Raw genomic sequence first — 69,626 nt, 5'->3', positions numbered from 1 at the left:
GAGGGGGGACAGCGTCTTATGGGCAAGATTTTCCAGGTCTCAAAGGAACACGAGAGGCCTCTGGGCTGACCAGCATCTCAGGGAGGATGTGCTGTGCCCGGAGTGACCTTCCCAGTGCCCCCCATCCTGTAGCTTGGGGCCCAGTCTCGGGCAGCCCCTTTCTGGGGACGGCCCCTAGCAGCCCGGAGTGTCAGGGCCTCTCTCAGTGGGGCCTTGGTGGGACCGGGTGATGGGAATCTGCCGGGGCCCCAAGAACCCGGGGAAGCTTGTGAGTCAGCCACATGCCCCCTCCCGCCACCAGCTCTGCCCTCCTCCTCTCCCTACGCGACCCCCACCCTTGTGACTGCCCAGGGCTCTCAGGCCCTTAGCAGCTTACCTTGCCAAGTGCCTGCCACGTGCCCTTTCCCGGGGTCCCCCCCTCACCTGCACACCCTGGGAAAGAGGGGCTTTGGAGTTTCCCCATTTTACAGGTGAGGGTGGTAAGGTGCTGAGAGGACCAACTGACATCACACGGGGTGGTTTGGAACCCCAAAGCTGGGATCTGAACATGGCTCTTCGACTCCAAGCCCCCAGCACGCGGACCTCCCCAGAGGGGACTTGAGGGAGAGAAGGGGGCTCAAGGGGTTCGGGGGACACGGCAGCAGCACATGTGCGGTTGAATCCCCTTCTCGCCATGCGACCGTGTGTGAGGCCCTTCCTTCAGGAGCCTGGGTGTTCCAGGCTGTGGAACGGGCAGCACCATCTCTGTGGGGTCTGCCTGGCTGGCTTTGTGCAGAGGGGGTAGTGGGATGGGGGAGCAGCGGAGAGCCTTTAGTTGAGGCCGGGGGACGCTCTCCCCAGAGAGAGAGTTGATGGCCCCATCCGGGGTGGAATTCAGCCGGAGTTCCCTCCCTGCCGAGGTGGCCAGCCCCTCCGCGGGCCTCCACTGCTCCAGCACCCATCGCGTCTGCCTTTGTAACTCAGGACTTACGACCAAGCTGCGTCCCCACCCGAAGTGCACTCACGGTGGAATTTCAGGCAGGAGGAAAAGCTCTGAGTAGAGCTGCCGGGGTCCTTGGTGAGGCTGTGGCTGAAGACAGTCATGAAGTCCTCGGTGCCACGGAACCTCCGTGACCCTGCGGTGGCCCTGGCGTGGCCCTGAGGGGTCCAGCGGAGGGGGGCCCAGGAGAAGGGGGCTGATGCAGGAAGGGGGAGGAGGACCGGGGAGGGGTTTGCTTTTGAAGGGGGCACCATGAGCAGTTTTTTGAAACAAACAACAGGAAAGAGAGAGGCCGAGGGTGGGGAGGGGGGAAGGAGCCCAGAAAGCAGGTGGAGGGCAGGCTGGGGTGGAATCCCGCTTCCTCTAGCTGCTAAGTGGGTGACCGGGGGCAGGTCTCTTCACCTTTCTGACGGCCCCCTGGAAACTGGGCACGGTTGGCCGGTCTGAGAGGCCACCGCTGGAGACGCCGTGCATACAGCTCTCAGCACGTGCCTCCCAAGTGGGGGGCCCTTCACTGCTGACCCTTCGGCGTGGCCTGGGTGTCCCGGCCCCTGCGTGGGCTGCGTGGCCTGCAGGCCTCATCCTCTACCCTGAACATGGGCCTACACTAGAACAGGGTGTAGACCTGGCTGGGGTTTGAGGGAGTTGGGAGAGGGGGCGGGGGAACCTTATCTTGATGTCTCCGTGCGGGGGGGCCTGAAGGTGGAGAGCCCTGGGCAGTCTCCAGCAGGTATCACACTCTAGCACCTTCCTTGAGCCCGGCGCTGTGATTTGCGGGTGGAATGCCAGAATTTGAGCTCGAAGACCAGTGTCTGCCTCCATTCTGCTACCCATTTCGGGCAAGCTGAGCCCCAGAGGCTAGAATTTGGGGGTTAATCCCTGGGATTCGTCTTTGCCTCAGCCAGAAATCAAAGAGAGCCGGCCCTATCCTGCAGGCTATTGGGGAGGCCCCGTGGGCACAGGGGTGGGCCATCTCTGTAAACTTCCTCGATGGGCCCAGCAGCCAGGGCTCAGGACTGGTGGCATCACTCCCCAGTCACTGTAGCCCGAGGTTATAGTGAAAGTTTCAGCTCTGCACACAGGTTGAGAAAACAGATTTTATCACCATTCATAGTAGGTACTTTCTTAACTGATCTGTGTGTAACCAGCTCCTGCAGTTCACTGATATTTCTGGTGTTAAATGCCAGTCGATCCCCTCGGCTGGCAGATCCCTTGCCAGAATCCACACCTTCTGCTCCCACCAACCCACTGAGCCGTCAACTTAGCAAACATCGGTTGGGTTTGTTCTAGAACCCATTTATGCCGGTTGGGTTTTCATGCTTACAAAACTTCATTGGATATTATGCCAGTCTGGGGCCATTTTGCCCTCAGATCCATTCTACCCCCTTCCCCCATTAGGCTCTCTAATGCATGGCTCTGATTCCATTAAGTCATCTGGTTCCGGCTCCACTCCACCGATGGGAGGCACTGGGAGGAGGTTAAAGGATGGGAGGAAGAGAGAGACCCTTTGTTATTTGTCTGGGGGGGGGGGGCATCGCCGTAGTGGCTGAGTCTCCTCTGTGGCTCCAGCCAGTGCTTCTCTGTTCTACCACGCTTCTGCTTCCGCAGGTGGGGGAGGGTGTGCCGGCAACAGCGCCTCTCCCTGCATCTCTCCTGCCAAAGGGTGGCAGTGGCTTCCTGCTGTGGCTGATCTCAGGGCTCCTCACCGTCATGGTTGGGCTCCTCAGCTCTTCCACCACCTGTGTTGCCAATAACCCCCCAATGAACTTGCCTCTGTTTCCAATACTCAAAGCGGCTTCTGTTTTCCTGATTGGACCCTCATGGATAGCAAGGCAGTGGAATCAATGATACGATGCAAAACAGGAGTGTCTCTTTCTAGGAAACTAGGCTGAACACCTTGGAAAGACGTGGCCAATACTGGATGCGGATTGCTTCGTCTGTGTCTTTACGCTCATGTTCCACTTCAAAGAAGCCCAAACCGGAAACTGTAGGAGATGCCTTCTGGGCTGGCTTACGCCAGGAGATCAACGCAAAGACCATTTAATGCCCATTTATACGTTTAAAGTTAAAGGGTTTATGGCACACAAATACTATTTTTTAATGATTCCCTTCCTCAACCAAATTTCTAGATTAACCCGATCTTACTGGTTCAGAGGCCACTATGGTATCAGACGTTTTTTTCAGTGGAGAACAAGAGGAAACCCGGTCGCCCGCTGCGTGCTGGGAGAGTGCATGGTCTGAGCTACAGGAAGGGAATTCCAGGACCTGGAAAGCTACTGTGTGCCTGGTGCACTCTCAATATTTTCTCATTTAATCCTTTTGCAATGGCGAGAAGCAGGTGCCTATCCATCTTATAGGCAAGGAAGCAGGCTAAGAAAAATAAAGCCTCTGGCCCACAGTCTCACAGCTTCAGGAATATTCCCAAGTCAAGCCTCAGGAATGTTCTTTCTGCTTCCCCAACAGCCTCCAGGATTGCATTCAGGCTGGCACATGCTTCTGAGGGGACATGTGGAGATTTCAATCCTCTTGAGGGATGGACCAGACCGGGTACCCGGTCAGTATTTGCTGCCTTGCCCCAGGAACGCACCGAACCATCGGCTGGGCAGTGCCCTGGGGCCCAACACAGCCCCCTGCGCCGCCTCTTGTCCCCGGGCCTAGACTCAGCTTCCCGGGGAAGGGGAAGTCCCTCAGGGTGACCAAGTTACAGATCATTATAGGGGGACTCACTTTTACACATGGAAAAAACAGCGAAGCGTGTAGGGTGGGCTGTTCGAAACTGGAGGTGGTGTTGGTGTTGGAAAGAACTCCTGGGCTGGGAAGCAGGGGGCCAGGGTTCCACTGACTCACTGGGTGAGCTTGGGGGAGTCTCTGCCCCCTGGGGGACCTCAGTTTCCACTTCTGTAAAGAGGGTCTTTCCTGCTGCGTCTGTCTCTGATCTGGTTCACAATGGGGCGGACTCCAAAATGCTCCAGATGTAACCAGGAGGCCAGGGCCCCTTGGCAGGCTCCATGTGCCACCAACTCGAACAGCCCTGCCCCGGCCGGGCCAGCTGGTTGGCTCACAATGGGGACAGTCTGTCCTCCTATGTGACTGCCGCTTCTTTACCTGTGCCTACTCATAACAGACCCCAAACTGCGTCACGGAGACTGGCGAGGAAACCATGTCTACCGTGCCCTCACCCCGTTGCCTGTCCCTCTGAGAAATGTGTTATCCCCATTTGACAGGGAAGGAAACTGAGGCCCAGAGAGGGGAAGTGACTTGCCCCAGGTCTTGCAGCTGGGATTCACCAGAGCTGAGAGTGGAACTCAAATCTGACTCCAGAACCCTGTGGCTTTTACCCTAAACCTGCTTCCTCCCCAGACAAATGACAACCCACCACCACTACCACCACCCACTCGCCACTGAGGAACAAAAGAGTGAGCCTTCACGGGGTTCCCAAGGAGGCAGGGCAGCGAGTTTCCAAGGGCGCACTGCTCCCTGGTGACCAGTGTGGCTCTGGGCGGGAACGAGTCTCTGTGGGCCCGTGGACCAGCCCGTCCCCCTCCTGAATGCCCCTCGTGCTCCCTGCTGGCCTTCAGAGCCCACCGCGAGTGCGAGGATGGCTGCTGGGGCCTGGCTCCAAGCTCGGGCTCCCTGAGAGAGGCCGGGGGCAGTGCCCAGGTGGCAGAGGGCGTCCTGAAATCTCAGGACTGAGCCGAAAGGGCACTGCAGGGTGCTGCGGTGTCACGGTGGAGGCCAGGCTGGTAAATCAGAGGCTAGTGCCCTGTTCCCACTCACAATACCCTGTGGCCTTGCACAAGCTGACTTCAACAGCCTGGGCCTCAGTGTCTGACCTATGAAAGGGGCGAGTAGCACTTTCGAGGGTAACCATGAAAGCCACCCCCCTCCACCCCCCACCCCGGCCCCCACCTGACCAGGCTTCTAGGGACAGAGTGTAGGATTGAATCATTTCCCATGTCTTTTCTACTTTGGAGTCCTTCTGAGCCTTGAACCTCCTGGGACACGAAGGATTCCAAAAGTGCCCTGATCAAGGGTAATGGTGGGGCTGTGTTTTGGGGGGGGGGGGCGGGGGACAGCCATGGAGGCAGGGAAGCCCAGGCACACTCAGCTAAAACGGAGAACCCCAAGGAAATGAAAGTGGGCAAAATGAGCAAAGGGCCTTGAACGCCAAGCTCAGGGCTCAGAACCCGAGCTCTACCGAGGCCTCCTTGGCAGTGACGGCCCTGCTGCCGACTTTCATGAGGGAGGCCTCAGTGGGCAGGCTACACTGGTGATGCCACTTTGTGTTTCCCTTTGTCCTGAATTCCAGCTGCCGTAAATGCCCCCGAAATGCCGCACATGTGGACGCTTCTCCCTGGCAGCGGTGGTGGTGGACCATGGCGGGGTGTCAGCCGCAGCCCCGGGGCGGGGGGGCATGGAGGGGAGCCCTACCACCCGCTGGTGGGTCTGGTGAGGGCCCTCGGGGCTCCCAGCCCGCCCAGACCAACACTGGCCTTAATTAAAAATGAGTCTCCTACAGGCTCCAAACCACCGCCCAGCCACCCCCTCCGACTGCTTTCAGTTCTGCTCCTGGGCCGCGTGCTGAGGCCAGCCCCACAAATAAAAGCCGTCACTTTTTTTTTTTTTCCTCTCTCTTTCTTTCTTTCTCTCTCTCTCTCTCTCTCTTTTTTTTCTCTTTTCCAAAAAGAGAGGGAGGCAACCACAAAATCTTCTAAAAGGCCGTGACGTCACAGCCCAGGTGACCCCAGCCCAGCCAATGGGCCAAGGCCGCGAGCTGGCTTTTTGCATCCTGTGAGCTGAGGTTGGGTTGACACTGTGAAGGCCTGGTCCCTCAACCACAGAACCACAAGGCCAGGCCCTCAGCCGCCTTCAGGGCCCTGCGCGGGAGCTGGTTGGCTCCTGGTCCTCCCCACCCCCGGGCCGCCCTCGCACCCACTGGAGCCCGGGCTCTGCCGGGGGTGAGCCTCATTCATTCATTCCCCGTGGCGTGGTGTTGGGCCTGGCTGTGCTCTCGCTGCCCCGCGAGCTCCTCCGCCCTGGCTGCCGAAGGCCCCTTCCCACCATCTAATGATACACTCTGCATACGCTTCTGTTGAAAATCTGTGGCTAGACATTCCTGTGGGACTGGGAATCCAAATTCTTGGGTACAAACAGAAACTTACTTTCCTTGGGGATTTTTTTTCCTCTCTCTCTCTCGCTCACACACACACTCTCGCGTTCTTTCCTTTTTTCTTTTTCGTAGCAATAGGGGAAAAAAAAAAGAGACAAAACAAAAAAAACAAACAAAAAGCGACACCACCAAACCCCCCCTTTTATTTTCAAAAGTAGCTAGGAAAAAATAAAACAACAGCCAACCAAGTCAATCCCAAGCCAACCCCCTGAAGGTCTGATTCCTCGCCTTCCTCAGAGAGGGGCATGGCATCGAACAGCATCTTCGATTCCTTCCCGACCTACTCGCCAACCTTCATCCGCGGTGAGTAACGACTGCCCAGGGCCCTGGGCTGATCCTTTTGGGTGGGGAGCTGTGGCCAGGCCCCGGACCGCGTCCCTCCACCGACCACCCTGGCTGCCTTCGAGTGCACGGCCTGCCTACCTCAATCTGCTGACTCCTGAAAGCCTGAGGTGGGGAGGGGGGTTGGTGGCCTCCGTGGTCTCCTGGAGTGGACTTTTGTGGGACTTTTATCCTCAGTTGGTAGGGACAGTAAGTGGTGGGGGAAATGGATGCCACAAGACCTCAGCGGTCGACTTCGAAGGGTCCTGGGGTGGAGAGGACATGGAGGGTATCCCTGTGACCTGAGGCTTCCTGCCTCGCCGACAGGGCTCCTGGGCCTGGCAGCCCTAGCCCCTGGCCCACCCGGGGAGCTCGGACCCTCCACCTGAGCTCAGGCAGATGTGGGCTCTGAGACACGCTCAGATCTCCCAGAGCCAGGCCAGCTTCTGGATATCTCTCTGAGGACCTCTCCCAGACTTTCCAAGTCATCCTGGGCTGAGGGAAGCAGAGGGAGGAGAAGGGGGCTACAGGCTTTTGAAAGAGCTTGCATAGCTCGGGGACGCAGGGAAACTGGCTGAGTGTCGGGGGAGCCGGCCTGGGGAAGGTTTATAGACTTGGCTGCAGGGGAGAAGAAAGTGTTTCTGGGTGGTTTTCGCCTCTGTTCGTGGCCTAGAGCGACCCAGAAGTTTGGGCTCTGTCTCTCAAAAAGGATAGGGTTCCAGAATCCCCCACTTGGAAACTCTGATGGAGGCTGGAACTCAGAGGGAGACTTTTCTTGCCTCTGCCTGGCTCTTAGGGCTGACTGACGAGCCCTGGCCTCAGAGAACCCCCTGCTACCTTCCTCCCCTCGCCGCCCAGCAGGAGTCCAGATGGGGCTGTGGCACCTGAGACTGGGGGTCCAGAGGCCCTGAGCTTGAGTCCCAGGTCGGTGGCTACCTTGCCCAGTCAGTGGCCTTAGGCAAGTAACATAACCTCTCTGTGCCCCATACGGAGGCCCCTCTGGCTGTGACATTCTGAGTGTCTGGGCCTGGGGATGGGCTGTGTGTGGGGACAGTGGCTCGGGGCTGTACACGGAGACAGGGTCTCCTCTAGAACAGAGGAGTGACTCAGAGCCAGTCCTTGGGAGGCCAGCTCTGGGCAAGGACGGAAGCGCATTTGGGTGCTTATTGTGTAAAGGTTTCTGCAGGGGCTTATATGAGGTGAGACCCCTTCCTCTCCGGAGAGAAGCTGAGGCAGGCTGTACGGCTGCAGATAGGGACTGAGGCGGAGGCGGAGGCGGTGGGGGGGGGGGGGGCTGCCGTCCCTGAGGCGGATGCGCTCCCGCCAAACCTGGTCGGGGCTGGTGACAAGCAGCAGCCTCAGGTCTGGGAGCTGACACCGTGGCTCCCTCCTTCAAGCAGCTCCTATTATAACGCTATTCCCTTTGTAGTCCCCGGAGCTAATTAAAGGCAGTCTGTGGCAAGAAAATAAGAGTTTATAAAAACCATTTGCCGGGTCTTTGTAATCTGTGTTTCTCCCTCCATGAGCAAGATGGAGAAATGTAGTGTTTAAAACAAAGGAATCCTGGGAGGCGAGACTAAGGAGCTGCCACCTAAGATGGCCCCGTGGAGCCCGAAAGATGGCAGAGAGCAGCACGGAGGGTGAGCGAGGGGAGAGCTGGTGGCTTTGGGCCCAGTGCGCGCCAGCGACAGGAGGCTGATTCGTGGTGGACAGGGACACAGATGTGCTTTGTAAGCCAGGGTCCCTGGGGACGGCTCCAGGTCTGGGGTCTGAGGTGTCTGTCCACACCGGCTGGCTGACCCCTTGTCTCCTGCCCAGCTCCATTCCCCATGTTCTGCTTACAGCACAGTTACTTTGGGGCATCTGTCCTCCGAGATTCACGGGGCTGCCGCTGCTGATTCTGTCCCCAGAGAGATCCAACCTTCTGGGTGGTAAAAGACTGGGCTCCACACCGCCCCATGCAGGGTTCTTAACCTGTTCTGAGCCACAGATCTTTCTGGAGTCTCAGGAAGCCTATAGACTCCTTCTCAGAATCACTTTTTAAGTGCATAAAACCAAATCCAAAGGACTATGCAGGAGACCAATCTATGGAAATCGGTACGGTTATCAAACTATCAAGAAAGCAAGTGGTGAGACCGTGACCACGTGCCTCTGTCGTGACACACGGAGCGCAGAGAGCTCAGGAGCTCCAGTAACGGCCACCACACGGTGGTGATGAGCATAAATGGCATTTCCAGATCATCTGTGACAGCCCTCACGACACTGAAGAACATCTGTGATTTCCACTGGTGACAAAATCACTGTGGAAAGAGACTCTGCATTTTAGTTGGATTTTTATGGAAGGAAAGATGGTACATGTTCCCACCCCAGTGCACAGATATCCTGAATTCAATGCAAGCAGGACCTCCAGGCCCTACTGCCCCAGCCCCTCAGCAGGAGGCCATCCTGGGAGGGGGGCGTCTCAGGACCTCAGGATGTCACCCCTGGGGAGCTTTCAAACACACGGATTGCCAATTCCAAAACACACCTCAGTTCACTACGGAGAGGAGGTCTGGGAAGAGGGTGGAGAGCCGTTCTCACCGTGAAGGAGCGAGTGAGGAGGAAAGAGGTCGAGGCTCAACCCAGAAAGCTGGCAGGCGGACGGCAGAGTTCCAGGCACCAAGATGGAAGAAGTGAGAGGGCAGGGGGGCCTCCTGGGGCACCCCTGGGCCCCCAGCAATTCTCCGTTCTTCCCCCTCCTCTTTTGCCAGGACTAGTCCCAGACAAAGGGTACTTATGCCTCTCTTTGATGAATGGAGATGCTGAGGCCTAATGGCTCTGACTCAGGTGTATTACAAGACGGTGGGCAGGTCCCTTCCTCGCGTTGGGCCTCGGTTTCCCCATCTGACAAACACAGGCAAGGGCCCTGAGGATGCCCAAGGGCCCATCCACAGCTCCATGGAAGGCCAGCACCCTTGTCCTAAACGGTACGTGAGGCCCTTCTCTGGGGCATCCCCCTCGCAGCACGCCCCTTAACTGCTCCCACGCAGGCATTAGCGCTCCCCACTGGGGTACCCTTCTGGGGAGGAAACTGGAGGAAATGGACCTGAACAGCAACATGCAGGATTTAGGAGACCCTGGGGAGGCAAAGGTTTCTACTTATCCAGTAATTCCACAAAAGCTTATCAGGGAGCAGAGTATGGAGATTGAAGCTCGGGGCTCTGGAATCTGACTCAGTCCCTTGCTAACTGTGTAGCCTGGGGCAAGTCATTTCAGCTCTCTGGACCCGTGTCCCCATGGATAAAATGGGGGTGATGATTACACCAAACTCTCGGGCCTGTGGAGAGAATTAAATGAGCAGGGTGCCTGGCACAGGGTACGTGCCCCGTGAACATCCTCATTCTATTTCCATGAGCCTGGCCTTGCGCTGGGATCTCGGGTACAAGGGTGACTGGGTCAGGGTCTCTGCCCTTGAAGAGCTCAAGGTCAGGTGTGAAGAGAGATGAGTAAACTGAAAATTGCACTGGGGTGTGACCACTGTTATAATAGGGGGGAAGAGCGAGGGTCTAGAAGTTCGACGAAGGGGACTGGCCCACCCGCGGAAAGGGAGAACAATTCTCCTGGAGAAGTGACATTGAGGTTGGGGCTTGTGGGGTGAAGAAGTGACATAGGGGGAGAAGAATCCCAGGAGAGAGAACGGCCTGGGGCAAAGGTGTGGCGACAAGAATTAGATGACACTGGGCACCCCTGGGATGGCTGAAGCGATTAGAAGTGCTGGAGTGGACGGACAGCTGGTCTGTCGGGCCGCCTGTCCAGCCAAGATTCTCTCAGTGGTGGTTGGGTAGTTGGCTGGCAGCTCCTCCCCTGAAGACGCCTGGGAGAAATGGAAAATGGCCTCTCAGGCATGAGGCAGGCCTGGGTGGAGGCAGAAGCTGGACAAAATGGCGCCGGGCAGCTCTAGCCCAGATGGTCTGACTCAGAGGTCACCGGACAGGGAGGAAGCTGCCCAGACCAGAGAGGTCAGTCACTGTCCTTTCCTAAGCTCTGGGCAGTGGCCAACAACAGGGGACTCTCCTGGTGTTTGCACTGAAAGTCCCAAACCCCAGGCACCGCAGGACGGTGGGTCACCCTGAGTGGTGTGTCCATGGCAGCCGCCCCCTCCCCCGCCAGCCCTGGGTGATGAGCGGACTGACCAGACAGACCGCCAGCCATCCTGCGCCCACTATGGTGCTTACCTGGCGCCACGTCTGCTGGGCCCCTTTGACGGTGGCTCCCGAGGCCGCCCTGCACACACCCGTCTCCCCAGACCACCCTGTCTGTCCAAAGTGCCCCCCAGGGAGACATTCCTGGGAGCCCCCCACCGGCCGCAGGGTCTGGGCGGGCATGAGCCGGCCCCACACAGTGGGACTGTGTGTCCAGGCCTTACCCACGCCCACTACGGCAGCTGGCGGCCCCCAGCGGCCCCACTGGTCACATAGAGGGCCCATTGACGCCTGGGCCTTGAGGCTTGAGGTGGCCGCATCAAAGCTGAGGCTTGCTTGGTTGCCTGAGGGAGTGGGGGAGTTTACGGAGGGGAGGGGAGCCAGGAGAAGGATGGTCCTGCGCAAGAGGGCCTGAAAACCTGACCTTCTAGAAGGCTCTGAGAGGCAGGGGAGAGAGCAGCATCCTCTGATCCCAGCCTTGCCTCTGAGCCAGTCCAGACTACTCAGTAAGTAGGGAAACTGAGGCCTGGGCTCAGGGTTTGGCTGGGGGCAGAGAAAGGGCAGGTGGCCGAAACACCAGTCCTTACTCCTGTCTCCCGGAGATGCCTCATCTCCAGGCCCTTCCTCACATCCACCACCACGAGTGTGTCCCCCAGTAGCTGGGGAGTCTCATCCCATCTCCAAAACTGAGCTCAAACACCCCCTCTGCCAGGAGTCTTCCCCAGGACCACCCACAACCACCAAAGAGCCTTGGCCTCCTCCAAGCTCTCAGGCCCAGGGCCAGCCCTGTGCCCACCTTAGGGCCGAGTATCCTGCCTTACTTGGTGGAAGTAAGGGGAAGGAGGGAGGGAGGAAGGAAGAGCTCTGGCCCCCAGGGGAATGCCAGGCCTCCATCATTGGTCTGGAAATAGCGCTTCCAAAGGCAGCCCCCAACCCACCCCGTGTGAGGGGGGGCTCTGGGAATCGTGGGCCTGGAATGGAGTGAGATCCGGTCGTACCTTGAGAAGTCATAAGAACCAGAAACAGTGAGCCAATGCAGGAAAATAGTGGAGCTGGCAGACAGAGAGTGCCACCTTCTCATTAAATAGATGGGGAAACTGAGGTCCAAAGAGGAGGCTGGCCTCGTGTCAGGTCGAATTCGGCAGCAAGAAGCCAAGTTTTCTTGTCTACCCAGTGACTGACCTTCCACCTGGCACATAGCGTAGGAGTCAGACTGACCAAGTGTGAGCTGTTTTGTAGGCAACGCGTTAATGCACCTCTCTGAGCTCAGTTTCCTCCTCTGTGAGACGGGCTGGGAGCACTGACCTCCAAGGGAGCTTTCACGGAGTGGATGGGACCTGCCCTGAAGCCCCGTGCGGGGGCTGGTGGATAGCAAGGGCTCACTCAGCAGTCTGTCTCGGGCTGGGCTGGGGCCACGGCTGGGCCTCCAATTCCATCGCTTGCCGCGGCAGGTGCTCCCACATCTGGTTTTCACAGGGCCAGAGAGGGGTAAGCATGGAGGAGACTGTCGAGGGACTGTAAGGTCCCTTGTGAAGAGCTCTCTGGGGCGTTGGTGGAGAAGAGGGTGTTCTTTGGGGACAAGGCAACATAGAATGTATTTACAAGCCCAGGCTGCAGCCGGGCACTGCTACTTCCCCGCTGTGTGGCCTTAGACGAAGCATTTCACTTCTCTGAGCTCAGTTTCCTCATCTTTAAAATGGGGAGAACACACAGTAGCCAATTCATAGCTTGTTGGGTAGATTCAATGAGAATAAATATTATGGGCTTAATGCAGGGTCTGGGGTACAGTCAAGCCATCCGTAAATGCTGGTAACTATTGCTGTGTAATGCCCCCACCCCCTGCCTCCTGGGCAAGAGCTTGTCTGACTCTGAGCGGAATAGGGAAAGTGAGACAGCTGCCTGTCTCCCCTCAAGGACCAGCTTACTGGCCGCCCCCTTGGGGTGCCTCCCTGGGTCCTTCCCCTGTCCCCTCCAGGCCTTGGGAGTGCCCTGCCCCACCCTCACTCACCTCCCCCGCCCCCCCCCCCACACACACTTGTGGAGAAGGACCACCCAGCGTTTCTTGCTAAATGGGTGGAGGAGAGGGAGGATGAATGAGCCAGCGAGTGAATGAAGCAGGGCTGACCAGGCTGGGAGGTTTCCAGCGGGCCCCCTCACTTCCCCCTTGGCCGGCTGGCTCATTCTTTGAAACGCTCGCTGGTGGGAGCCTGAGTGCTCCCGTCCAATCGGCACCGTGGCGTGAAGGGTTAGCTTCCTCTTTGGGGTTTTCTTTTGCGTCTGGGAAGTGTTTTTGGCAAAAGGTTCAGACTTACATGTGGGCGGAAAGGGTGGATGCCCATAAGTTAGGACTTGCAGGGGGTGACCAAAGTCGGCCCCTCTCCAAACATCCTTCACTGTGTGACCTTGTGACTAAATTCCACCTTGAGCGCTCAGCCGCTCCGGGAGCCCATCTGGGTCCCTGTAGTCGCGATCCTCTGGTGCCCGTGGGCCTGCATGGCGTGCTCAACCTTTGTTTATTTCATTTTTGAAGTTTTTATTTATTTCGATAATCTTTGCACCCCATGTGGGGCTCGAACTCACAACCCCGAGATGAAGGGTCTCATGCTCTGCCGCCTGAGCCAGCCAGGCGCGCTCCCCTTTGTTTAGAGGAGAGAGGTGGCTGGGTGCAGAGCAAGCCAAAGGTATGAAGGGAAGAGGAAACTCAGATGGAAAACTGGGTGAAATGTAAGGGGGTGGGGAGGAGAGGAAAGGTCCATTTTGGTCATGCCCCTGCCTGAAACTCCATTTGCCCGGGCGCTCTGTGGCTGAGCACCCACACCTCACAGCCCCAGGAAGTGCCCACCACACTGAGGGGTTCCCCGCAGGCCTCCCTCGGTGGACCTGAGTCCTGTGCTCTGCCCATGGAGGAAGTAGAGGCGGCCGGGGGCGGGGGTGCCAAAGGGTTCTGCACACCCTCCTACTTCAGGAAGATGGGTCAGGTCCAGGAAGGTTGGAGTGAGGAGCCCCATGTTAGGGGTGGTTGGGGGCCCAGGGGATAGCCTGGTTCCCCCTACAGAGCAGCCATATACCTTCCCAAAGAGGAAAGGAAGCCAGCTCCTGAGCACAAGGCCACTTTAGAAAGAAGACTGGAAGGAAAACACAAAATTGTCCTAGTTAATGCTACATGGTGCTATTAGGGCAGGGAGCCTTTGTCACTAATTAGCTGGTGATTGAGTGTTTTCTAAACCTGTAAACACTGAGCTGGGCCTCCTGCCAGCCCAGGCCCCGCTGGCCACCCCTCTTCTCTCTTCCTCCTGCCAAATCACCATGTCTGTCACCTTCCTCCGGGGCCCTACCTCTATAGGATGTAGAGGAAGGGTGTGGCCTGGGCTGGGCAGAGCCGTGCATACAGCAGGTACTCAGGAAATGCTTGTGGCCTACGTTGTGGGCCCAATCTGGAGACAGTGTTTCTGGAATGCCCAGGACTTGGGATGGGATGAGGACCAGTTGGCGCCACTGATCTTCCAATGGATATTTACTGAGCATCGACCGCATGCATGCCACACACTGTTCTGGAAACTGGGGATACAGGAGTGAACAAAAGGCAAAGATCCCTCCCCCCCTTCCCCCCTCCCCCCCCCCCCACCTGCCACCACCATAGCCAATGTCCTAGTGACGAGTGGAAAGAGTTTGCCTCTGGAAAATGTCCCAGGGAGATAGGCCAGCACCCCTCTGGTCTGTGCCCTTCCTATCTATGTAGATTCTCAGCCTTCTGGGACTTCCATAAATGCTCCCATGAGCCCATTAAACCTTCATCACAGCGATCCCTACCTCTGTTGCAGAAATGAATACATGAACAGACTCAGTGAGGATATAACTGGCTAAAAGCAGTATTTAGGAGGAGAAAGGCAAAGAGGAAGGGATATGGAAGCCACATTTGTTGATGACTTGCTCTGTGCCAGGCCCCGTGTGGTTCCTTTGCCAGAGTATCTCATTTCACTTCACCTCTACAGTAATCCATGTAGTAAGGGTTAGTGTCATTAGAGATGGGGAAACTGAGGCTCAGCAAAGGGACGGGACTCACCCAAGGCCATGCAGCTAGCAGCTGGCGAAGCCAAATGCGTGTTAGAATCTGTCTGTCATCAAAGCCACCCTACAAAGCTCTTCCTTCTACCTGGCAGGCATCTCTTCTTCTTGAAGGCTCAGAACTTACCACCTCCATGGAGCCCTCCCTGACACCCCAGGCAAAGTGATTTATATCCTCCTCTATGCAACCGACGTACCTCTAGGTCCTTCTCAAATACTTCCAGAAGGCTTCGCAGGAAGGGTAGAGTCTGTGATGAGTAGGTCTGGGAAGGAAGGAACATTGGTGGTCCAGGCAGAATTAATGGTATGGGCTAAGGGACAGAAGAAGGACCACATAGAAGGGGTTTCTTAGAGATGGGACAGCTTGTGGGTCTTGTGGAGACGTTGAAGAGGAAGAGGCTGGAGGGGAGGTGGGCCAGGCCTAGAGGTCGGGCATGACGTTCAGGACAGGGAATCCAGGCAGGATCCAAGCTGGGCAGTGATGTGGGACAGAGCATCCCATGATGCACTGGGCCACCTCTGAAATAGGCCAGTGTAGACGTGCGCCTTGAGCGTGGGTACGTGTGTGAACAGAGACCACAGGGGCCCTCCCGCACTCACTTGCAAGCCCTATTTTAGTCACTCTCCAGACACACATCTGAGAGACTGAGGCATACTTGTTCTCAGGCACGTAGAGTGAGTGCTCCAAGGATGGGCACATCTGTGGTCTGATGAGGACAAGGGCAATGGTTCAGAGCCGTCAAAACTCGACCCATCCCGGGGAGAATCCCAGCAATGGTGCCGGAGACACAATTTGCAGGGCACAGCGCAAAAGGAAAATACAGGGCCCCCTGTACAAAAATCATTAGGGATTTCAGGATGGCAGCCACAGAACATTAAACCGAGCATAGGGTTCTTCTAAGCACGGCACCGTGAGCAACTGCGTGGCTTGGGTGCCCAGGAAGCCAGCCCTGCCTAGAACAGCCCTTAGCTGGGGTGCCCTGGGCCTGGGAATAAAGCTCTGTCTGTTTTTCCTTCTTTTGTGTTTTATTCCTGGACTTGTGCAGGCTCCCGCGTTTCATGAGTCCACAACTTAAGAAACACGACGACTAATAAATCGAGCCTAGGGTAAGGTCATACCTTGAAGATTTTAGAAGCAGCAAGAACTAATTAGGGAGAACACAAATCCATCAACATCCCGCCCCACCTGCATTTTATGTTATAGACCTCCTGAAGGATCTAGAAAATTTAAAACTAAGCTGTAATCTCAACACCCAGAGAAAACCACTATCATCCGGTCTGTTTCCTTCCAGACTATTTTTCCCTGCGTCTGGTGTTTGCCTCTGGAGTATCTCTTCCCTCCATGGGTGAGGCCACGCGGAGACATACAACACATCCAGGAACCTCATCAGGAATGTTCATAATCATGATGCATGAACATCAGGCTACGTCTAGGAAGAGACTAGAGTAGCTCTGTCCAGCCGAACTTTCTGTGATGACGGAAATGTCCTAGGTCTGTACCGCTCGATGCTGTAGCCTCTTGCTGCGTGTGAACATTCGCACAGGCTGTCCCTCAAATGTGCCCACTCAGCCCCCAACTAGCGCAAGAGAGGGACCGAATTTTTAATCTCATTTCATTTTAATTTTTTTAATTTAAAAGCCCACGTGGGCACGATAGCTACCTTGTTGGGCCACGCGGATGTAGGAGAGTATCTGCCCGACTGCTCACCCGGCTTTATCTCTTGGAATGAGATGATGGACTTTTTCTTTTTCCAACCCGAAATGTTTGAAAAACCTTATACACAACAAGCCCGGATTGCCTTCGTCATCAGAAAAAAAGCTACTAAAGATTTTAAGTTTGTAATACATTCAATGTACGGGGGGAAAACACTTTAGATTTTTAAAAGTGAATCCCTGGGGAAGATTGATCCTGGCAGAATGAGATCTATTTTTAGTTTTCCTATCAGTGTTCAGAAAAAGAATGTGGGGTTTAGAGTCAGAAGCTGTGGGTTTGTCTCCTGGATCCGCCACTTACTGGCTGTGTGGCCACTTGACCTCCCTGAGCCTCAGTGTCCTCGTCTGTGACATGGGGATATTGACGCGACGGACCTCCCCAGGCTGCTGCGGGGACTGAACCAGACAGGGAAGGCAAGGGCACAGGGGACCCGCGGAGCGAGGGAAGAGCTTTAGGCAGATGATTTCTGCGGGGGTGGAACCGTGCAGCTCTGCGAGGGGCACTACTCACAGTTCTCGCTCGCTCGGCTCTGTCTGCCATTTCCTAGAAACCAGGAAATGAGGGGGGCATCTCCCACCTTGTGTTCAGCAGATGGTGTCAGGTGTGGAGCAGAAAGAAAGGGGCTCTGTGACCAAACAAGACTGGGGAAAGCTATATCAGACCATGTTCAACGTAGTATTTTGCGAAGGACTTTTCAGAGCCTTTAAAATGCTGAGGAACACAGGTTCCTCTGCGGGCAGGTGTGCTGAGAAACCCACTTTGGGAAAAGCTGCTCCAGGGAGAGCTATTCAATCCACCCAGGCTCCAGGCCCCTGGGGAATTATTTTTTCAAGGACAGAGGAAAAGGTTTCAGACTTGAAAGAGAAATTAGCTGGATCCTCAGTGCAAAAAGGAAAAGTACGAAATTGGAATTAATAAATGTGGAATTGTCTAGGAAATAGAATTATAACAACTCAGCTCTGCAATAGTTATAATATAAGCAGCAAACCCTCACATATAGCTCTTACTAATTCCGGGCACGATGTGCTTTATCTATCTCTGCTCACTGAGTCCTCACAACCCGTAAGACAAAGGCTATTACTAAGTCAGTTTTATAGATGAAGAAACTGAAGGCCAGAGAGGTTAATCCACTGGCCCAAGGTCACCCAGCTGGGGTTCCACGCCAGGCAGCCCACATCTGGAGCCTGTGCACCTCACCACAGTACCGTAGCTATGAGCTAATCGAGGTCTTCTCGATGAAGGAATATTCCTTCCCCTCCACCGGTCCCCTTCCTGGAAAGAGCTGGTAGCACTCCACAAGCCTGGTCAATCAGAACCACTTTCTTGCTGGGTGAGTCAAAACTGGGCTTCAGTTTTCTCATCTGAGAAATGGACCATTGTCCTTCGAGGGCCAAAGAGGGGAGATTGTAAAGCACAGTGCGTGGTCCATTTAGAAGGCCCTTGAGGCATGGTGGGTCTTTCTCACAGGGACAGAGATGGGGAATTGAGGCCCAGAGAGGGCATGGAGCCACATGGCCGAAATGGAGCTTGGGAAGCATTCCAAAAAGCCAGGCCAAAATCCCATGGGGTCCAAGCAAAGGGCTTCTTGCTCATCTGGCCGGGGCCTGTGTTATCCTTCTCATAACAGCACTGTGAGCACTTTGGCAGGGGCCTCTCCCTCTGGGTTCCTCTCTCCGGGCCCCCAGCTCTCTAGGGGTCCCTCCCACCGAGTGCAGGTTCTGTTTGATCCAGCATCATGCCCACGCCTCCTGGCCTGGGCATCTTGCAGAAGTCCCCTGGAATTCCCCTCTCAGGTACCCCATGCGGGGTGAGGGGCAGATACACACACCTGCCTCTGTCCCCGTTTAGGGACCCCACGCTTGCCTGGTGGTCATTCCTCTGCCCTGACTCGCCTCTGACATTGCCTGTGCCAGTAGCGGGCTCGACACTTTACGTAATCCCCGCTAAGGTTCACAACGCTATGGGGCAGTGTTTTCTTCCACGTTTGGCAGAGGAGGAATGTGAGAAATGAAGGCCGTTGTCTGAGGTCATGTCGTTTAGAAGCAGTGTCTCGGGGCTTCAAAGCCAGGCTCTGCCCACCCCTTCCACAGGCACAGCCCAGTGCAGGAAAGGCAGATCCCAAACACCCGTGATCTGCTATGCACCCCACACTTCCCCTGCACCCCTGCATGTCAGGGGCTTTGCTGCTGGGGTGGGAGTTGCGTGCCTGACCCTCATATCCGAGCTGGGTCCCACCCTCAGGCAGGGCCGGCTTCTCAGGATGCAACCCACGGGGGCGGCACGGGGCTCTGAGCTCAGAAGGGGCCCCCACGCTTGGGTTAATGCGCTGCAGCGGCCATATTGAAATTCTTAATAATTTTCTCTTTGGATTTGTGCTTTGTAAGTGAAGTTGGATGAGACAGAGGAGCCCGCGGGGACTCAGGGCCTGGGCTCAGTCCTGCCCACCCTCCCACAGGCGGGGCTGGGTGTGAGTGTGGGCATGGGGAGGACAGGTGCACATGACCCATACACCATCACAGGGGGGCGGATGTCTGTGAGGGTCTGCACTCGCCCCACAGTGTCCCCATGTCCACGGGAGTGCAATAGCAAATAGCAAATACGAACATCATGACAAGTCAAGAGATACCATGGAAGAAAGCTAGGAGCTTTTTTCCTGTTGTTTCAACAGGGGCCCTATATTTTCATTTTGTACTGAATGCCACAAATTGGGAAGCTGGCCCTGCCTGAGAATTGGGGGGAGAGATGGGGCCCCTGAAGGTATAGCACAGATGGCAAGGGAGCCCAGACTCATGCTGCATTTCTTCCACGTGAGAGGAGTGACAGCTCCGCGGGTAGTGTCCTGGAGTGTCCTGGGCTTTGTCAGAAAGAGAAGACCCAGACAAGGGCCTGGGGACATGCAAGCCCTTCCAGTGGTTGACTTGAGCTGGGCAGTGCTGCCTGGGGCCGCTCAGGGGTACACACCAGTTCAGACTCCCAGGGCCGCCCCCTACCCTGAGCAGAGGCTAGCCTCGCAGCCAAGCACAAGAGGGGATCTGGACTTCTCTGCCCTTCCTGGCTGGGCCAGGCCCCAGGCTCACAGTCAGCCCCCTGCCCCAGGGAGGCTTGGCCCAGAAGAGTGGGCTGGAGGTGGTGGGTGGGCTCCTGATAGCTTCCCTACCCACACGGACAGTGGCTGGTCAGACGGGCACCTGACCTGGGCTTTTAGGTACATCACGGCTGATGAAAAGCTCATAGTGGCCCCTACTGACTGGGGGAGGCAGGACTATGGCTCAATCAGTGACATCCTGAACTTGTGATCAAGCTGTGGTCAAGGTTGGGGCTCAGTTTGTGCCCATTCGGGGGCTCAGAGGAGGGCCTTGCATGTCTTGTTCACAGCCAAGCCCCCGGAGCTGAACCAGGTCTAACTCATAGGATGTGCTCAGGAAACACAGGCGGACCAATGAGTAAGGAAACAGTCTGCTCAGGGATCCAGGCCCTGGACCCCGAGAGGATCTGCACTTTCAAACCGGCCAGACCCGGCCTCTCTGCTCTGCCGCTCCCTCCCCCACGGCTAGTCGCCTTCCCTTTTGCTTAGTTTCTTCATCTGCGCAATGGGGACAATGACAGTACAGAGAATTTGCTAAGACAGTAGTTCAAGTGCTCAGCTCTACCTGCAGCCCATGCGAAACGCTCCGTGTGTGAGAATTCATACGATTATATTAATGCTGAGTATTCACTCTGGCTCTCAGACCACAGGCTTCAACATTTTTTGCATGTTTTTCTATGGTTTCCGATTTTTTCCAGTGTGCTCGTATCAGAGCTGACCCTTGAACAACGTGGGTTTGAACTTCAAGGATCCACTTATACGTGGATCTTCCCCCCATACACACAGCACAGCACTGCGGAAGTATTTTCTCTTCCTTCTGATTTTCTTGATAACATTTCCTTTCCTCCAGCTTCCTTTATGTGTGGAATACACGTGACATACAAAACACGAATTGAAGTTTATGCGTCAGTAAGGCTTCCAGTCAATAGTAACCAAGTTTGGGGAGAGTCAGAATTTATTTGCAGATTTTCATATGCTGCACAGGGGTCAGCGCCCCAACTCTCACATTGTTCCAGGGTCAAAGCCAGTTGTATCACGGGGGCAGGCGTGTGCCGTGTGAGGGACCCAGGGGATGCTGCGCATTAACAGCATTGTTTTTTTTTTTTTTAAAGATTTTTATTTATTTATTTGACAGAGATAGAGACAGCCAGCGAGAGAGGGAACACAAGCAAGGGGAGTGGGAGAGGAAGAAGCAGGCTCATAGCGGAGGAGCCTGATGTGGGGCTCGATCCCATAACGCCGGGATCACGCCCTGAGCCGAAGGCAGACGCTTAACCGCTGTGCCACCCAGGCGCCCCAACAGCATTGTTTTAAACAGACGATAAATGAAAGGAGGCAAGTCAGAGTCGGCTTCTGCCACGTATTCCCTGGGGTCCCAGCCGCCGGAGGCCCCAACACCATTTGGGGCCCTATGCCCCCGCCCCGGGCATGCACCCCTGCCCTGCATGCGCCCCCCTCAACCCCCATGCATTAGCCTTCAGGTCAGACCAGCACCAGTGAGGCGTTCTGGGTAGGACCTGTGCCTCTGGTGCGGCCTCTGTCACAGCGCAGCAAAGCCCGGCCTCCACCTTAGGCCCCGGCACTCGCCCCACCCCCACCACGTGCCCAGAACATGCACTCACTCACACAGGCAAACACGCATGAGAGGCCACACTCACTACAACAGACACCCAGACTTTTCAGGAACCCCTGCCCGTGGGGACCAAGGGACACCTGGTGATGTGGTCTGAGGGAGGCCGCAGGGGGAAGCTGCTTTACCCCTACCCAGGCTGGTCCTGCTTCTCTGGCCAGGAAGTCCCTCCTCTTCCTGGGAGTCCCCAGACACCTGCCAGTGGCCCCTGTCCACTGGGCTGGTGCTCGAGGGACGAGGCCTCCTGGGAACCCCGGACTGATGGGACACAGTAGAGGCCTCGGCCCAGAACAAGCTTTCCCAGCTGGGAGAGGCCTCAGAGATGCCTGTAGGGGACGCATAATCTGACAGGTGGGGAAACTGAGGCCGAGAGAGGGAGCGAATGCCCAGGGTCCCCAGGAAGGTGGCAGTGGGGGAGGTGGCCCAGCCCAGTGGCAGCGCACAGCAGAGGTGGCAGCAGGAAGGCCGACTCTGGGTGTTTCGGCTTCCCCACACGTCTCACTGGGGCCACGTGGGGGCCTTCCAGCTCCAACGGTCTGATCTTCTGGAAGCTCTGGAAGCCTTCAGGGAGCTCCAGGTGAAGTCCACACAGCTCCCTGGGTGGTGGGGGAAAGAGGATGCAAATAGGAAGGGGCCCTAGGGACCTGGGTTAACCCCCTGAACTCATTTCTGGCCTCTTCTTCCTGTGGGGTCAGTTACAAAATATCGTCCCATCTGCTGCTGCTGGCGGAGGGGGGGGCTCCATCTGGAGCTGTCAGGTGCCCCTAGCCCAGCCTCGTGCTCAGACCTGCTCACTCCGACACCGCCCCCCGCCAAGACCAGGTTTGGCTGTCTGTGGCGAGGTGGCCCATCTGACGGGTTCTTTCTCCCTTTGACTCAGCACTGAGGATCACCGCCACTCTGCTGAAGCAGCCTCAAGCCCGGGGGGCTGTCCTCTGAGTCCCTGCCCACCCATTTTACAGATGGAGAGGGTGACATGAGGCCTGGTGGCATCAGGACATAGGGCAGGATCTGGCCACCAGCTTTTAGGCCAAAGCCCCGTCCTGGCTTCCCAGCGATGCTGGACTGTGCCCCCCTCCGGGAGCAGGCAGCAGGAATGGTGGGGCAGGGTCTTTGCATCCCCAGATTACAAAGCCCACAGTTCCCTGGAGCAGAACCGCGGGTCTACGTGGGCCTGGCCCCGGGAGGGTGGGGCCGTCAGGCTCACGTGGAGTCAGGCTGACCTGAGGCCGATCCCAGGTGCCTTGTTTCCCTGCTCTGTGACCTCAGCCAAGCCACTTAGTTCTCAGACCCTCAGTATCCCCATCTGTACGATGGGACCCAGCCACGCCTGCCCTCGAGAGTGCCTGTGAGGACACACTGAGATGCACAGGGCCCGGTACGTGGTGAGCTCAGGTAGCGAATTAGTAACAAGTATGAGGTCTACACACGCCTGAGGTCACAAGCACCCTCAGATCGTGGTCATCTGTGAGGCTGTTCTGGTTGGAACTGAGAATCTGGGATGGAAACCATAAGCCTTAGACCATAATGTGGACAAATGGCTGGATAAGTGGGTATTTTCAGCCCAATGGAACTGGCTGGCTCAGAACCGGTCCTAAGGGAGGAATCTGGGATGGGGCTAAGACGTGCATACCAGGGTGTTCCCGGCAGCGTCTTCATAACAAATACACAAACACCCGAAAGGACCGGCCACGAGGGAACACGACAGTGGTCTAGCCGGGGAAGCGGGGGGTGTCTTCACACTCCCCCACCCCCCACCGCCCTGCCCCCATGCCCCACAGCACAGACGCATGCCCTGCCAATGGGAGAGGATTTAATGAGCGGGGCAGGAAACGCACACAATGTGTTGGTGCGTTTCAAAAGCAGGTTGAAAACAGCATGCAATGTATGTTCCCAATGTTAGAGAAGAAAAGGAGGTCGGGGGAGGAGAGAAGAAATTAAATGTATACGTACAGTAGGAGCACCAGAGGGCTAAAAACCAAAATGTTAACAATTGTTCTGGGTGGCAGGATGATGGGTGGTTTTAATTTTCTTCTTCGTAATTTTATTATTTTCCAATTTTTCTTTAATGAATGTGTATTATTCTTATAATCAAAAAAAAATGTGTTTGAAGAGATGGGGTGGGGGGATCAGAGGTTGTTCTTGTCCTTTAATAGACTCTAAAACCGGAAGCCCAGTGTGAAAAAGACGAATTTTCATTCATTTACTCATCCACCCATTCATTCCCTCACTCACTCATTCACTCGTCCATCCATCCACCCATTTTCAAATACTTCTAGACACCTCCCTAGAGCCAGGCTCTAAGCTTCACCGCCGAAGAGCTGAAAGTGACCCATCTCTGATCTCAGGGAGGTCACAGTCTGGGGCAGAAAAGGATATGATGGCAAGTCCTTACAATGCCTTCAGATGAGGGGCGACAGGAGTAGTGAAGAGGGAGGGGGCGAGGCATGCCGGGAGCATCAGCGATGGTCTCACAACGGAGGGAAATTGGGACAGGGCTTTGGTGCACAGGCAGGAGCTCTGGAATCCCAGAATGGGGGAGGGTACCACTTGCAAAGGCATCATGGGCTCTTAGAGAGGATATACTCTGTGTGGGGAAGTGTGTCAGGAGGTGAAGCTAGAATGTTCTGCAAGCCATGTTCTTCAAGGGCTTTGAATTACCTGGCTGTGCCATTCAATGGTCGTGTGACTCTGACCAAGCTGCGAAACCTCCTGGGCCTCGGTTTCCTCACCTGGAAAATGAGCTAATGACGTCATCGGGTTACCGCAAGAACCAAGCCAGGCAACAACTATAAGGCACTCAGAACAGTACCAGGTGTGCAGGCAGGGCTATAACACGGCTTGCTTTGAGTATTTGCTGTTATTTACACTTTATCCAGGAGGCATTCTGGAAACCAAAAGAATTCTTAAGCTAGAAATTAATGTTCATTCATTCATTTATGTATTTCATTCATTCCACAGAGGTTTATCGAGACACTTGTATGAACCCAAGCATGTTTTTAGGCACTGGGGATACAGTTGCCAGACGAAATACAGGACACCCAGATTATCTGAATTTCAGACAAATAGAGAATTGCAATATTTGGGATAACTTTATACGAGAAAAGTACCTGTCATTGGTCCGAAATCCAACTTAATTGGATGCTCTGTATTTTTATTTGCTCAATCTGGCAACTCTAACAGGGAATGCAATGCCAAGTGAAAAATCAAAACCCTTCCCTCCTGGGGTTGACACTCTACAGGGGAGAAGAGATAATTCGTAAGTAGAGGCATAATTTCTTAGGCAAGGGTAAAGGTTGAAGAAGTTGAAATCAAGAAACGGGGCTATATCAATTTCCTAGAGCTGCTGCAACTAATTTCCACAAATTTCGTGGCTTAAAACAACATGCATGTATCATCTTACAGTTCTGGGGGGTCAGAAGTCCTACATGAGTCTCACAGGGCTAAGATCAAGGCATGGGCAAGCTGTGATTCTTTCTGGAGGCTCTGCGAGAATCCATTTCCTCACCTTGTTGGGCTTCTAAAGGCCCCTCACTTTCCTTGGGTGGTGGCCCCTGTCAATTTTCCATGTCACCTCACCCACTGAGTGTCCTCTCCTGCCTCCCCCTCTTCCACTTCTACAAGGGCACTTGTGAAAAATTGGGCCCACCTGGATAGTCCAGAATAAGCTCCCCATCTTGAAGTCCTTAACCTTCATCACACCTGCAAACTCCTTTTTGCTGTCTAAGGTCACATATTCTTGGTTAGAGGGGTTGGGATGTGGACATCTTTGGGCACCATTATTCTGCCATTATAAAACCACAGGGACTCAGAGAAGGCCTTTCACAGAGGGTGACAGGGACCTGAATGAGGTGGTGAGTAGAGCCATGCAGACAGAATGTGAAGGGCTCTCCGAGGAGAGGGAACCCTATGTGCGAATGCCCCACAGTGGGGGTAGGATTGGTATTTAAGGACCGGCAAGGAAGCTAGTGTGGTTGGATACAGGGAGGGCCAGGTGGAAGGAGATGAGGATGGAGAGATGGAAGGGGGCGTCTGGCTGTGCAGAATCCCAAAGAGCTAATCCCTCCCCCATTCCTGGCCCTCAATTCCCCAAACTCTGTCCCTAACACCATCCTGCTCTGCTAAGCTGACAGTCACTCCAAGAGTACTTGCCTCAAAGACCAAACTCCTCCCAGAAGGATTGCAGGATTCGAAGGAAAGTTTCCCTGCAGCATGAGGGATTCAAGTTAAATGTTTAAAAGAACTTCCTGTGTGCTAACAGGAAATGGTCAGTTAGCTACCAGAAAGTTTGGTAACATGTGAGAGACTAGGTCTTGACTGAGGGTCAAAGGGACCAAGTGCCCCAGGACCCCATATTCAGGGACCAGCCAAGCTCCCAAGGTGAGTGGTGAATCCTGACCTTGGCCACTGGCCATGCTGCGACCTAAGGAAGCCACGTCCCCTCCTCAGACCTGTTTCTCCAACACAAGGGAGTTGGACTCAAGGATCTTCAAGGTCCTCCCAGTGTTGACCAGCTGTGATTACCACACCCTAAGACTCTCTGATTCCAGGGATCGTATAATCTAGGACAAAACCTCATAACTGTGTGACTGCAGACACGTTCCTCGATCCTACACAGCCTCAGTCTGGGCACTGTAAGTGGGGGTGACTGCAGAGCCCACCTCCTCGGGTGGGGTGACAGTGACTGCCTAGCACACAGGGAGCACTCAGTTAATGTGAGCTCCAGGGATGAGGATTTTAACGTTGTCAGTCTCAGTGCCTCAAGTCTGTGACCCCATCTCCAGGAGCCTGACATTTGCTGGCTGTGGGATTTCAAGTCTCCAGGACGCCCCCCCCCACTGCCAGCGTGCCCCCAGCGCCCTGGCTTCCCCCACGTGCTGGGTGGCATGCCTACCCCATGACCACATGAAAAGCCATTCCCCCAGGGTGTCCCCACACCTGGGAAAACCGGCAGCCTGCCCGGCGCTGGCCCCGCCTGGTGGCTGGAACACCGGGCAAGATCAATGAAGCCAGGCTGGGCTCCCAGTGCAGCCACCTTGTTCCAATCAGGGCTGGGCGCCTTCCGCTCCGGACCCCCGCCCAGCGCCGAGCTGATGCCCCTCCCGGGCCCTGCCCAGCAGCCCACGTTTCCAGCCCCGTGACCCCGGAGAAACAGTGCCCACTGCCTGGCTCCCCTCTGGCTCCAGCCTGCCCAGAACTGGGCGTTGAAGAACAAGCTGGCTGATGGGACGGCCGGAGGAGCACCAGGCCCCAAGGTGGGAGCCGGGCCTGGTCCCGGCATTTGGGCATCAAACCATACAAGCCCCTCCCACCTCCAGCCTCGGTTTCCTCAGCTGCTACTTCAAGCCACCCCATCTGGTTTTCGGGGCCGATTGTGAGAAAAGCAGAAGAGACAGAAGGCAGAGAATGTTTTAGGAACTGTGGACATGCCTGGTAGAGAGGAGGAGGGAGAAAGCAGGTGGGAGAAGCCAGTTCTCCCTTCTTCTATCTGGGTCCTTCTCAGCCTCCAGGTCTGGCTCTCTCCTCTGAGAGACCCTCACTGAGCACCTGCTCTGTAGTATGGGTGACCACCTCCTTGCCCAACCCCCCACCTGGTCATCTTCCACCCCTTGGCCTTCGTCTGTTTTCTCCAGCATCCCAAGATGCTATCAAACATTGGCACATTTGTCTGTTTACCTCCTTGTTTATCTTCTGCCTTCCCCTCCAAATCGAAGCTGCATGGACTGCTGCCTGTCTTGTTCATAGCTGCACCCCCAGCACCTGAGATAGCCCCAGGCCCGTAGGCTGGAGGTGCTCAATGAGTGTTTGCTGACCGAGCGGATCTCAAGTCTCCTCCCCGTCTGCTTCTCATTTCTCCTCTTCCTGTCCGTCCCGGCTCCCCACTTCAAGCACAGGGCTCCCTGAGGACAGGACTGGGAACACTTTCCCCTGCGGTCCTAGGGATGGGGCCAGGCCTCTGTGAGCTGAAGGAACTTCACATCAACAAGGCCAGCCCTGATCTGACTGAGCCTCGAAGATGGGGCAGTAAGAGGGCCCAGCCCCTACCCCAGGTCTGAGCACCTTCTAGGATCCCCTTCCGGAAGCCCCCTCAGGTGCAGCCAGAGACACATAGGTTGACAAACGCATGCCAACAGCAAATGACAAAGAGTGCCCAGTTCTGAGCCTGTGGCCTAGACATGCCAGGTAGGGATTTATGAGCCTGCTCAGGTCTCTATTTGGCTCTGCCCACAACCTCAGCACCTCCCCGAGGGCCATGGGTCTGGTAGGTAGGGGTAGGTAGGCCGGCATCCCTCCGGGAGCAGTTCTCCCTGGTCGCATTCCCCCAACCCCAGCCATCCAGCCCTGTCGGCCTCTGGTCTCTCGGGGTCACCTGTGGACCCTGGGCCACTGCTCTGTCTTGCTTCCATGGTGTCTGTGCTCCCCGTGCAGCTAGGCCAGGCAGCACAGGCTGCCGGGTGCAAAGTTCAGCTCTCACGTTTACCCGTGGGGTGAACCGGAGCAAGTTACTAACCTTCCCGTGCCTCGGTTTTTCTAGTGTTATCATGGGGATGATGACGGGGGGCCCAACACATAAGGTGGCCGTGAGAATTAAATGAAATTATACATGTAAAGCGTAGATAGCATTCGTTATGATAAGTGAGGGGCCCAGGCCCTGGGATGAAACTGCTGGGGTGAGCCAAGTGCAATGTCAGCCTCGATAGAGCTTGGTTCGAATCCCAGCGCTGCCCCTTCCTGGCTGGGTCCAGGAGGTCTCCTCAGCGAAGCTCAGTTCCTCGCCCATAAAGGAGGCCCAAGGACACTTATCTGGAGGACTGCTGGTAAGATTAAAGGAGCTCAGTAGTGAGCATGCTCAGTGGGGCCTGGGGACCGAGAAATGCCCCATACAGGGCTGTTGCCATGAGGAGGTTGGCTTCAGAGGCCACCAGATCATTCGGCTGAGATTAAGCTGGTAGACAGTACAATCTGGTTGAAATAGTGATCTGGTCGAGAATAAACACTCCCGTTTTGACACGCCGTGGGCGTTTTTGCAACCGTATACAAATGTAAGCATTACTGTTCATCTTTTTAGAGCTTTGGGTAGGGGGGAGAACTTTTTCTGTTGTTTCCCTTTTGCTTTTCTTTCAAAATGTTTTATTGCAAAATACAGTAACAGAAGAATATATAAAATACAAATATTGTTTAAAAAATAATAATAAGACAGACATCCAGAATAAATAATAAAACAGAAGCCATTAAGCTATGGCATCCAGACCTGGACACTTAGGGTGCCTGACAGGCCGAGGTGGACTGGGGAGCAGGAGAGGGGGGACAAGACCAAGGCTGGGCCTTCCAAAGACTTGTGTAGGAGAGAGCTGGGCCAGCAGGCAGGGACCTCAGAGTCAGGTCCAGCTGCCAGTGAGCCTCCTATGTGTCCCTGACCATGTCTCTGACCTCTCCTGGACCTCAGTAGCCCCAGAACTGTCCTAGATTAACATGGAATTCTAGAACATTGAAGACGGACAGTCCTCCTGAGAATCAAGTGTGGCCCAATACACTTAGCTCCCTGATGAGGTGTCTGATGCCCAGAGAGGGAAAGGACTTGTCCAGGGTCACCCACCAAGAAATAAGGGGATGGCTCCCCTGGAGCTAGCAGCCAGGTCCATGAGCCTTGAGCCTAGCCCAGGTTGTAGGTCATGACCGTCTTTAGGCTCCTTTCAGCCCCAATTTCCTAGGATTCATTGAGGACTGGGACTCCTCTGAGTTGATCAAAACACAGGGTGCAACTGCTTCCCCAACCAGGGAGGGTGGCAGAAGAAAACTGGAGCATGAAAGACCGAGGAAGCCACAAAGAAGAACTTCCAGGTGTTTCGAACCCAGCACTGGTGGTGGCGGGGGGCAGGACTCCTGCTACATCCCTGGCCAGACTGGAGGCAGTGACCCACATAGAGAGCTAACACATTTACGAGTGGAACAAACAACTATGAAACTGAGACACCCCCTGCCCCAGCTGTCTGGATGCAGGCCCCCGTCCCTACCGTGCAGCCTGGTACTGAGTGCTCCACTAGCTACTGGGCGAGCGCCTGATCACCCTCACTTCTCTGGCCTCTATTATCCCTTCTGTTACTTGGAAATTAAAAAAAAAGAAAAAAAAAAGAAGCTTGACCATGTGCGTCGCCACCCCTACGGAGCATGGTGAAGATGAAATACTGCAGCATGCGGAGTGGTTAAGACACTTGCTTTGGAGTGAGAGGGACCCAACTCCAAATCCAGGCTTCCTTGCCATGTGGGAAAGTCTCGGAGCCTCAGCTGCCCCATCTGCGAAATCCGTACGACTATTCTGAAGTTCATCTCCGATACTGTCGGCAAAGTAGGTGCTCAAAAACACACGACTCCCCAGGCCAGGGGAGATGTTGCCATTGGCTGAAGGGGTGACTTGCGGGTAGGATTGCTTACCTAATCTGGGGGGGGGCTCAGTGCAAAATGAAAACGCAGGCCCTTTGTTCAAAAAGTCTGAAGGATTTCAAGGCAGGGACGGCAGAGCAGGAGAGCAGGCACTGGGCCCTTCTGCAAGCAGGACGCTGTACCACTGCTGGGGTCACGGGCCCGGGAAGCCAGGCCTGCCAGTGGGGCATGGAGGGCAGCTCAAGCCCAGCTCCGCGGAGGGGCCGAGGCCCTGCCATTGTGGCTCCTGCCGTGGCGCTGAGGGCCACCGCCTCTCCCCGGAGCTGCAGCTGGGATCATGACCGCCCGGCCCTGCCACTCTCGGTGGCCACGGGAAGCAGCATAAAAGACCGACTGTTCTCCACCTCGTTATGCCCCGTTTTTATCTCATGCCATGCATACAGCACATAGTTGATTTCTTTCCGCAAAGGGCTGCGCTTTTTTTCTTTTCCAAGGGCGACGCTGGAAAGCCATGTGGCTTTTATTGCTGGCAGGAATGTCTGAGGCGTTCCTCTACCACCACATGAAATGGAGCCGTAATCTTCATCTGCGTAAGGCCAGAGCCCCCAGTCTCCTCAGAGCCATCAGCCTCTGAGATTAATTAAGGCTTCACAAGGACTGACAGTCATTAGGACCTTTTTGGGGAGGTGGAAAATCCCTAATGGGACAGGCGGGGCCAGGGAGCCACTGGGTGGGCGGTGGGGTGAGGAGGGCCGGCCGCGGAGAGGAAGGCACCCTAGACCCGAGTCAATGGAGGGGGTGGGAGGGGGTTCCAGACTCTGCCCCTGGCCTAGGCAGTGACTTTGAATGAGACCCTTCCCCTCCCCGGGCCTCAGCTCTGCCACTTGACAAATGGGAGATGTGGATATGCTATCTGAGCCCTGCTGAGGCTGACATTATAAAATCCTGAATCCTGACCACGATTCGCATGCCAGGATTCTAATTCTCTTCCATGACTCTAACTTCAAGCATCTGATTCTGGTCCATAAGAACAGACTGTGGGGCCCGGCTGCCTGGTTGGAATCCTGGCTCCACAGGTGGCCAGCTGTGTGAGCTTGGGCGAGTTTCCATCTTTAGCTCTCTCACCTGCAGAATGGGGGTGAGGCCGTACCTCCCCGATAAGGGTCCTGTGAGGCACAGATGAGCACACAGTGTGGGATCAGGCCCAGCATGCCGGAAGAGCTTAACTGTTGTCAGTAATGATTAATAGAGCTCAAGTTTCTAATCCCGTGGTTCCAGTTCAATTCCAAACATTGGTTTCTGACTGGCAGCTATTCTTGCCATCTGATTAAGGCTTGGAGATGTTTTGAACCTGAAAGTCCTCCTGTCTTTCCTCCCACAATAGGGAGTGTAAGAGGTGATAGCCACTCAGAGGAGCCCTTTCCCTCCCTGACTGCCAGAGCTGAAGCCCCTTCCTGGGCTGGGGAAGGAGTATGCCTTTTCCAAGACCCTCCTGGGCTCCGAGCTACCCAGGTCCCTCTCACCAGTCTCTGTCCCCACCTCCCAAAGAAGAATCCTCTGATTTGATGACTCTACCAGCAGGTAGTTCTGCACCCACCCACTGATGTGGGTGAAGAGTCTAAGGCCCTCTGACCAGCGAGCAGAGAGGAGACAGCGTCTCGATCCAGGAGTCCTGTTGAAACAAGGGCCCTCTGGTTCTGAGGCCCAGAGTGGGGAAGCTCTCAGGAGGCCCTACAGGGGAGTTGGGGGGGAAGTCCAGGGCTGTGCAAAAGAGGGAGCCAATGCCACCTGAGGAGGTGGGAGGTGGGGAAAGGGACCTCGTGGGCTTGGCCCCAAAGTCACCGAGAAACCTACCTGGGGGCCCACGGGGAGCCAGCCTGCTGCTTACAGGGACCATGGAAGCTCACTCCCACCGTTCCGATGGGCTGCTGAGGTCCTGAGGGAGACACACAGACCCCGGCATCTCCCCTGAAGCAATGGGTGCTCAAGGTCTCATCTGGCCCTGAGGCACCGGGGGGCCATCCTGTGGGTCCTGGCCCAGCCCACCTGCTGGCTGAGGTCTGGGGTGGCTGTCAGCCTGCCCTGCATTCGGTCGCACCGTGCTGCCTGCTGGCCTTGCCAGAGCTTAGTCCCAAGTCTTGCCTCTTCCTTAGTGAAACAGGTCAAGTCTCTCCCACTTTCTGGGCTTCCGTGCTCCTGTCTGTACACGGGGGACTACAGCTGAGTCTACGTCCTCACAGGCAGGTTCCGAGGCCAGAGGCAAGCACGAGGTGGGTAAGCCTCAGCAGATGACCTGTGTAGCCCCTTTCTGCCTCGCAGCCTGGTTGGAAGGGTCTGCTGGTTTCCACACCTACGGCTGTTTCACAGCGTCTGTTGCCCACACCCCTCCCCCTGGCTCCACCACCATCGTGATCGCTGTTTATCGAGCACTTTCAATATCTAGATGCCGGCTCTCCCCAATATTTTGTTCAACCAGTGCAGGGGTGCATAATCAGGTCCCCAGATTTTGCGTCAGGTCAGGCTTTTAACCCCACTCGGGTTCTCCCTAACCCAGAAAATACTGAGCAACATTTCTCTTTGTTTCAGTGGTCAAAACACCTACCCCCACACAATTGCCGGGATGGAATGAAAGCGTGTACTTAAAGGCCAAACTCAGGGCCTGGGCGCGGTAATACCTCAGCAGTCCTAGCTGTCGCTGTCCTTCCCCTTTCCCCCACCAGGGGACTGAGGCTCCGGGAGGTGCAAAAATGACACCGCCAGTCAGTGGCAGAGCCAGTAGCTGTGTCCTAACCACAGGGCTCTCTCCAGCTCCCCCTCCCTCCCCTCATCTGGCCCTTTCCAAAAAAAAAAAAAAAAAAAGCCACCCTGTAATTTGAGAAGCACACTTGTCCTTCTGCACATTCGGGAGCCTTCCAGAGAGGCTGCCCAGAAGGAATTCTCTGGGGTAAGGGCCCCCAACCCTGCCAGCAACAACCCTTTGACCATACTATTGTTGATTTTTGTAACCCTTTCTCACTAATGTTTATATGTGTGTGTATGTATGTGTGTGTCTGTGTAATAATACATATGTACAAACACACATATTTGAAATCGGAATGCAGGCAAGCCTTGGTTTAACTAGCAGCATTTTCTTTTTCTTTCACTTAGAACGATTGATGGCATTTTAGATGTGGTGAAACAACGCTCTTCCCTTCTTGGAGGGAGTCTTTCATTCCCTGGATTGTGAAATGGAGCGATCAAAGCCACCTCCATTCACAGAAGGGGAAACTGAGGCTCACTGAGGGACAGAAATGTCCCACCTTAAGTTCCAGGCAGGAGGGGTTCACCAGAGTGAGAGTGTGGAGGCCAGGCTGGAAGAACTCATTAACTTCTAGAAGACAGTCCTCTGCCAGTAACTGAACTGGGGCTCCCATGAGACTGGGGATAAAGGGAACGCAAGCCTCCTTGGGGATGGGGAGGTGGCTAACAGTGTCAGCTGAGGCCCAGTTCCTAGTCAAGACAGCGTCTGCCTGTAGGGGGATAAAGGGTGGGGGCCAGGAGGGTTTCCAGAGTGAGGGTCTAAGAGCCTAGGGGAAAGAAGGTGAGTCTTCTGAAGATCTAGGCGCAGGCAGCCCTGTGATAATTGCTGGAAAACCCTCCCGCGAGCCATCTCTGCCTGGAGGCAGGTCACAGACAGTCCTTACCTCCCCCAGGCAGCCTCTAGGCGAACCAAGGGGGGCAGGATAGCCATGGACTAGGCTCTGAGTCTTGGAAGCTTTGAACATGAGAATTGGATATTTCACAAATGGGAAGTGTGAGGCCCACAAAGAGGAAGAGACTTGCCAAAGGCCCCCAACAACGGGCGGTCAGGCCTTATTTTTTCAGTGTGACAACAGTGAGAGCTTGCATGGCTGGAGCACCCCCTATGTGCCAGGCCTGTGCTAAGCACCTTCCGCGGTTTCTGTGAGGAGGCCACGATCACTAGCCCTGCTTTACGGATGAAATAGACAAGAGTCAGAGAGCTTTAAGCAGTGTTCCCTAGATCACAGTAGGTGGAGGAAGGCAAACGGGCAGTGGAACTGCAGACCCAGGCCCCTTCCACAACCAGTGAACTTCTTAGAAGGTTTCCATGTCACATATGTCCTGTGTCTGGCACACTTGGGGGATCCTCCCCCCTCCCCAGGCACCAGACTCTTGAGGAATCAGACCTGCCCTGGTAAGCTCTCTGGCCTGTGGGGAGACAGACGCAGGCACCTGCTACCACCAACGCTTTTAGAGTGCACTCCTAGACCCCCTCAGGCGGCTGGAAAAGGGCGCCCTGACGCAGGGTCATTTTGACCCCATGGATCCCACCCCCAGGGGCAAATGATGCTGGAGGGGGGAGTGGCCCCCAGATCCTGAGTTCTATGGCCACCATGTTGGGTCCCTGCTTACCCAACTCTGGGCCAAGGTAGGCCCAGATCACCTGGCTTCCTCACCCTGCTGTGTACAATTTGGGCTGCTCTTAGGAGGGGGCCACTCAAGAGAAAGCAGGAAATTTGTACACCAGTCCACTGGAAGAGGGAAAAGAGGTGGCTAGCCATAGAAAACAGGGAAAGAAGAGCGTATCCACGTGTCCCACGTAAGGGAGTGGGAACTGTCCAACTGGCTCTCAAAATGGTAAAAAGAAAAACAGAAAAAGAGAGAAGTGACTCTCTGTTGGTCAGAGTTGGGGAGGACGTTTAAGTTAGCCATAGGTAAAAATTGGGAATGAGCTGGGCTGTACTTCTGCGTGTCCTTCTCATCCTCTGGCCGCTCAGGACGGGACAGAAGAGGACTGTGCATTTCTGGCAGGGAGAACGTTCTGTGGGTCAGAGGGCACAGGGATGGTCGGGTGCCAGAGATGCCAAGGCAGTGGGCATATGTGTCCTTCAGCGGCAGGTAGGGCAGCCTTCGGTCTGACACAAAGCCATTGGTTTGTCCTGGCCGCATAGATAGTGAGAAGTCGAACGGAACGTCTTTCCAGAAAGGGCAGTTCTCAGGAGGCGGGCCGTGTCGCCTGGACGCGGGACCCAAGCGGGCACACATCTGTGGGCAGAGCCTGGCCGGCAACTCCGCGGCGGGCAGAGTGCAGGCGCCAACTAGCGGTGGCTCCCGAAACTGCTCCCAGCCCGGCGGGCCCCGGAGACCGCAAGCTGGAGACCCAAGCGTCCCCTGGTTCCCGCGCCCACACGCCACACGCAGTGAGCACCCTCCCGAGGGCTGGAGCCACGCCGGATGCTGTGCCAGGTGCCGAGACCCACAGGAACCGCACTTTCAGGACGTCCGTTTGTGAAACAGCCGTAGGATGAGGGAGAAATTCGGCGGAGGGACAAGTAAGGGCACGGGTGCAAACCGAAACCACTAGACGAATCGAATTTACAAACCCCAGACACAGCGGGTCCTGGCCCCACAGCCGCTCCAGGGCCACACGCGTCGCCCCCCCTCCCTGGCCCTGGGCCGTACCTGGCCACAACTTGGTGGGCCTTTTGGCGGGAAGCTCCTAGAGGTCGGACGCGCCAAGGCCCCGGTGCCTCGTTTTCTTCTGGTCCCGCCGGTACTGCCCGCGCTCCCGAGAGTTCGGCAACTCCGAGATGCAGGCTCTATAAAAAGATCCCGTAGGGTCCTTCGCTGTCCCCGCCTTCGAAATGGCCCGAGGGGCTGACGTGAGGCTAAGGCAGGGGCAGGGACCAGCACTCCAGGTGGTCGAGGCTGGGCCAGAGCCCGTCCGCCCAGAAGCGCACTCGGGGCTGGAATTCGTTCCGCAACGACGAAATGGCGCACACTGGGCCGGGGTCAGATCTGGGGCGCGATCTTGCGGCCACCTTCGGATCGTAGGCTTCTTCGCTTCCGAGGCTTGGAATTCGTCTCACTGCACCTGTCAAGCGCCGGGAACAACGAATATTCAGCCCGGTCTCCGAGACGGCAGGGAGACTCGGCACGCGTTCGTCCTGTTCCCTCGACTCCTGGGAGCCCATTCTAGGGCGATAATCCAGAATGAATGGGAGCTTGATCTTTGCAGTTCTTCTCCCCGATGTAGCTTGTTCCTAGGCCCACTCGTTTGGCCTAGGAAGCGGGAGAGGCCAGGGTTGTTCACCGTGAAGCTCCGGGAGTCACTGGGTCGCGCGGGCCGGAGTGAGAGCGGTCTGCGTCCCTGCGGCGCGGCGGGAGCGCACCGCCGGGTAAGACGGAGGCGTGGGCCCTCGGGGGGCCAATCTGCATCCACATGGGAGGAAAATTGCCTCCTCTGGAAGCCGGGGCCCTTGGCTTGGCAGCCGTCCCCGCGTTAGCCGCACGCTCGTCTTCCTGCCGTGGACTCGCGTCCTCTTGCACGATGCAGGACGGTGCTGTATGCGCCGGGCAAAAATCAGGGGGAAACACTCGCGTTTTCCAGGCCCCATCGTGTGTCTCAAAGAATCACAGGCCGCCACAACGAAGAACGAGGAAGCGAGGCCTGCACGGTCCTGAAAGTTGCTTTGGGGGGAGCGGAGAGGAACGGGGTTTGTCACCCCCAAGCCAGATGCCAGCCCGCGGGGGACATCCGTCTGTCCCCTGTTGGCAACGGGGCCAACGAGGCCGGGCCCAAAGCCGCGCCGGGCTGGGAGGTGCAGAGGCGGCTGGTGGTCGTGGAATCTCTCGTGTAGTGGAAGCTTTTGGGCCGAAATAATTTGCAGGATGGCGGGGAGCGCGGGGCACGGTGAGGAAACCTCTTTGGGGCAGCTCCCCGCTCGATGTCACTGGCCTTGGAGCCCCCGCGTCCCCCAGCTGAGAGGGCAGGCATCAGAGGCCCAAAGGAGCTGGAGCGGGGAAGGCCCAGCCAGCGGCAGCGGGGTAAAGGGCGCGAGAAGGGGAGCTGCGGTCCCGCGTCAGGGAGCCGCCGCCCAGGAGGCAGCCGCAGAGGAGCCTCCTGTAGGGCCCGGACGTTTTAACCAAATGTTTAGCATTGACCCCGGGGCCCCCGAACTTTCGAGGAGCCCTGGGCTAACGCGCCGGGGCCCCGACCTGGGCGTCCTCCCCGGGGCGGGGCCTTCCGCCCCTCCCCGTTGGGCGGCCTTCGGCGGTCCCCGTTCCTCCCCCACGAGCGCGGCCGAGGTGCCGGCGATGGGGGCTCCGATTGGCTGCGCGACGCGTCGCTCGGGCCGGCCCCGCCCCCGCGGGCCCCGGGGTACTAACCCCGCGCGGGCCGGCGCGGCGCCGCCACTTGATTCTCGAGGATTTGTTCTGGGGTTGCGGCCGCTCAGTCGGTGGGGCGGCCGCGAGCGGGCTGCGGGGGCGGGAGGCGGCGGCGGCGGCGGCACAGCCCGCGCGGGCCCCGCCGCGGCGGCCGAGGCAGACGTCCCGCCGCGAGAGGCGGCAGCGAGCGGGCCGCGAGCCCAGGATGCGGGACTAGCGGGCAGGCTGCGCGCGGCCGTCGGGGCAGCGAGGCCTCGCTGCGGGCGGGCCCCGGCGGGGCGTCCCCGGGCGCCGCCCCCTGCTCCCTGAGGCTGCGGCCCGGCCGCTTCTGCTTTCCCGCTTCTCGCGGCAGCGGCGGCCGAGGAGGCGCCCGCGCCGGCCGCCCCCGGGGGAGCCGCGCCGCCGCCGCCCGCCCGGCGCCCTGACGGCCGCTGTTATGCGTATTCCTGTAGACCCGAGCACCAGCCGCCGCTTCACACCTCCCTCCACGGCCTTCCCCTGCGGCGGCGGCGGCGGCGGCGGCGGCGGCAGCAGCGGCAAGATGGGCGAGAACAGCGGCGCGCTGAGCGCGCAGGCGGCCGTGGGGCCGGGCGGGCGCGGCCGGCCGGAGGTGCGCTCGATGGTGGACGTGCTGGCGGACCACGCGGGCGAGCTCGTGCGCACCGACAGCCCCAACTTCCTCTGCTCCGTGCTGCCCTCGCACTGGCGCTGCAACAAGACGCTGCCCGTCGCGTTCAAGGTGAGTGCGGGGCCCGGGGCGGGCGGACGCTGGCCCTGGGGATCTGGGCGCCTCAGCTGCAGGAGCCGGTGCCCCGGCCGGGGAAGGGAGGGGACGGGCCCGCTACCCCGCGGCGAGAGCCCAGCGGCCGGGCCCAGGGCGCTTTCGGTCTCGCTGCGCGCTCTGCCCGGGGACTTTGGCGTTCCCTCTCAGATGCACCCGGCACGGGAGGCTTTTAGGGGGGTTGTCCCCTCCACCTTCAGGGAGCCCTGCTGAAAGACGTTGATGAGGAAACGGGCGGATGGGGCTTCGCTCCTCTCCAGTCCGGATCCCTCCAACACAGCCTTGCAGGCAAAGGGGAAGAAGAGCCCCTGACCAGGGCGAGGACACCGGAGGTGGGGTGCGGAGGGTGGATAGGGCCTACCCTCTACTGCCAGCACCCCTCCTCCTGCACCGCTTCAGAAACACTTCCTGCTCACACCCTCAACCGCTGGCTTCTGAAATTTTACACCGGGCGACTCTAGGGCTGAGAAGGGGGGCACCGAACCCTAAACGTTTGCGGCGGGAATCCCGAATGTCGGGCAGAAATGGGGGGCGCTCCCACCCCTGGCAGCCCCCAGTCCTTCAGAGGATCTTTTTCTCTTTGGTAGGGAGTAGGCGACTGTTTCATTTTCATTTTTTTAAGGGGGCAGCGAGATGAAACGAAAACGCCTTGGTTTTCCCCTAAACCTCTCACAGCTGCCGTGAGAAAGGGCAGGGCAGGAAGGGCCAGCGGCTGGGGGTGGCGGGTGCCCGAGGTGGCTGGAAACAGCGGCTTCTGGCAGCTGGGGCCGTCCTTGCTCCCATTAAGACGACTCCAAATTGGAAAGAAAAAAAAAAAAGATGAGTGGCTCTTGGAGGTCTCCCGGGTGACATCTTAAAATGCCAGTGGGGAAAATCTCCCGGGGAGGGGGGGAAGGGGGAGGCCCGTGTGACTTTAATCCTCCGATCGGAGGTTTTACTGTCACTTGGAGCTTAAAAGGAATCTTTGAAATTAAAAGAAGACAGGATGTTGACAGGAAATCTGGCCTTTTTAATCAGACCCCAAACATTTTCTCCTTGAAATTTTTACCATCTGGATCCCTAGTCCCTGCACGCGGTGGCCACGTTTAAATGGCTGTGACTACATTTGCAGTGTGTTTCCTTTTCAAAAGGCATCTGCCTCTGCGCGCTGCTTGGGGTGAGGGATGGGGGGATCGCATTAGGGGGGCATCTCCACCCCCATCCTGCAATTCCCAGCAGGTGCATCCTCCTATCCAAAGCCCCTCTCTCACTTTAAAGGGGTTTTCTGTACAACCCCTCTCAAAACACCGGTTTGTTTTGCATTTTGCATTTTCCCTGCATAACGAATTCAGGCTCTGCAGAGGCCGGCAGACTGGGCCCGGGCCACATTTCAGAGCCCAATTTCATACCCCAAACGGCTCTTGCGTTAATCGAGCGTGGGGAGCAGTCCCGTTATTATGGTTGTTGATATTATTTTTACTTAGAGACTTGGTTGCTAGGAGCATGTTGATTCCTCTTTTGCTCAGGCCCAAGGAAAGAGGGGAACTACACCCCACACCATAGTGATGGAGCTCATTCACAGCTCTCGCTCAGATTTCCTTGCAAGGATAATTTCTCAGGACACGGCTTAACGAGTTGATCTAGGATTTGGGTGTGGAAGGCGGAGATTTCAGCTTTTTGTTTTTGTTATCTAGGGGGGAAGGTGCCCGTTGTGTTTTAGCCTCTTCTCCGCTCTGCCTTTGAGAAATCCTGCAGTGCGCCTGGAACCTAGGGGAGCTGCCCAGCCCCTCCCCACCTCTTCCTGGCCTTCCCTACCTTTCTAAGTTGTCCCCCTGCCCCTGTGCCCTCAGGTGGTGGCGCTGGGGGACGTGCCGGATGGAACGGTGGTGACTGTGATGGCTGGCAATGATGAGAATTACTCTGCGGAGCTGCGTAATGCCTCGGCAGTCATGAAGAACCAGGTGGCCAGATTCAACGACCTTCGCTTCGTGGGCCGCAGTGGGCGAGGTGAGCGGCAGGGAGTCTGCGCACCCTGACACCAGCAATGGCAAAGGTCTAGGAAGGAAGCTGAGAGCAAGCCCTTGGGGTCCCAATGGGAGCCCCAGAAACAAGTCCCCAGCCCTGGCTTTGACTAAGACAGCAGTTTGGAGCCCCATGGGGGTGTCACAGAACCCTTTGAGGATGCGGGTCCTTCGCCAGAAAAAGACACAATTTGCTCCCAGTTTCTGGGGTTTACTAACTCTCGAAGCTGTGTGTCACCCCTCTTTCCCAGTGGAGTGTTCTGGGTTCATAAAAGATGCTAAGAGGAGATCATGGATTAATGAACTGCAAAGGGGACCTCGTAGGTCTTTTTGTGGCAAGTGGGCTTAGCAGCGGCTTAGATAAATGGCTGGTCTGGGGCGGGGCAAGCACCCCAGCCACTCTCCCCACGGGGCTGGGATCTCCTGAGCTTCAAGCTGTGAGTGAGCTGCCTCTCCCCAGCTGTGGTCGCCCCAAGCCACAGTTTCCCCAGCCCCGTGAGCCTTAAGGTGGTTTAGAAGAGACACGAATGCAGTGCAGGATGCCGAATGTTGGAAAGCACAGCCTGCAGGCTGCCATCCCCCACCCCAGAATCAAGGCCAGTGTGCCCCCCTGCGCGTGATATGCCTCTGGCAGTAGGAAGGAAGGCAGGACCAGCCGCCACTGTGGCGGCCGCCCTGAGGCTCTTGAGTGGGAGGCTGCGGGGACCTGAAACCCATCATCACTTCTGGGTGGAGAAGTCCTAGAAACCCTGCCCCAGCGAAATGGAGGCTTGAGGACTCGCTGGCCCTTTAAGACCAGGCTGCTGAAAAGCGGGGGAGTGCCCTTCCCAAGACCCAGGCTGCCCCTCCAGCTTGGTTAAGAAAGTAAGCTAGGTTCCCTCTGCCCCCAGTCTCCACAGAGGCTGAGGCAGAATTGTACTTTTCATCACCAATAAACAAGACCTTCTCAAGGTTTGAGTTCCCTCGGAGCCGCCAGCCCTGCTCAGCACCGGGCATCTGGGCACCATTTTTTCCTCTCCAACCGTTCAATGTATACATACAAATGTCAAACATATTTTGACTTTTCAGCATTAATTAAAACCAGGGCATTATTTGCATGTAATAACTGTTTACTTGTTACTTTTTATGAAACTGAAATAGTTTACATTCTTTCAAACATTTCCTGTTCCTGTTGGCTCCCTTCCCCACGCACAGATTTCTTTCAAACGTTGCCCTTAACTGGTTGCAGGTTGATGGATGGAAAATGTTTGCTTTTATGAATTAAGCTTTCATTGCTGCTCCTAATTAGTCTCCAAGCCCCTTTTGTCATCCCCAATCTCTCCAGCCTTTTGCATCTTAATCCCTGCTGCAGCCCTGAGTGGAGAGTCACTCGCCACCAGTGTAGGGGGGGCGGGGGGGGCTGCTGGGATGCAGCTTGACCTTGGGGCGGTGGCCAGGTGTGCGGGCCCAGGGGGCCCGAGGATGCAGGGGGGGTGCGAGGGGGAGAGGGCCAGGGAGGCCACTGTAGCTGTGGCCCCTGGTGGAGCAGGCTGGAGGGGAGGTCCGTCCTGGGAGCCCAGCAAGGCATCAGGAACGTGGCACCTTACTCCCTGTCCTGGGAGGTGAGATCGAGAAAGAGAAGACACGATGATTCCCCAAGTGACCAGGTGACCAGAATGCCCACTGGCCATTCTGCCGCGTAGAGTGAGTTCTTTGTGGCATTTATGCCCACAGACCTGCACTCACCCTGCAGGGCCTTGGGGGAGGGAGGTGGGTTTGCAAAGCATCGTTGAGCTGGTGCTCTTGAAGCAGTCGAGGCTGAGGCTGCGGTTGTGGCTCTGGAAGACTCAGGAGGCTGAGTTCGTAAATCGTTCTCACCGCCCTTCTCCCGTCGGTCTCACTGGTCCTGGGTGGGGGCAGGAAAGGGCCTGAGTGGGAGTTCCAATACCTGGGGGCTCGACAAGATTTTCAGACCTCAGAGGCTCACGATATTGAACAGCCTGGGCTCGACAACCAGCCCACCTGGATTTCGGTGCCAGCTCTGCCGGTGACTTGCTGAGTGATGTGGGGCAAACAGCTTCACTTTTCCGTGCCTCGGTTTCCCCATCTGTATAATGGAGGAAATTATGACCCCTCTCTCCTGAGATTTTATAAGGATTAAGGAAATTGGCACCCGTGTATCACTTGGCATATATTGAGAGTCGGATACAGGTTACAGATTTTGTTACTTCAAATGCCTGTGACTGGAGGAGATCTTTGAAGTCCCTTTGAGTGGTATAGTCACTGATTCTGTGATTATGGTGCGGTTTGGGCGGGGGCGGGGGAAACCCAGAAGGTGTGAGTTGTGGAGTGGGAGAAGTGGAGGCGGCTGGCAGTGAGAAGGAGGGCGCAGGGGTCCTGTGGCCCACAGCAGTCCCTCTGCTGTGTCCATGCTGCCCATTGGGAAATTCCCACCGAGAGGACAAATCAGTGATTGGCACAGACAGTGGGGCAGTTCAGGAGTTGGGACAGGTTGGAGTTTGGGACCCAACCCAAGAAGCCAAGACCAAGAAGCCAGATGGAAACTTCTGTTTGTTTCCTTGCCTTTTATTCCCTGATGCTGTCTTAATTCCAGGAAGATAGGTTTCCACAAAGGACATAGACACACCACCACCACAGAGCCCTCATGAGAAGCCTGAAGGTGGGACCCCAGGCAAGGGAGGGAGAGAAACCAAGTCACGGGTGTCTCCTGCAGTGATTAGGGCCGAGGTCCCCAGCCCACCAGACGCAGTGCCCTTCTTACAACAAATATCGTATAATGCACCCTTCCCTGTCCTACAATGAAATGTGTAGTGAATGGAATAGTTTCAAAATCGATAAAAGTCCATAGCTGTAATGGAGAAAAAGGGGCAAAGTGATTTATGATAAAATACCCATCCGAATATATAAATGTCGGGCGAGACCCCACTGCGTTTACTCTGGCAGAAGCCCCGGGAGTGCCCCGGCAGACCGCCGGCCCCGGCGTGCACGGACAGAGCCCACTGCTGCCAACGACGTGGTTTTCTGAAGTGGTGAACGATGCTCGGCAAAGTTCTGAACAAAATTTAAGGGGAAAAAACCCTGTTTTCCGTCGTGTAGAATTCAGCATATACTAAAAGTGTGCAAAAAACTTTGTGTAAAATTGAGTTAGGCTCATGGCTCAGAGAATCTTTGTAGCAGGTGTTTCACACACAGGAGGAATGACTACCTCAGTGCCCTGTGCCCCGCTGGACATATGTGTCCTCTGCCCCCCATGTCCCCTCTGGAGGACCACATACCACAAATTCCCAGAATGTCCTCTAGGAGGCGGCCTAGGTGAAAATGAAAACAGCATGAGCTCCTGAACTGTCCTCAGCTGGTTGAAGAAATCATAGCAGGTAGAGCAAGATTTGAGGTGAGATGTGTGGGTGCAGCTTATAGGCTTCTTGACCGATGTAGAGAAAACCCAGAGGTCCCGTGAGACGTGTCCCCCTCCTGCTGTCCATGAAGCCCCCGTGGTGGGGGTTTACGACATGAGAACCCGGGCTGAGGGGGACGGGGACTGGCCCAAAGCCACGCTGCCGGACCCAGCTGTACGTGTTGATTGGTCCAGTGGCCCCAGGTCCCGTGAGATTGTCTAGGGTCACTCAGGGCCCTGAGGGGCAGCTGTTTCCAGACTAGGACTTCCCCTCCTCCAACCAGGGCCAGCCCCGGAGTGCCTTGATTTGCAGTTCCTGGACTTCTGGCTGATGCCAAGTTTGCCTGAGGTTCCTGCACAAAATCGTCCACCGTCTCTGTCATCTCAGCTTCCTGCCCTGAGACGGGGAGCCATGGGACAATGGGTTCACCATCAGGCAGAGAGAGAGGTGAGGGGCACTCAGGGAGACAGCTTTCCCCCACCCCTTGTTCAGGGGGCCCCCCGCCTCCCATTTTACCTGACACGTGCCCCTCCCTTCCACTCCTGCACCCAGGTCCTGCCCCCCCCCTTTGTCCTCCTCCCTCACTCCCTCCTCTCTTTGGATACCAGGGAGGGGTGATGATGGGCCTGGAAAGCGGGAGGAAGCTGTAGAGGAGAGCTGATCACCTCAGGGGTAGTGTGTGGTTTGCTGCCTGGTGAGAGTGGGGGCTTCTCACTCCCCAGGAGGCGGTCCTTAGTATGGGGTTGGGGGGGGCAGGCTCTAGCACATTCTACCCTTTCTGGCCCTGCCTAGATACTGTTGACCTGGATGACTCATTGCCCCTCTATGAGTCTCAGTGTTCTCATCTGTAAAATGGAAACAGTAGTCTCTCCCTTAATGCATTTAACAAACATTTCTGAGCACCTACTATTTACCGGAAGCTGTCCTAGGGGCTGGGGACACAGCAGTGAACAAGACAGAAGTTCTGGTGCCCAGGGAGTTTACCATCTAGTAGAGGGAGACAAGGAAATAAATAAGTAGAGGAATTGCCAAAAGTAATAAGCGCGACGGGGGAAGTTTGAGCAGGTAGGGGAGGAGCGGGAGGGTCTCTGATGCTTCCCATTGGGCTTCTTAACCTTTTTTTTTACCCCAGGGGCCACTTGATAGTTTCAGAATAATGTGTTTTAAAGAATAAAATAAAATACAAAGGATTACAATGGAAACCAATTATAATAAAACATAGCAAAATGTCTTTAAAAATTGGGATAAATGTGCTCCTTTATTAGTGTATTAAATAATAAGATGTGGCAATGGGTCTGATGACGACCATGATTTTGAAGTTGTGACGAGCATAAAAGATATTTAGAGAAATTTGCAACGTCTGTAATGTGATATGTAAATATCTGTGACGTCTGTTGGTGACAAGGTCACAGGGACTTCTGTAATACCTCTGTGGTTTGTTGCCCACGGTCATACTTGAGGGAGATGCTAAATTGCAGCGAGAGGTTAGAGATAATACAGTTGTCTCTTTTTTTCCTACCCCTGTTCACAGGGCCCACTTAATCCTAAGAAGGAGCCCCGGATGCCAAGTTTAAAATGCCTGCTTTAAAGGGGCCAGTGAGGGCTTCACTGAGGACGTGACTTTTCAGTGGAGACCTGAGAGAAATTCAGTAATTGGGGCCCATCTGGCCCAGCACCCTGCAGTGTCTAGGAGGTGATGGAAGCAGCAGAGGCCCAGGGACACCCCCCCCCCCAACGCCACCCAGGAAAGTGCCTGGCTGGCGGGGGAGGGAGGAGTCCAGGAGAAAAAACGACCAAAGAGGGAGGGAAGGCAGATCCCAGGAAGGGGAGGTAGGCAGGGAGCCCGAGGCCACCTGTCTGACATTTCCCTAGACCTTTTGCACTTTCGTTTTCCAGAAACCATGGAAAGTGCCCTTGTGGTCTGAGAGTTTTCCTCTGACCCAGGACTCCAGGGGCAGATGCTGTGTGCATTTCTGTCCCTGCCTCCAGTGGGCTGGCTCAGGAAAATTCTTCCAGAGAGGCCTCATTCTGCCCCACTTTGAGTCACACCTCAATTTAAACCACCCCCTGGTGTCTCAGAAGCCCTGGGTTTCCGTGGGGTGGCCCTGGAAGTCTAGCAGGTTTACTTTTGTTCTGGATTCTACTGTTTCCGGGGCTCGAGTTTTCATGTGATCATTAGACCCAGCCGTGAAAAGAGAACCGCGAGCTATCCTTCCCTGCCCTGAGTTTTCATCTCCCACCTGTGAAGGGGGGTATCAAGGCTGCCTGCCTGTCTTGGAGAGTAGCCGGGAATGCAGGGGCAGCAGAGGGGTCCATGCAGCTAGCCTACCTCCGTTGCCCACCCTGGGCCAGCCCTGGGGACACAGGTGCACCGGGCCACGGGCCCCTGCCCTTAGGGAGTCCCAGGATCGATAACTGGGGTGCAGAGATAGGGATGCTCAGAGGCACAGAAGGAGGAGGCCAAGCTTAGGAGGTGAGCGAAGCTCTCCCCCACCCCAGCATCCCCAGTCTCATGCAGCTTTGATGCTGGCAGGGAAGAAGGCAGGCGAGAGGGGACTCCTACTTCAGTGAAGGTGATGGGAGGATTGGGTTGTCCTTTGAGGAAAAAAAATCCTTACTTCTACCAGACCCACCAGTTAAATCCCCAGTAGAATCAAAGAATTAAAGGTAGAAGGTAGAGAGAACGCTGTTTACCAGAGGTATCTGCTTGTTACATGGGGAACCCTGCCCGAATACGAAACACGAGGAGAAATCAGCCACAGGAGGAAGAGCTGAAAATGCAAAACAGCTCGGTGTCAGAAGGCAGAGTGTAAAGGCCACTGAGCTGAGAAAGTGGTTGCCGCAGAGCGGGTGGGGAAGTGCTAACGGCTTAACACAGGGTGATCTCTTAAAGGCACTAAAACGCCAGTAAGGAAAGCCTGAAGGAACACGCAGCGATGATTTGTGTTGGGTTGGGACAGACCATAAGCATATACAAAGTTTCAGTGTCGCTAGGCACGGCAGAGCCGCCGATGAAGTCAGGAGCACGTCGATCTTCCGCCGTGATAGGGGGCCGTCCTGCTGACGGCCGCGCTGAGTGGGGGCCTTGAAGCGGCCACAGTCACGGTGACTCTCACTGGAGAGATCAATGCGCCTGAATTCGTCCCAGCCCTCTGATGCGATGAAATCACTCACCACTTCTTGGAACCTATTCTAAGGAAAGAAGCTGAGATGGAGACAAAGATTTTTTATAAACAAAAGGTCATTTTCATTTTATTTTAAATGGTAAAAAAAAAAAATATTATTTTAAAAGTTTTTCCTCTCTTAGGAATTTTGAATGGAGACTTTGGAGCCAAATGTCTATCTAAAAATAGAACAGAGTTCTGGAAATAACAGTAGCGTCTACAAATGAAGCGTCGGCAGCTCCCCAATCAGCCCTCTCCCAGCCCCCCCCCCCCCAGGCCGCAGGGAGGAGGCTGCGGGGTCAGCAGCGCCAGGGAGTAAGGGGAGGGAAGCAGATAAAGAAAAGACGAGGCTTCTGTGGGTTGAAGTACTTTGCAGCCATTAAAAAAGGTTATGAAGGATTTTTAATGACATCGGAAAGTGCTTATGATGTGAGGTTAAATGAAGAAAAACAAAACCGGGGTGTGAAGATACGTATTTTGGAATCCTTGCCACTCCGCAAACACACATACCCACCCAAACGGGATGAGAGCAGAAAATATCCAAATGTTAGCAGTGTGTGTCTCTGGCTAGTGGGACTGTGGGTGATTTTTCTGTGTTCCCCAAATACTTACAAAGGTCATAATTACTTTCAGGAAAAAACAGTATTTATTTAAAGATTTTATGTATTTATTTGAGAGAGAGAGAGGGCATGAGCACGAGTGGGAGGAGAGGGAGAGGGAGAAGCTGAGCAGGGAGCCTAACTCAGGACCCCAGGATCATGATCTGAGCCGAAGGCAGATGTTTAACTGACTGAGCCACCCAGGTGCCCCCCAAATATGTATTTTTATACGTATTTTTATAAATATACTTGGGGTGCTCTCCACCTCAAAATCATGAGGGTCTCTGGGTACAACGAATAGCACAAAGGCCAGGAAGCAGGGAGGAAATAGCAGGGTGCCCAGAGCATGGGGTGGGGGAAGATGATAAAGTTGGTGCCAGACCTCCTGAGGCCTTGAATGCCAAGGCCAGCAGCTCGACCTTCACCCAGAGCCCCGTCTTTGTCCAGGTTCAAAGGAGAGAGATCTGCCTCTTCTGGAAGGGAGAACAGGGTGTTGTTAATAGCTCCAGGTGCCAACCTCCTGCCTTTATTCTCTACTCCCCTCAGGGAAGAGTTTCACACTGACCATCACCGTGTTCACCAACCCCACCCAAGTGGCTACCTACCACCGAGCCATCAAGGTGACAGTGGATGGACCCCGGGAACCCAGACGTAAGTGCCAGAGTCACTGAGCCCCCTGGGTGGGGGAGAAGAGCCCAGCATGGGGGGGGGGGCAGCAGCCAAGGTCAGACCGATGGCCCTGGATCTGTGGAACACTCCTGTGGGGGATCGCAGTCCTGAGCTCTACATCCCAACACACACTGTGTGCCTGCCAGCAGCCCCTAAACCCTCTGGAGGCCAGCAAGGATGCTGGGAATGGGGAAAGGCAGAATTAGCTTGACCCCCTTCCCTGTGGGATGTCTGCCCACAGAAGGGGGTGCGGACTGGCAGCTAAGGGAGTATGGGCTTGCAGTTTGCATCTGTTAAGGAAAGGAATGGGGTGGAAAGCCTTCTGGGATGGAAAAGGCTTCAGATAGGGTATTTGTGAGGGGAGGGGGGTCAGGCCAGGTTTGCTCTACTCCACCCCAGCTTCCTCTGCCAGTGACTGAGGGAGGGAGCCATCAAAAACAGGAGCTAGTCTGGCTGTGAGGCCAGATCCCCTCCTTGGAAACTTTCTTTGGATCTCGGTGTGTGACTTAAGTCACACAGAGCCCAGGCACTGTGACCCCAAAACCCACACTCAGGAATGCAAATTTGATTCTGCAAATATTTCTTGAGCACCTGCTATGTGCAGGGAGTCCTGATGTGTGCATTTTAGCATCAGACACAGTTGTTTTTAATTGCTTCTGCCTCCTGCAGGATCTGGAGTTTGCAGATTTAGATTAGGGAAATTGGAGGGAGGGGCAGCTGCCACAGAGTGGGCCAGAGGCTTGCATTCACTGAATGAATGAATGAATGAATGAATGAATGAATGAAAGGGAAAAAAAGCAAGCAAGAAAGAAACCAAGAACCAGCTGGCCATCTCTGCACTGGCTGCTTTCTGACCAGAGTCCTGACCAGAGTGCTTGCAGGGACCACCCCCAGATCTGTGATGTGCTCAGTGCAGGGTACTGAGAGCTGCCTTGTCTTTCTCTTTGTGATAGTGGCCCTTTGCAGTTTAGAAAACCCTCTCACATTTATTATCTCATGGGATCCTTGTGACAGCAGAGCCAAAGGGTCACCCCAGTTCCAGTGAGGAGAGAATCCAGGCCAACGGACGTTGAGAACCGGCCAGGGCCTCCCACGGTCTACTGAGAGGTGCCCTGTCTTCCAGAGACAGTCTTGGATTTCCATTCTAAGCTAGGTGGACTTGGGGCAGGAAGACAGAATGGGGACCTGAGCCCAGGAGGCTCAGAACAAGGGTGTGGGTATGCCAGGGTGTCGTCAGTGAGGGCCACCCAGGCCTGGCCGTGGGCTGGCCCCTTCCTTCTTGGGATTCAGGCTGGCCTGGCTCCCCACCTATCCAATTCCTGGACCCACTCCAGTGTCTGGCCACTTGGGAAGGGCTTAATGCTGGGCCTGGTGGCCCTGGACGACTCTCCCTGTAGGCTTTCAGGGCCACCTCCTCCAGCCTCCCTGAGCTCCCACATCTGGCCAAGAGACTCACAGGTGCAGATCTTCTCTGGCCAAATTCCTGTTGGGACTGGGCTTGGATGGGCCATGCCCCTGGCTTTGGCTTTATAGCCTTGGACGAGTCGTGTCTTCTTTTTGGCCTCAGTTTTGTCATCTGTGAACTGGGTCAGTGATCCCAAGAGTCTCAGGTGGTGATGGTTGGGAAGCCCTTGTGAGCCATGGGCCACCATGATGCAGAGCACAGATTCTGAGCCAGCCAGCTCAGTTGAGGGACCTTGGGCAAGTTGCTGGCCTCTCTGGGCCTCAGCCCCTCCTCCCGGAAGTGGGGTGATACCACCCACACTGCAGGCCTAGAGATCAGTGACGGCATGTGGCTAGCATCTGGCTGTGGCAGAGGGAAGGTCCTGGTGAGTCACTGGATCCATGGTGTCCTGTGATCCCCAGTACCTGGCCACTGCCATGCGTTCCCACCACCACCCGTAGTGGGAGGTGGCCCTCTCTTGGTCAGCCGCAGGGTGGCCGCTGAGAAACCCAAGCCATGGCCATAGAGGTATAAAGGAGGTGACATGCCACTCTGTCGCCAGGGGCAGAATCGGGATGGACAGAGCCACGGTTGGGCTCAGTGTGATGGTACAGCACTGAGAAGCCACTCCACAAAGCACCCAGGCTGCAGAGGCATAAGAGCAGGGGGGCCTGGAGCTTGCTAGGAATGTTCTCTGGGGGGCCCAGCAATGCCTGGTATCCCTCGGGACCCTCCATGCCCAACCCTGCTCGGCCCAGAGCTGCCTCCCCTCCCCCTTGAGGCCCCAGATGAGGGTGGAGGCTCATCCCTGCCTTTGGGAGCCCCCACTTCAAATCCCCTGCCTGCTCTTCTCTCCCAGGGTCCCCCAAACCTGAGACAGCCCTTCTGGGGGGTGAGATGATAGGGGAAGGGGTGACACGGGACAAGGCAGCGTAGGCCAGAGGGAGACGAGGCAGCATGAGGAAGGAAAGGAAGCTGGGCCGGGAGATAGGCTGGAGACGGAGGCTAGGCTGGCTCTGTGACCTGAGGCGGATGGCGCCCCTCTCTGGGCCTTGGCACGGGCCAGACCCATGGGTTTAAAGAGACTTGTTCAAACAAAACCTTAGCAGAAGCTGACTTCTAGAATAGAGCAGCTGTGGGAGAGGGCAGTTCTCCAGGCTGCCCGTCCTGAGGACGTGCCTGCCTGCTCCTGCCCCTGCCCATCCAGGCCCGCGGGGTCAGGTCTCACTAGCACCTTGGCTTCTAACCCCAATCTGGCCTTCAGTCTGTGACCGTGGACAAATCCTCTTCCTTTCTGGGCCTCTGTTTCCCCACCTATACATGGAAGAGGCCAGCTGGACGCTGCTGGTGGCCATGAGTTCCCCATGTGCCAGACCTTGTGCAAAGTCCCCATTAACGGGTCCTCAGCCACCCCAGGAGGGGACAGGCCAGGAGACAGAACCACTTGCCTGAGGGTGAGCTTCAGAGTCCCCCATGAGCTCCAGTTTGGGACTCAGGGAAGTGAGGGCCACTTGGAAGGACCTTCCCACCTCACTGTCCTCATCCGTAAAATGGGGGTGATGTTAGCTATGAACATCTGCTCTGGGGAGGTGTCCTGAATGTTAAAGGAGCTAGCAGGTGCCCACCCTGCAGGAAGTACCCAAACCCTCATGAATTATCACAGGATTTCCTTTCTGGGCTTTTCTCCGGCTTGGTGACTCCCAACCCCATGTGAGGGCGGAGGCTTCTGCAGGGTGGGATGCGAGCAGGGGCTGATCCTGGGAGCCAAGGAGCGGGAGTCTACAGATCCCTGAGGCCCAGCTGTGGGCTCTGTGGCTGGGTCGTTCCCCTCTGGTGCCCGGCAGAGCATGCCCGACCTGCAGCCAGGTGGCTGGCTGGGTTTGAAGGCTGGCTTGGTGGCTTCCTGCCTGGGTGGCCTTGGTTTCCGAGGTTCTCAGTGCTGGTGTCCCTCAGAGTCACCAGGGGCTGGTTCAAAAAGCAGGTGGCCGAGCAGGATCCAGGACTTAGGCAGGAGGCCGTCCGGTGCCCAGCAGTTCTGGCCTGGACCGTGGTTTAAGAACCACTCACCCCATCTTCCGGGCTTAGCAGGTGCTCGGACCTGAAAGGGTAGGACCCAAGTTCTTATCCTGCCTGAGGCAGAGGCGGGCAGATCAGGCATCTTGCCTGTGGGTCCTTTCTTCCCAAAAATGTACACGGAATGATTTCAACAAATATTTTCCTGGGCACTTTTCATGCGTCTGGCACTGTTCTAGAAGCTGGGGAATGCCACAGTGAACCCAGTAGGCAGGCTCCGTCCCTCTTGGGTCTTACATATTAGAGGTGGGGAAAGATGGTAAACAGTCCTGTAGTCACCATGGCCCACAGGGCCCCACCTGCTCTGTGCTCATTACCCCCTGCCTTCCCCCCTGACATCCTCCTCCTCACTCACCCCACTCTGGCCACGCCAGCTTCCTGGATGGTCTTCCAACTGCGCAGCCACATCCCTGCCTCAGGGCCTTTGCATTGCTATTCTCTCTCCCTAGAACACTCCTCCCCAGACACCACCCGATGCATGGCTCACTCTTTCCCACCCTGAATGAAGGCTGTACTCTTAACTTCTCAGCGAGCCCTCTCTGGACATGTTTCAAATCACCCCCACCCTCGCCCCCACCCATACTTACCAGCCTTGATTTTACCTAGAGCCCTGATTACCTTCCAAGATGCTACAGAGTTCACTCATTTATTTCATGTATTTCTCCTTTCCCCTTACCAGCGTATATTCTCCCCGGGGCAGAGATTCTTCCCTCTGCTTTGCCAGGCACTAGCCTAGACCCCGAAATACAGACATGAGCGCTTAGGAGGTACTCAGTAAATATTTGTTGAATAAATGAAGTAACAAATGATTAGCCGACTTAATTTCAGATAGTGAGAAGTCTTAGGAAGAAAGAGCTGGGAGGAAGGGTGGAGAGAGCAGGGATGGGACGTGGGCAGGGAGCGGATCCAGGGCAGACCTCTTGAAGAGGTGACATTTGACCAGACAGTCTGAAGGAAGGAAGCATAGAGCCAGTGGTTGCTGGGGGCCCCAGACAGCATGGGCAGGAGAAATGACCCTAAGCCTGTCTCTGGGCCTTCGAGGGTCCTAAAGTTGCCACAGTTTCGTTCTCAGCTCCAGGTGCGGGGAGGCAGAGGGGTGCCTGGGTTGTGGAGAGGCAATGGCCGCTGGCCTCCTGCTCCCAGGATCCCCTAGATCCCCAGGGGAGTGCACCCAGCAGGAGGGAAGGGGTTAACCTCAGACCTCCCGGCTTCCCCTAATCAACCCCAGGCCGCTGGAAGCCCCACTTGCAGCCCTGGGAGGGAGCTGCTTGCCTCCCTGCCCGCTGGCCCCCCGCCAGCCCATTTCCCTGCCCAGCCACCGACCGGCTTTCATCTGCTCACAGGGGGCCGATTCAAGGCAGACCACCCGGGGCCCAGCACCCGCCTGCGATTCCGCGCGGTTGTTAAGAGTCGGGTGTAAATCTCCTGACAGGCCACAGAGCGGGCCTTGGGCCCGGGTGCCCCACCCCGCGGCTGGGCGGACAGTGGCTGCTGTGTCTGGGTTGTGACCGCACCAGGACCGGGCCAGGCAGCCGAGGAGGCAGTGGCTTCAGATGGGTAAAGGCCCCGTCACTGGGGCCTGCATAGCTCCCGGCCGCTGATGCTGTTCCTGAGCCCTGTCTGGCTCTGCTTCTCCCGTTCCCTGCCCCCTTTGCCTCCTGTCCCTCTCCCACCCACCTGAGGCAGAACACTGAGCTGGCCTCTTGCCAGTGAAGCCTCACCACCCGTCAACATAGCACTCCTCTCTTGGCTTCCCAAGACCTGAGCTGCCAGGCTTCATGCAACCTGCTGACCATTCCAGGTTTGACCTTGACCTCGTGCCTACACTTTCCCATCTGTAAAATGGGAGCAATGGGAGCAGCCTCTCAGAAGGTTATGGCCCTTATAGATGACATGCACAGCCCACCTAGCACCATGCTTGGCCCATTGTAGATACCTGCAAAAGTGCCTGCCACTCTTATTACGGGGGCTGGACTTGGGCCAGCGTGAAAGCAGGGGGGGGCCCTGATGGTTCTCCAGAAGCACCAGGTACCTGGTAGGTGCGGGGACCCCATGGAAAGATGCCCTGGGACTGGTGGTAAGGGAGCCCTTAACCCAAAATCTGGTCCTTATCGTCTGCCTCCAACACTGCGTGACCCTGGGTGAATCACCCAGTCTGGCAGGGCGCCAGCATTCAATCCCCTTCTGATCTTCATACATCTGCGAGGCTGGGCACTCCCACTGTGTAGACACATTAAGGAAGAACTGAGCCCAGAACGCCTTCGTTGAGGGCCGAGGCCAGACTGCCTATCTAATTCCCGCATCATGCCCACACCCCTGGGAGCTAGCTTGTGCTCTCCATGTTACAGATGAGACAGCTGAAGCCCTGAGGGATAACGTGACTTGCCCCCGATCACCAGTGAGTGAGAGCTGTCTCCCACAGGCCTGGGCCACTGGGACCCGCCCTTCCACAAGTGAGGGTCACAGCACTAGGGAGGCAGGGTTGCAAGGGCTGTCAGTGATTTGAGCCCAGCTACTGGAGGCTGACAGGTAGCCCCGGGTGTGCTGGGCCAGGGTGGGGCCTTACCCAGGTGGTCCCCATCCTCCCTGCAGAGTGCTTTAATTTAAACACTTGGGGTCTGTCCTGCAGCTCATCCTCACCTTGGGGGCTAGACGGTACGAAAACCACATTACAGGTGTGGCCGCTGAGGCCCAGAGGAGGACAGGGACTTAGTGGGTGAGAGCAAAGTGTGGTTAGAGCGTTGGACTCTCAGCCCTGAGCCTCAGAGCAGGGCAGGGCTCCTGGTGGAGTCCACTGAGACCCTCTCCTCTTCTCCCCACGCCCACCCTCCTGGGCCTGCCAGAGCCCGTCTGGGCCCTCAGCCTGCGCTGGGCCCTAACACCCCTTGTCTAGAGCCCCTGATGATCAAAACCCAGGCCCCTTTCTAGCAGGATAGTCTCCAGGAAGAGAAGATGGCCTCAAGCCTCTGTGTGACCTCAGGCCTGTCACCCTCACCCAGCCTGTTTGCTCACCTGTAGAATAGTGAAACCAGGCAGGACGTGTCAACAACTTAGACGCCGGAGTGGAGGAAGCCTTCAGCGAGTTCTGGCTGCTGTTTTTATTTCCGGTCGAGCTTGCTACTGCTCAGAGCCTGCAGAGGTGCCGCAGGGGCTCGGTGCGGGACGAGGGGTCTGCCTGCAGGGGAGTAGCTCTTGGGGTGAGCCCCAAAGGACAGGGAAGCACTGCTGGCAGGGGCTGCGCCCACGCTGTGGCTCTGAAGTGTGAGAGGCTGAGAATACTCGAGAAACACCGGAACCGCGGCACAAGAGGAGGCGGGTGGTCAGGGAGAGCCGTGCAGTGGGGGCAGCCCTGCCCTCTCTCCTTCTGGAGGCCCTCATACGGCCAGCGGCTGAGCTCTGTAATCTTCAGCCAGACAGACTGTCAAAGCCAGAGGGGCCTCCATGAGCATGCTGTGCAGAGGGGAAACTGAGGCGTAGTGTGACAGGGCCGGGCCCCAGGTGACCAAGTGAGCGAGGCCAGAGCTGCCCACCCGGCTCCTACTGTGGGTGGCCAAATGAAAGAGGTCTATTCTGTAGGCCCATCTTTCCTCAGGCAAAGGAAGTTCCGTTCTGCTCCAAATGTGACGGCCCTGTGGCTCAGAGACTCTCGGGCGCCCTGGCCACGTGGAGCCACCTCGGCTTCCCTCGGCCGCTCCCTGGCAGGGGCTCCCGAGTTCCTGGCGGCAGGGAAGCAACTCCCAGAGCACTGTCAGAAGGGCCCTGCTCCAGGAAGCGTGCCCTTGGCGGCGGCCGAGAGCTTATGGCAGAGGGCGTGCTCTCGGGCCGGACGACCTGACCCCTAGCCCAGACCAACCGCTTCGCGTAGCTCCCATCCAGAAGCCTCAGCAGCCCCACCGGTCCAGTGGGAGCACAAAGGAGAACGTCAGCACTTGGCCTCAGGGGTCGTCCCAGCTTTGTGTCCCAGACTCACCACCGCTGCCTCGGTGTGCTGGTCTCTGACGTGGGCATGAGAAGCCTGCCTTGGCCTGTGCGCTGGGGGGGGGGGGGGGGGGGGGTCGAAGTGAGCCGTGTGGATGGAGCACATTAGTAGACCTTGTTTGGCCATGATGGGGACCCTGCGGCTTGGGGTGGGTGGGGAGGGAGCAGGACTTGAGGGAGGCCACCAGGCTGCATGGGCGGCAGGCCCGTCCTCGAACCCAGGCTGGCTGTGAACCCTGCCCTCCTTCCGCTGGGCCGCAGGAGTGACTGTAAACACTTCGTGCACAGCGTGACTCAGAGACAGGACTCCGTTCCACAGTGACGACAATGACAAGGCCTGAGGTTTTGCACCAGTTTTTGCGAAGCCCCATTGGCTCCCGTCGAGCCTGTGGTTGCCTGAGACACCCAGAATCTTTGCAGCCAAGCCGCTCCCAGGTCCGCCTGCAGTCCCCGCGTCTATTTGGCCGACTTCCTGCCCGTTGAGATTGTTCTCAGTTCGTTGGTCCTCCTGCTTGTCCACATCACCTTGCCATTTTCGGTAGCCACAACAGCCGCGTCAACAACTTGTCTTCCAAGGTCCCGCAGGGCTGAGCCCTGTGACGCTCCCCTAGAGACCACCGCCTGAGGGGTATTGTTAAGCAGTCCTCAGTTGGCTAAGGTTACCAAACCCACCAGAAAATGAAATCTCGAACTTTGAGGTTTCAAACTGGCAGCCCGTGAGCAGGACATCCTACAGGTTGGTTTGGGGTTTTTTGGGTTTTTTTTTCCCCAGTATTGGAATTAATTGCCAACATATAAAGATTTCGCATCAAAGCAGGTTTCTTCTGGTAAACTGGAAGCTCTGGCCACACTGGGCCCACCCCCATCAGGGCACCGGTCAGCTGGACCACATGGCACCTGCCACAGCCTTCCCAGTTCGCCCCACTCCCCACCCATCCCACGTGCCTCAGTTACGTGACTTGCCTGGCCCCCGCAGGCATCAGAGTCTGCAGCCCCAGCTCCAGCTAATGTCACCCCCAGCCTCCATTTGTCCCCTTACTGACAGCCCTGGGAGACAGCACAGGGGCCGAAGGGTCTCATCCCAGCTGACAGTGGCCCTTGGGCTCTAGGCCTGGGGTGTCCTCCGAGGAGAAAGTGGGTGCCCTGCTTCTTGATGACTTGCTGAGCCCGCTCTGGCTCCCAGGACTACCTGTTCACCTCTGAGAGCCCGCGGATGCCAATTTGAGGCAGGAATGTGCAGGGATCCTAGGCGTCTCTGGTGCGAAAATCCATTGCATCCCCATTTTGAAAACCAGAAATCAAATGCATTCTGAGGCCTCCAACTCTGTTTCCTCATTCCCAAGGGCGGTCACTAGTTATTTCATGTTTTTCTAGGCCCCCAGCCTGTTTCCAGGCCTCAGGAAGGACAGTGAGGGTTCTATTTTACCTCCCACCTACTTCTCGTTTCTTCTCTCCTTGTCAGTCTAAAAAACTCGGCATGTCACTGCAGACCCGAGGACTCAGGCAAGCTTTCCCTCTCCCTTAGCCACTCCCCATGCTTCTCCAAGGGATCCCAGATGCAGGACATCCTTCTCTCTTCCTTGCTGTGTGATGGAGGGCAAGCCTCTTCACCTCTCTGAGCTGCAATTCTCTTTGTAAAAAGAGAACCTGGCCACTCTGCCTGCCTGGCCTCCTGCCTCAGGGTCAGGGTTGGAATCAGGATCCGGGTCAAGGTCAGGTGGAGAGGAATGGGCCAGCCTCAGGAGTTAGGCTAATGGCTGGTATCTGACTGATGAGCCCGTTCTAATGTCTGCGCTGGAGAAATCCCCAGACACAAGGAGGTGTGAAGAGGGCCGTTCCTGGGAGTACCGCCTGTGAATAGTGGAGGAAATGTGAAAACAACCTAATCGTCCATCCTAGAGGATGACGGGCTGAGTGAGCTGCAGCCTCTGGGGCTGTGACAGGCAGGACGAGGGACATCTGCTGGCTAGTGTTCGGCCTCCGCCTCCTTGCTGAGCTCTCATTGTGCCCCAGGCAGGGCTCCCGAGGTGTAGCGGGAGCTCTGTTGTTTCCATGGGCCTGGGTTACTCCCCCATTTTACAGATCAGGAAACTGAGGTGGGACTCCGGATGTGCTACGGAAAAGCGGGCTAGAGAACGACAAAGCAGACTGAGACCGTTCAAGAGGTTCTGTGAGAGACTTGCTCCGTGTTTTCCATGTGTGTGACACCAGAAAAGGGCTGGAAAGAAAGACTGCCAAACTGATCACGTGGGGGCTTCGGAGGCGGGGTTTAGGGTGGGTCAAAGGAGCCATTAGCCCGACCTGTAATTCTGTAATGCTTTTATTTCTGTAGAGGTTCGTGTGTTGCTTGTGAAATGTAGAATGAATAATTGGGAAAAGGGGGGGTCCCCGCAAGCTTGACATCATTCACGAAGCCAAGAGGGTGGCCTCAGCTAGCTGCACAGAGGCAAGGGCCTGACCACCCGACACCCCCGGGGGCCTAGGAGACGAAGTTGGGGCCCTTCCTGAGTGGGCCCTGGCAGAGAAGTCATGGGAAATGCCCGCAGTTTCTCCAGCTGTGATGCCCCAAGCCAGGGGCACTGGTCCCCTGTCCCCAGCTTCCAGTCAGGGGCGGGAGCTCAGCCCCTCCCAGAAGTGCCCCATGCCTCTTCGCATCCTGGCAGATTTTCCCTTCTGTCTGAGGCCAGGAGAGGAGAAGCATGTGCTAGGGGTCCCAGGGGGCTCAGGGCTGGAGCAGCCGGTTTTCCCACTGCGGGACCACCTCCCATTACTCTTGTAGTTGTGGGGATTGGGGGGGTCTGGGACACTGGGGGGCAGAGGGTGGCAAGCACTCTCCCTAGTCCCGTAGGAGCCCCCCTGAGCCAATTTCACAGGCCTGCTGCCTCGGTTTCCCCATCTGCACCGTGGGTTGTAGAGGTTTAGGGAGAAGCAGGTGTGTTCCTAGTCAGGCAGGCAGGGGCGAGACCCACCATCATGGCAGCCCCAAGGCAGCACGTCATGGCCGTTCTCTGTCCAGAAAGCCTTTGGGGAACCTCAGCAAAGAGGTTGGGAGTCATCTGAGGGTTGTCCCTACAGAGGTCTCAGGTTGGACCTCAGGGAGAACCTCCCAGCTGAGTGAGGCATTTCTGTCCCCGAGTCTCTCGGGAACCAGCCACTGACGGGCCCCACATGCTCTGCAGGGCACCGGCAGAAGCTGGAGGACCAGACGAAGCCCTTCCCCGACCGCTTCGGGGACCTGGAACGGCTGCGCATGCGGGTGACACCAAGCACGCCCAGCCCCCGCGGCTCGATCAGCACCACCAGCCACTATAGCAGCCAGGCCCAGACCCCCATCCAAGGTATGGCACAGGTGGAGCCGGTGGGGGCGGGGGGGGGGGGGGGTGGGAGGTGGGGGCGGGGCCCTGGACATGGTCCTGCTTCTCCAGAGCAAAGGCTCACTTGGAGGTCATTCGCTGCACGGCCTGGTCTCATGAAGGAGGACGCTCCTGCTTCTTGGCTCCTACGGATGTTTCCTGGGGGTACTCTGTGCCCGGACCTAGGCTAGGCCCATCATTTAGTCACTCAGCAAACACGTAGGGACACCCACCACGCGCCCTGCGTGCTGCCCGGCTCCGGGGATCGGCATCAATAGACACGGGCCCTGCCTCCAGGAGCTCCCTGTCTCCTGAGGGACGTGGGCGTTAATCCCAGAGTGTACCTGTTAAGATCGGGGCATGACTCATCTGAGGAGCCTGCGACAGACCCAGCCTTGCGGAAGATGCCACGTGCCCCTGCCTGAGCTGTCTGAGAGAGGGGCGGGGGTGGTTGCCTCTGCCCAGGGCTGGGGCGACCCTCCGATGCCGTGACTGCCCTCGGGCAGCCTTTGTAAACAGCAAAGCGATGTCGTAGCCCTGGAGACACATGGCATCGCCTGGGAGAAGTCCCCCTTGGCCCAGAGACTTCTCCCAAACAGAAAAGACGAGGGCAGCATCTCGGCTGAGGCCCCAGATAGTGTCTGTGTCCCCACTGCCTGGATGGACGCGGCAGGCACCGTGAGGCCTTGCAGGAGAGACACATGCCCGGCACGGGGCCGGTCCGTACGTGGCCAGGCGAGGAGTACTTTCTCCGTTCTCCGGGCCCCCTCAGCCAGGGGGCTGGGGCGCAGGAGCCGGTGTGTGGCGGGCCCTCAGACCAGGTGGGGGCAGAGAGCTCTCGTCCACGGTGCAGGGCAGAGGCACATACCGTGAGTGGCCATTCTTTCCCGGCCCTGCAGGGCCTGCTTACAACCCATCTGGCAGATGAGTGAACCGAGGCCTAAGAGATTAAGAGCCCGTCGATGACCAGGTCCGAAGTCCCCACAGCACCTACTCCCAGAAACTTCCCGCACTTCTGAGGGTGCAGACAAGGGGGCCCCAAGCAGGAAGAGCTGGGGTGGGGGTATGAGCTGACTCCCTTCTCCACACTCCAGGCCAAGCTTGGGGCTTCCTGGGGCTCTCCACTAAGGGAGGCCTTGCCTCCAGCCCTTGCCGTGGGCACCAGACATGACCCAGTGGCAGGGGGCTTGATACAGCCCCTCAGTGGGAAGAGATGGTCCCTTCTTTTCCGGTATAGAAAGCTTCTGTTCTTGGCCCTGCTGGGCCCCAAGGTGGGGAGAAACCCAGGGGCTAGTGAGTTTGAGACAGTCGATGGTTCTTGAGGCCGGGGAGGCTGCCGCATGCGGGTCTGAGCTCAAGAGACCGGGAGAGGTCATCTGCTCCCCAGGTTCCTGCCCACCCCTGACCAAAAGCTGGCCATGCTTCCATCTCCCACAGGCCAGCCCTTGTCAGGGTACGCTAGCCTAACACTCCAGGCCTTTCCCTGCCACAGGCGGAGCTGGGGCCCGGCGGGGCTTGGAGCCTAGCCAGGGTGCCCCGGAATCTAGAAGCTGAGGGCAAACAGTGGTTTCCTGCGCAGCAGCTCCCACGGAAGGAAAAGCTACCTCTCCCCGGCCACAGTTGCATGGACGTGGCTTAGAAATCGGTACCTACAGGAGCTTGAGGCAAGCCTCCCCACCCCCTGTCCAGCTGCTAAGGGCCCGGCCAGAACCCCTACCTCCACTCTGGGGCTGGGAGGAGAGGAGGCCGGGCCTGTATGGGGCGTGGCTGACCCAGTCCTTCCCCTTCTGCTGCTTCCTGAGCCGGGGCCCCCAGCCCCTCCCTGCACGCCCACGGTGGCCTGTGTGGCCCTCTGCCCCAGGCAGCTCTCCCCCTCCCGGGGCCTGTGCTCTCTGGAGTGAACTTTGCCGTCAGGTGGACCTGGCTAGGGGTCCAGCTCTGCCAGGCACCAGCCGTGATCTCAGGCAGATGACTTCACCTCTCTGAATCTCAGTATTCTCATCTGTGATGTGGGAAGAAGAGGAGTGTTGGCAGGGCCAGGTTTTGGGCCCCCTCATTGGCATTCCCCCTGTGGTGGGGTGAGCCTCTGCCCTCAGACTCTGCCCTGGGGATCCCCCTCAGGGCATCCTGCCATCACTTCCCTTAATGCCCCTTAATAGCTTTGACCCCCTGGCTTTGGTCACTAGTAAGCAGTGCCGAGGCCCCGACCCCTCCAGACGCCAGCCCCCGGCCCCCTCAGCTGTGGCTGCCCACGGTGGGGGCTTCTCACAGCTCAAAGGGCTCATTCAGCCACCATGCAGCGGCTGGGGCAATTTGGAGAAGAAAATAAACATTTCCTTCCAGTGTTGGGATTGGCTGCTCCTCAGGCGACCAGCTCGGGTTTCCTGGGGCTACTGGGCTGGGGGTGGGGGGTGCAGCAGCCACAGGGGTGCTGAGGGCAGACACTTCCCCCACCAGCCTGGCAATGAGACAGGAGAGGAGAGTGGCAGTGTGGGTGAGCCCAGCTCAGAGCGCACAGCCCATGTGAACTCCAGGGGCCACACACACCACCAGGCCCAAGTCCACCTTGCACGGCCCTGTGCTTCCTGGGTGTAGCCCTGCTGTCGAGTTCTGGGGTCCCTGCTTGGGTTTCTTCTGTTTGGAGAATGGGGCTCCTGTCGCATGGGTGGCACTCACTTCCTGGGCTCAGAGTGGGGGTGTTAACCTCGTGCGTGGCTCTGCTCGGGGAGCCAGGCTCTGCCCACAAGGCCTTCTGCCCTGGTGTGCTGAGCGTGGAGAGCCAGGCGCCTCTGATCCCTTAGGCTCCGGGGCAGCACTGACCAGCCAGGGGGCCTATTAGAATACTAGATGTTCCAGAAGGCCCCAGTGCCCCGGCCCCTTGTCCCCACATCCACCCACCTGGAGCCTGGGAACACTGTTCTGTTCTGATTCGCAGAACCAGAGCCCACAGCTAAGGCAACACCCCCAGTGGAGTCCGGAAGATCCCAAAGCCCTGAGAAGTTACAGGTGTCACCTGCGGTCACACAGCACCTCTAGCAGATCTGGGGAAACTAGAGGCCCGAGGGTACCTGCTGCTCGCCACCCCCAGCCGAGCCTCGGCCAGAGCAGGCAGTGCTCACCCAGAGCTGCCCATGTGACGGGGACGGGTCTCCCTCTGAGTCCTGTTTGGTGGGGGTGACACAGAGGGGTTGGGGCCAGACAGACGCGCCCGCCCTACCAGTGCTGGGGATTCATCCACCTCTCCACTGCTACCCAGAGTCACCCCCTCGGCCAGGCTACAGAGAAGGTCCAGGGTCAAGGATTCCTCTTTGCAGGGCCCTGCATGGGCCAGTTCTCCTGGGTGCTCGGAGCAAGAGGTGTCCCAGCCGGTGCACAGTACAAACCCTCATCGGCCTCTATTCTGTGTCCGGTCTAAGCACTTTACATGTAGTAACTAATCCCTAGCACTGTTACTGTCTGTATTTTTCATGTGGGAAGATTGATGCACAGAGAGGTTAAGTGACTTGCCCAAGGACACACAGCCAGTAAGTGTCGGACCCAGGATAAGTGCTGTGCTGGGTCTGCTACCTATCAGGCACATGCCAGGACTCAGAACATGAGTGGGATTTTGTGCCAGGTCCAATGTGCTGTGTCACCCTTAGGCAAGTGCCTCATCCTCTCTGCACCCGAGTTTTCCTACCGAAGGGGTTAGACTCAATCCTGAAGCCCCTTTGAATGCTGAGGTTTGGGGAGTCTGTGACTACAAAAGTAGGAGGCAGAAGCTGGGAGGCCCTTGGCTTGGAGTCCAGTAAGGAGCCATACCTGAGGGAGCCAGGGCAGGGCCTGGGCGGGACGCTGGGTCCCCCCAAGGGAAGGCAGGGCCTGGGCCACCACGCCCCTCTGGCTGCCATCTCACCTTGCTGCTGAACAAGTGGAGGCAGCATCTCATCGATGTCTGGCCACCAGTGAGCCCCAGCCTGCAGGACAGCCGGGGAGACACGGGCCCCGGGTGAGGGACAGACAGTGGCTGTGGAGCCAGCCCCCCAGCACCGGCAGGAGCTCACGGACGCTACCTGAGCCCCACCTGCGCAGGAGAGGGGCACACACCCAGCAGCAGGGAGCAGAAAGCAGAGGCCCCAGAATGAGCTCCAGTCCTTCCTGTGCAGCATTAGGAAAATCAGTCTCTCTCTCTCTCTCTCTGGGCCTCAGTTTCCTTATCTGTAAAAGCAAGCTCCAGCTCCCAAGCTCAGAGCACCCCTGGAGACTCTTCCTACCCGCGGTCTTACCAGCTCTTCGCGGGGAGGGAGGAAGGCAGAAGCTGCCCCTCACCCCCCCCCCCCAGGAGCCCAGGGGGGCCCGCCTTCATGCTCTGGACAGGCCTCTGCCCTGCTTTGCTGGAAAGAGGACTCCATGAGGAGAAAGAAAAGTCCTCCCCCTTCTCCCCCTGCCCAAGGAGGCCCCCCCACGGCCACCCGTGGCCCTGGCCCCTGTGCTCACCTGCCTCCCAGGTGGGGCCGGATTCCAAGTCAGGCAGGCTCTGGCCTGCAGGCCGCCCAGGGCAGTCAGAGCAGAAGCAGCTCTAGAAGGAGGGGTTCCTGCAAATGCCTTGTGAACCAGAGGCCTGAGGTCAATTTTTTTTTTTTTTTTTTTTTTTTTTTTTTTAAGATTCACTTATTTATTGGAGAGAAAAAAGAGCGCATGTGCTCGGGGGAGGCGCAGAGAGAGAGAGTCTAAAGCAGACTCCCCGCTGAACTAGGAGCCCCACACGGGGCTCGATCTCACAACCCTGGGATCGTGACCTGAGCCAAAACCAAGTCCCCCCCAACTGGGCCGCCCAGGCGCCCCTCCCAAGGTCGTTCTGAAAGACGGCCTCTGGGGTGCTGTCCGACCGCGACTGACTGTCCCCCTTGCTGTCCCCCAGGCACCTCGGACTTGAACCCTTTCTCCGACCCCCGCCAGTTTGACCGCTCCTTCCCAGCACTGCAGACGTTCACGGAGAGCCGCTTCCCCGACCCCAGGATGCATTACCCCGGGGCCATGTCGGCAGCCTTCCCCTACAGCGCCACGCCCTCGGGCAGCCTCAGCGTGGCCAGCATGCCCGCCACCAGCCGCTTCCACCACACCTACCTCCCGCCGCCCTACCCGGGGGCCCCGCAGAACCAGAGCGGGCCTTTCCAGACCAACCCGTCCCCCTACCACCTCTACTACGGCGCATCCTCCGGCTCCTACCAGTTCTCCATGGTGGCGGGCAGCAGCAGCGGGGGTGACCGCTCTCCCACCCGCATGCTGGCCTCCTGCACCAGCAGCGCCTCTGTGGCCGCCGGCAACCTCATGAACCCCAGCCTGGGCGGCCAGAGCGACAGCGTGGAGGCGGACGGCAGCCACAGCAACTCGCCCACTGCCCTGAGCACGCCGGGCCGCATGGACGAGGCCGTGTGGCGGCCCTACTGACCACCCGGGTCAAAGCGGACTGCTCCCGATGGAGGCAGGGACCCCACGAACCTTCCCGACAAGTGGCTGGCCCAGCTCTGAGGCTCGGGGCAGGAATGGGACTTATGCTCCAGGTCAATCATGGGCCCAGGGTCCACGAGCCCTGGGGCCCAGAGCTGGGGGATGGCTCTGAGAGCATCTCGTCCAGCCATGTCGTTGTACAGATAGGTAGGGACCTCCCTCAGGACGCTGCCTCTAGCCCAGTCCCTCGTCATCTCATCCCACGTTCCTATGGGAAGGTATCCTCCTGCCACCTCCCCTGGAATGACCTGGCTGTCCCCAGCCATGCCTGGTGCTATCACAGGGCCCAGGTCCCCTGGGGGCAGAAACCATCTCTGTTCCAGAGAGAGGTGGCATTTGCCCACATGGCTTGGCCTCTGACTCACGGGGCCCTGGGAAAACCTCTCCACCCCACCCCCCTTCCTCAGAGACCCTGTATCCCATGGGCCCAATCCTCCCTCAGCATTTATGCTAATTGAATCAGAACTGGAAGGTTTCCCCACCCCTGAGAGGGTTTCCCCTCATCGTATAGATGGGGACGGGACCCATCCGGAGGCCCCAGGAAATCGCTGGCAGAGATGGGATGAGAACACCGCCAAATCAGCTCCCCCCCAGCTCTGCTTCCCTACAGTTTCTAGCAGCTGAAAGCTCCCACCCCGCTCTGCGGGTCCCAGGCCCCAGAGACTAGCCAATGGCAGCAGGTCCCTAAAACCAGGAAAAACACTTGCAGACAGGTCCTCCGTGCACTTTACCAGCCCAAGGCATTCACCCTCTGTTCTCTCGGTGGAGGGCCAGGGATCCCCCTTCCCCCCTAGGCTGGGCTCAGAATTGCCATTTTTGGAAAGAGCACAGGGACCAGAGAGGTCCTAGCAGAAGGCATCGGGGTGAGAGGTCATGGGGTCAGATTTCAGCATCCCTGTCCCACCTTGGTCCAGCCAAGCTGTGCACACCCCCAACCCCCAGCCTTGTGGGCAGGCCTGGCCCGATCTTCCCGCCTCTGACAGCCCTCCATCTTGAACCAGTCTGTCCTCCAAAAGCAGGCTTGAACAAAAACCAGTTTGTAAAGCTGGTTTTAGAATAACAAGCATCAAACATTTTTGAATCCATGGTCTCTTAGAGGTAAAGCCCTATAGGAGCAAACAGCAGCCCCTCTGCCTTCTGAGAGTGTGGCATTCCTAGGCCCTCCGGCATCCCACCAACTCCCACCCGAAGGCCCGCGTTGGTGGGGACCCAAGGGAACCCCAGGTGACGCTAGAACTAACGTCTGCGGCTCTCAGACATTTGCCCAAGAGGAAGCGGAGAGGTGGAGAGCCACGGCCATGGGATGGCGGCACAGAAGGGCTGGCCAGCCTCGGCGCAGCCCCCCTGTACCCAGGGGGGAAGTGTTGCCCCTTTAGTTCGCCGATGGGAAAGCAGGACTTGCCCAGGGGTTCGGGCTGCACAGATGCTCATGTCTGAGTTTGGTTCTAAAAAGGCTAAGTGGAAAAGGACAAGAAAACCCATAAGGGCTAGACTGCGCGTGGTTTTCAGTCACTGTTTCAGCCACATCCTCTGTGGATGTGACAACCCCCCCTCCTTCGTCGTCGTCTCTCTGATAGCTCTCAGCCTGCCGTGCCACCCCCAACCTCTAACAGCAGCCAGATGATACATACAGGATACACAGCTCTGGCAAGTTAGGAAGTCCTTCTGGTGATCTTACTCAAACCCTTCCCGCTGCATTTTCTCTGGTCCTGTCCTCACTGGAAAAAGCAGTCTCCATCTCTTCAAGATAGCTGCTGGGGTGTCCTACTGACTCCCTGCACCCAGGGGGGCTCTCCACCCCTTCTCAGGAAGCAGCTACAAATCCATTACCCTGGTACCTTCCTCACGCCTGTTCTCTGTGGTTGCAGACTGGCCCCCGGCCTGCGTGGGAGGCGCCCTGGGGTTCCCAGTGCCCAGCACTTTGTAGCCCCACTCCCGATTACCAGCCCTTCCTGATAGCCAAGCCCTGGTAGGGGCAGAGACAGGAAACAAACGGATTCTGCCCCCCAACTAAAAGTGATGACAGCCATGCCGAGTCTGTTTCTAAGGCCCAGAGCGAGTACAGACAGCTTGGGCTGCCAGAAATGGGTCCATATTTCCAAGGCTGCTTTACAGTTGTCCTAGGCGAACACACTGATTGAGAAAGCACAAGGAAACAGGGGTTTTGCTACCATGTTACTGTAAGCTCGGTGGTGGTGGGTACAGAGCCTTTGTGACATACCGTCATGTCGAGGTGCTAATACCTGCCACAAACAGCTTCGGTAAAACCGTCCCCGAGCCGGGAAGGGGGGGAGGGCTGGAAACTGCTTTGCACTATGATTTGCTTAGTGTGTTTGTTTGCAATGCACAACTTGCTGTACAGTCAACTGTCTGTCTTCTGTACTATTTAACTGTAAAATGGAATTTTGACTGATTTGTTACGATAATATAACTCCGAGATGTGTTGAAGGGTCCCAATGCCAGACTTCAGGACTGTGTGTGTATGGGGGTGGAAGCGGGGGGGGGGGGGACCTCCCACTGTGGCCAAGGAGGAACAGGGCGGGGCCTGGGGACAGGCGTAGGACTAAACCCACTGCTTGGGAGACCTCCAGCACCTTGGCCTCCCTGCCTCCACCTCCATCCGTAATGACCACGGAGACCGCTCTGGGCAAGTGCGGCCCACAGATCCCTCTCCCGGTGTGCCTGAAACCCCCGAGGAACGTCAGCTCTTCACGGTGCCACCACCCCTCACAAGTGGCCTGTGACTTTTCACAAGGAGACCGAAGGAGCAGTGTACCCCATCTTGTTCCCCAGGCTGGCGGGGGGGGGGGCAGAGGCGGGTGGAGCGCAGCCCCGGGGAGAGCCCCTCTGGGGCCTGTGTTTGCTGGAACAGGGGCAGTTTAGCAGCAATCACAACTACAAAGCAGGCAGCTAGGTCAGCTCCCCCAGTTTGCAGATGAGGCAGTTAAGGTGCAAAGGGGGGGTGTCACCTGGCTTCACATCTCCCCAGAGCTGTTTGTGGCTGTCAGCAGGCGCTGTGCGTGTGACTGCGTGGGGGACATGCCTTGATCCCTGCCAGCAAAGAGACCTGCCCGCCCCCTTGCCTGTCCAGGTGGGACTTGAGGAGGGGAATTTTCATAGAACAGAACTTACTCTCTAATGAAAATACTTCAAAACTAATCCCAAGACTTTGCCCCTTTCCGTTAGGTTGGTCTGCCTGAAACCCAACACCCGACAGGAAGTTTCCATTTCCTCGGCTTAAACCCTTGATCCAGGCCCCTGCCCCCACAGCACCCCTTGGGCCCCGGGGGCGGCAGGTTGTCTCCCAGCAAGCCCCCAGCCACAGCTGCAGAATCTCTGAGTGTGCTCCATCGGGTGGCGTCTGCCAGGGCTGAGCAGGGCTGGTCCTCGACAGGCCAATGCTCTGCTTCCATAGATGCGTTGAGCTGGGGTCCTTTTGTAGGCAACGTGGAGATGAGGAAGGGACGGCAGTTCAAGCCCCTCCCCACCAGCCACACTTCGGTGCCACCGCTGATGGGAGAGGAGCTGTGGCCTCCAGAGGCCCTGACTCAAAGCTCCATCGCCTTCCCCCAGCAGGCACAGACCAGCGCACCCAGCGCATCCGACGGAAGATCTGAGGCGGGAAGAAGTCCTGGGTCTTGGCCCCCCCGGGGGTGGGGGTCCCAGCTTGAGGGCTGTGGGGGCAGCGCTGCAGTAACCACGGTGGCCTGCAGGTGGCAGCAGCCGGGGAGCATGCACGGTCCCTTCAGGGCGGTTATTCCGAGGGACTTCCTAATCTTGGGAGGTTCGTCCTCAGAAGGGCCTGGGAAATGTCTCGGTTGGAAGAAGGACTTGCTTTCCCCCGTTAGCTGTGTGGCAGGGGGTGGTCCCTGTCCCTCTCTGAGCTTCCTTTTCTATTCAAATAGTACCTGAGAGCGCACAGTGTCGGGTACCGGTGAGCCCGGGTGCGAAGTGGAATCACGGGTCCCCCGTCGCTAAAGGCCCTGCTTTGGGAAAGGCTGACGTCCCTAGTTCAGCAGCCCCAGAGCCCTGGAGCCCTGGCCCAGCGCCACCACCTCCCCTGAGCCGCAGTCAGGAGCTCAGGACATGAAGCCCGCCCAGGATGAGAAGCCCCTCGGCCTCCAGAATTCCGTTTTGGAGGCTCCAGGAGTTGCTCTGGGCTGGGCGGTGCCTACAGTCTCACCAGCCCCACGTCCACCCCATGGCCTGTGTGTGGCTGGCCTGGCCACAGGCTGAGAGCGGCGGTGCAGGCCTTGGGGCTCCCAGAGGTGGCCTCCGGGGCACGGGGCTGTGCTTGGCCCCTCCTGAGAGGGCATGTGGCCCCCAGACAGAGCACTGCAGGGTTGCCGGCTACGGGGATGGCTCCGGCTTTCATTCTGAGAGGGACGTCCTGGCTGGGTTTTATGGCCTGAGATCGTGACACATGCCCAAGAGGACAATTGTGAGGGTCTTAGAAGACTCCTGGGGGGCCAGCAGGGGGTATTCTGGGGAGGGGAGGGGGCTGGACGCAGACCCCATAAACACAGGCACCCAGGTCCCCCCCGGCATGGCCCAGGGAGCAGCTCTCGGCCACACCAGACACCAACTCGGCCACGTGAGCAGGGAATGGCACCTCAGTGGGTCGGTTCATTTTGGGGTCGTAAATGAAATGAGCTGTCAAACAAATGGGGGTGGGGGCAGCCAGAGTGAAAGAATGAACTGTTCCTTGCGGAAACCCAGAGTGCCCCCCATTCCTCCCCACGAGGGCCGGGGAGCTGGAAGGGGGAGGGGCCGCACCCCCAACATCCGCATCCACACCTGTGTGGTCCAGCGGCTAGAGGAGCCTGGGGGGCCGGATTCCAGGCTTCCTATTTTTAGTTTTGCAGCTAAACTCGTGCTGTTTTATATATTTATATTCACCCGCAGAGAAAGCCTGCCCTGAGCCCGGCTGGGAGGAAGCCTTCAGGGGAAGGGGAGTGGAGCGGCCCCAGAACCAGTCTGTGGAGCCACCCTTCCTTTGTGCCCACGCCAACCGCTGGAAACAGTTGTGGCCTCGTTGGTGTCCTAATGGGTGGCAGCTGTCTGGGCCGCACCGTCCCACTCTGCTCTTTCGGCCTGATGTCTGCAAGGCCTTGGCCAGGGTTGTTCGCCCATTCGCCAAACGTAGGCCCAAGCCCCACGGTACCACCAGCTGCCAGATAGCAAGAAGAAACAGCAGGTAAGCCCCAGCCATGCTCTTGAGGAGCGCGTAGGGCGGACAGACAGGAAGACAGGTGTGCTAACCAGGGGATCCGTGGTGTGGCTGAGACAAGATGGAAAGACCAGGAAAGGCATCAGGCAGCGACGCGGCCGCTGGGCCTTCTAAGCAGAGGGCGCTGCAGGTGCACAGGCCTGATGGACGGGAGCGTGGCAGAGCCGAAGGTGGAGTAACGGTGGCGACAGGATGGGGAGACAGGTGGGCCCAGGTCATAGGGGCCAGAGGCCAGTCGGAGGGGACTTGGCTCTGCGGGCCCCGGGAGCCACGCTGAGGTGTGGCGGCACATTCGGATGGGTGGGCGTGGGGGGAGAGCGTCGCGGTGGCGTGGAATGTGGGCTGCATGCAGGGCACAGGCCTGCTCCCAGGCTACTGCAGTCGTCCGGGCCAAGGAGGGCAAAGCCTGTGCAAAATGGCGGAGGAGGAGCGAAGCATTCCTAAGGCACTTTGAGCACGGAAGTCACAGGAAGGACCCCAGGCCCCAAACCTCAGCTCTGTTTTTCTGGGTTTCTCAGGGTTTGTAACATCTGATGGAGTCACCGGAGACAAGGTTGCAATAATAGTTTACAATAAGAGTTTTTGTGATTGCCAGTTGTGCAAACACAACAGCCCTGCCCTCTCCCTGACCTCCCACCCCACAGGTTGTCCTGCCTCGTGACAGCCCCCTGACTGCCACACCCCAGGCCACGCACAGCCTCTCAGACCAAAGCGAGCAGGAGTCAGGGTCTCGGCCAGCCACCTCGCTCTCCT

The 69,626-nt window shown here is 57.1% G+C and overlaps 1 protein-coding gene across 1 annotated transcript; it reads left to right on the top strand.

Annotated features, from left to right (window-relative positions):
- The first annotated feature begins 37,133 nt into the window (after nucleotides 1-37,133).
- Nucleotides 37,134-66,097, top strand: RUNX3 (RUNX family transcription factor 3). Its single transcript, XM_026517019.4, has 5 exons — nucleotides 37,134-37,436; nucleotides 39,308-39,464; nucleotides 47,183-47,287; nucleotides 57,980-58,138; nucleotides 63,054-66,097. Exons 1-5 carry the CDS (start codon nucleotides 37,134-37,136, stop codon nucleotides 63,581-63,583), a joined length of 1,254 nt encoding a protein of 417 aa, XP_026372804.3. The 3' UTR covers nucleotides 63,584-66,097.
- Nucleotides 66,098-69,626: the final 3,529 nt, after the last annotated feature.

Source organism: Ursus arctos, unplaced genomic scaffold, assembly GCF_023065955.2.
Source record: "Ursus arctos isolate Adak ecotype North America unplaced genomic scaffold, UrsArc2.0 scaffold_32, whole genome shotgun sequence".
NCBI classification, from domain to species: Eukaryota; Metazoa; Chordata; class Mammalia; order Carnivora; family Ursidae; genus Ursus; species Ursus arctos.
Note: the sequence above shows the minus strand (reverse complement) of the source record. Positions and strands in the feature narration are given on the sequence as shown.

Coding starts and splice junctions, on each gene's coding strand:
- RUNX3 (XM_026517019.4), top strand. CDS start 37,134: ATGCGTATTCCTGTAGACCCGAGCACCAGCCGCCGCTTCACACCTCCC. Junction 37,437..39,307: donor CGCTGCCCGTCGCGTTCAAG/GTGAGTGCGGGG, acceptor CTGTGCCCTCAG/GTGGTGGCGCTGGGGGACGT. Junction 58,139..63,053: donor GGCCCAGACCCCCATCCAAG/GTATGGCACAGG, acceptor GCTGTCCCCCAG/GCACCTCGGACTTGAACCCT.